The sequence below is a fragment of the Vigna angularis genome, chromosome 2, assembly GCF_016808095.1.
Source record: "Vigna angularis cultivar LongXiaoDou No.4 chromosome 2, ASM1680809v1, whole genome shotgun sequence".
Lineage (NCBI taxonomy): Eukaryota > Viridiplantae > Streptophyta > Magnoliopsida > Fabales > Fabaceae > Vigna > Vigna angularis.
This window is the reverse complement of record NC_068971.1, coordinates 32022108-32094196: the sequence shown is the minus strand read 5'-3', so window position 1 is coordinate 32094196 and position 72089 is coordinate 32022108. Positions and strand designations below refer to the sequence as shown.

General features: G+C 37.2%; 5 protein-coding genes across 10 annotated transcripts in view; 2 read left to right on the top strand and 3 right to left on the bottom strand.

The window, feature by feature from the left end:
- The window catches only part of LOC108326794 (SWI/SNF complex component SNF12 homolog), a 2469-nt gene extending 250 nt beyond the window's left edge, over positions 1–2219 (top strand). The window contains exons 1-2 of the mRNA XM_017560358.2: positions 1–1450; positions 1856–2219. The exon at positions 1–1450 is cut by the window's left edge and continues 250 nt beyond it. Coding sequence (XP_017415847.1) covers positions 108–1450; positions 1856–1928 — 1416 coding nt within the window. The 5' untranslated portion in view covers positions 1–107 and the 3' untranslated portion in view covers positions 1929–2219. The remainder of the gene's footprint in view (positions 1451–1855) is intronic.
- A 2860-nt stretch (positions 2220–5079) lies between these two features.
- LOC108328352 (cytochrome P450 94B3) lies at positions 5080–7258 on the bottom strand. The gene has a single exon (XM_017562211.2). It carries the CDS (start codon positions 7178–7180, stop codon positions 5669–5671), a length of 1512 nt encoding a protein of 503 aa, XP_017417700.1. The 5' UTR covers positions 7181–7258; the 3' UTR covers positions 5080–5668.
- Positions 7259–15898: 8640 nt separating this feature from the next.
- LOC108328028 (plastoglobule-localized metallopeptidase 48, chloroplastic) lies at positions 15899–21918 on the bottom strand. 2 transcript variants are annotated; one of them, XM_017561801.2, is made up of 9 exons: positions 21476–21911; positions 21239–21296; positions 19788–19855; positions 18934–19113; positions 18626–18722; positions 18138–18247; positions 17910–18043; positions 17632–17824; positions 15899–16158 (listed from the first exon to the last, which is right to left on the bottom strand). In XM_017561801.2, exons 1-8 carry the CDS (start codon positions 21692–21694, stop codon positions 17686–17688), a joined length of 1005 nt encoding a protein of 334 aa, XP_017417290.1. In that variant the 5' UTR covers positions 21695–21911; the 3' UTR covers positions 15899–16158; positions 17632–17685. The 2 variants fall into 2 exon arrangements, with proteins under 2 accessions (XP_017417290.1, XP_017417292.1); XM_017561803.2 differs by lacking the exon at positions 15899–16158 and having other exon boundaries at positions 17686–17824; positions 17910–18045; positions 21476–21918.
- A 41327-nt stretch (positions 21919–63245) lies between these two features.
- On the top strand, positions 63246–66380 carry LOC108327110 (pentatricopeptide repeat-containing protein At2g36730). Of its 3 annotated transcripts, none has more exons than XM_017560838.2 (2): positions 63246–65278; positions 66117–66380. In XM_017560838.2, exon 1 carries the CDS (start codon positions 63392–63394, stop codon positions 64787–64789), a length of 1398 nt encoding a protein of 465 aa, XP_017416327.1. In that variant the 5' UTR covers positions 63246–63391; the 3' UTR covers positions 64790–65278; positions 66117–66380. The 3 variants fall into 3 exon arrangements, with proteins under 3 accessions (XP_017416327.1, XP_017416326.1, XP_017416325.1); XM_017560837.2 differs by lacking the exon at positions 66117–66380 and adding an exon at positions 65438–65600; XM_017560836.2 differs by lacking the exon at positions 66117–66380 and adding an exon at positions 65412–65600.
- Positions 66381–68665: 2285 nt separating this feature from the next.
- Positions 68666–71774, bottom strand: LOC108326939 (transcription and mRNA export factor ENY2). Of its 3 annotated transcripts, XM_017560567.2 has the most exons (5): positions 71568–71774; positions 71323–71419; positions 71085–71179; positions 69306–69382; positions 68666–68939 (listed from the first exon to the last, which is right to left on the bottom strand). In XM_017560567.2, coding segments are annotated over exons 1-5 (345 nt in total). In that variant the 5' UTR covers positions 71570–71774; the 3' UTR covers positions 68666–68865. The 3 variants fall into 3 exon arrangements, with proteins under 3 accessions (XP_017416056.1, XP_052729811.1, XP_052729812.1); XM_052873852.1 differs by lacking the exons at positions 68666–68939; positions 69306–69382 and adding an exon at positions 69389–69847; XM_052873851.1 differs by lacking the exons at positions 71085–71179; positions 71323–71419; positions 71568–71774 and adding an exon at positions 70739–71078.
- Between the last annotated feature and the right edge of the window lie 315 nt (positions 71775–72089).

Sequence of the window (72089 nt, the reverse complement as noted above, 5' to 3'; positions counted from 1 at the left end):
CATTCTCTCTGAGTAAGGTAAATCCCTCCTTTTCCACAGTCAGATTTGGTGTTTCAGTGGTAGAAATTTTCATATATATGCCTTTGGTTGGCCATTATTAGAAGCCAATGTCTATGAACAACAACTACAATTCTATCAAGCCCCTTGGGGCTTCTTCCTCCGGCTACCCACATCCTCAAATCGCGTCGGGCCAGTACCCTCTGTCCCAGGCCCACGCCATCGTCCAAGCCCAGTTCCAGGCCCAGCTCCAAGCCCACGGGCTTTCCTTCACCCCTAATGCCAAACGTTTCCCTCCAAAACCCCCTGTTCATACCACCACGCCGCTCAAACAAACGGAACCCGTGCCCGGGCCTCGGAGGAAGAAGCCCAAGCAAAATGAGAAACAGCTTCCGGAGAAAGCCTCCGCAATTCTCCCACAGTCGGTACTCTACACGCAGCTCCTCGACGTAGAGGCGCGTGTGGACGCTGCACTTGCTAGAAAGAAGGTTGACATTCAAGAAGCAATGAGAAACCCACCCTGCATCCAGAAAACCCTTCGAATTTTCGTGTTCAACACGTTTTCAAACCAGAATGTGGATTCTTCCGCACCCACATGGACTCTTAAGATTGTTGGAAGGATTTTGGAAGATGGTGAAGAAGCTGAACAACCTGGAGTTGTTGCTCACAGGATGCCACCTTTGTACCCGAAATTTTCTGCCTTTTTCAAAAGGGTAACTATTTCCCTCGACAAGAGGCTGTATCCGGATAACAATGTCATCACATGGGAGAATTCGCGGTCATCTGCTACTCATGAAGGTTTTGAGGTGAAGAGGAAAGGGGATAAGGAGTTCTCGGCGCAGATTCGGTTGGAGATGAATTACGTGCCGGAGAAGTTTATGCTGTCGCCGATGTTGAGGGAAGTGCTTGGTATTCAGGTTGACACGCGGGCAAGGATTGTTTCAGCGATATGGCATTATGTGAAGGCGAGGAAGTTGCAGAACCAGAATGATCCTTCGTACTTTCACTGTGATCAGGCTCTTCAGAAGGTGTTTGGGGAGGATAAGGTGAGGTTCTCGATGGTTTCGCAGAAGATATCACAGCATTTGTTTCCTCCTCAGGTTATTCTTTTGGAACATATGATCAAGCTCTCGGGGAATAGTCCGGTCGGGTCTGCTTGTTATGATGTGATGGTTGATGTTCCTTTTCCCATTCAGAGGGAATTGAATGCTCTGGTGGCCAATGTGGAGAGGAACAAAGAGATTGATGCCTGTGATGAATCCATATGCGGGATCATTAGAAAAATACACGAGCACCGCAGGAGGCGAGCGTTCTATGTTGGTTTTAGTCAATCTCCTCTGGAATTTATTAAGGCCTTGGTTGAATCTCAAAACAAGGATCTCAAAGTTTTACTCGGAGAATCTGGTCACAACGCTGAAATGGAGCGTAAATCAGATTTCTTTAAGCAACCGTGGTAAGCCTGCATACCATCGTCCTCTGTTCTTTCATTTCTTTTGTTTCATTTAGTAGTTGTAACATGTCACCAATTTGTTATGGATGACCATTAGCTTATTCAACATGATTTAACATGCAGGTCTAAAATTTCTTGATTGATAGCTCCTTTCCATAAATTGCCTTAAGAAAAGATGATGATGCATTATGTAATTGGAATTGCTTTTTAGTTGGATGCATGCATTATTCTTGACCTTTTATATAGTTTTATTCAATTCAAATGACTGAATAGGGCATGGCATACTTATTTTCAATTTCCTCATGTGCCTGGGGTAATTGAACTTGAAAAAGGTTCACGTTGTTCTTATCTCTGGGCGTGGGCACTGCTGAATGTTGTCCTTATAACCTTGTTTGATACCTTGGACAGGGTTGAGGATGCTATTGTTCGTTATTTGAATCGCAAACCAGCAGCAGGAAGCAATGTCCCGGGGAGCACATGATGCCTAGAGTTCTAGGTTTGTTCCGGGAATTTTAGATGTAGCAAGTCATTCGTGCTGATCATTGTACATGGCTCGTTTGAGCTCGTGGAAGCTCTGATTGTTTAAGTTGATAGGACTGTTTAGTAGTTTCAGTGCTGCAACTTGCCTTGCAATTCATATGTTGTGCAAGCAATGTCCCTTGACTTGATAGGTGTACAGCAACTAATTTCAGACTTAAGTTGTCTTATGGCAGATAATGTAAAACAAGGAATAGAAAATATTGTATGCATGTCATGACTGTTTCTTCGTGTATATGTTGCTGAATTTTATTAGAGTAAAAATTAACTAACAGCCCTTCACTATTAATTCCAACGTATCTTATGTCAGTGTTTAATGTTATTCCAAATGTGCGTGTAATCAGTGTTAGCATTCAGCTTGACGATAAAATTGTTTCAATGGATTAAACTATAATTGATAAAGACAAATAGAAAACTGTGAATCCATGTTGGCTTCACATTAAAATTCATGTGATGTTCTGCTCTACAACCTAGTTTTGGGACTAAAGCGAGCGATGGCACGTTGGTAGGAATTTTTTATGTTACACGAAAGTAAAAGGGTAGTGACAGAGACTAATATAAATGAGGCAAAGATAAAGCACATATAAATGTCCTCCTTCTTACTTTCTTCTTACATCCTATAATCATATTCAACTTGGGCATCCCTCATACTCTTAGGTATCATTTTCTCTCTCTCTTCATGTTTTTTTTATATTTGTGATAAATGGATTCACTTCCTTAGGTTTCTTGAGAAACTTGATTTGGGATAGATGGCCAGTGTGATGATATTGATACTTCTTTATATTGTGAAGCTCATTAAAACAAATTTCAACCAATAAAAGATGAATGTGTTGCTAACATTTTTCTTATACTCTACTCTTTGGAGAAGTCTGCTTCTATTTTTCCACTCCTAAATGTCAAAGTTTGTTGCCTGATGCTGCGAATTGCAAAATGAAGGGTAAGGTAAACCTTCTTGTCAGTTTTATAGCTAATCTGCTTACAGTTGCTAAAAATGGTTTCAATTTTCTGTTTGTTTTTATTCTCTATTTTTTGTCACGTTCCAGTTTTTTCCCTGTGCCTGCCTTTTAATTAATGGGTAGTTGCACTTTCATTGTCACCCTTAATATTCTGAAACTTTATAAATAAATGCGATTAGTACCGTCACAATTGTAGTCACAGAGAAACCTAATAATCTTGATATTGCAGACAAAATTGTGTTTGGAGGCTATTTTTTAAAACCTTGGGTAAGTGGCCATAGTTAAAGGACAGCTGTGTCCGGAAGGAAAAACATTGGCGGTTTCATCTTTACAAGTTGAAATTCAATGGTGCATTTGCAGCACCAGGACAATTTCTGTGCATCCTAATTGCTCAAGTCCTTTTAGTAAACTGTTTTCGTATTGTGCCAAGTGCTTCCTAGACCAACACATAAGAAAATGTGTGGGTATTGTGATTCTACTTGACAGATGCCGAGTTGATTAATGTACGCCAAAACCATTACTTTATGGATTAACTTTTAAGGTTGAATTGGGATTAAAGTATAACTTTTAAGATTATATTAGAGTTGATTTTACCTATTATTCCTTATTTAAATCACTAGTTAAGACTAAAACAAAATTTCTAAGAAAGTCTATTATTAATTACAATGGTACTGGAACAAACACATGAAAATGACTTCCTAGTACTAGATCTCTGTGTTTCACAAAAAGCTTGTTGACTGACTGCTGTTTTTGTTATGTAAGTACGGGAGCTTTTGCAGACAACAATATGTTTTTTTTTTATATCTTTCTGACTTTAGGACAGTACGCCTCTAACACAAACTTGTGTTTTCATGCTTATTTTTTTACTTTCGGACATCCAAACAGTGGAAATATTCATTGTTATATTTTATTCGTGTCTATATTTCTGTTTTTTCATCACATTATTTATCATATCAATTGTTTTTCTTCTGTCTAAATGTGTCTCCTCCCAAACGGTGTGCAAGAATGGTTTTTCTGCATAATATGTTATACAATCTGGCTAAATGTTAGTGGGGCTACAAATATCTACAAATAGTCCCTAAAAACTTGATTTGTTTTAATAGATTCCCACCACAAGCTTGATAAAGAAGCTACGAGACTATCTCCTAGCCATCCTCCTCAGGCACAGATTATGATTCCCATCTTCTTCTACCTACTCTTTCATGTGGCCAAACTTTTTATATTGGACATAGAAAGACAAGTACTAGGATTGTAGGTAACCACCTAGAGAGGTGGAGACATGGGGTATCCAAGGTATTAGGAGGAAATAAATATCATTTCCATCGTAGCAGTAGTATCAACATTTTTCCCTGGTTAATTAAAGTATCTTATACATATTATTTGGTTTGTTAGTTTTTTTATCAAAACATTTAAGTGCTAGAGCATATCACTATTTTATTTGTCATCCCAAATAACAACCACAATTTTGTAGCATCCCAAGTACCATAAAAACAGATAGAACTGTCATACAAGCAAGTGGAGGGATTAGGCCAAAACCTACCGAAAAAAACTCTAATGTGATAGAGAAAATCTATCTCTGAGATACACCATTTAAGAAATCAGATACATTATCCCACTAGGAGAAACTTTGAAATCTAGAACCAGAGTCAGCACAAATTGTCACCACACTAATTCTCCATCCAAAAAAATTTCATTAAACTGCTGCTATTTGTGCCTGGATTGTTAATTTAAATAGCCTGCACTTATTTTTTTTCTCATGATTCACTCTGCTTTCACTTTATAATTTTCTTTACCAGGTTAATTATTCACTGTTACATTATAAGTTGTAGAATCTATAAATTGACAAGGGAGGGTATGCATTAATCTAGTCTTCAGGCATGCACCATGTCGCATGCATAATCAATACATTGAAAAACATACATTCATCTTAACTAGTTCTAAAACTATGTCTTTGACATAAGAATTTCTCTGAAATCTATTTCCTCAGCTGAAGTTGAAAGCCTACTTTTGAAAAGGCACCTCTCACCATTTTACGGGAACAAAACGTATAAACTATTCATTCAAGATTTAATTTAGCCACCACTAATATATCACTCAGATTCTCTGCCTATAAATTGTATACATCTTGCAACGTGCTCAAGAAAATTAAAAGGGTGGTTTAATCTCACCGTACAGTAACGAGATGAGTTAGTCAAATCATCTTACGTGGTTCTTTAATAGGCCATACCTTGAAATAATAATCAATTAGTTTGAGCATGTGCAATATTCTGACCAGCTTTCAAAGCAATTTAGGTAAATAAAAACAAAGCATGTTCTGCAGGAATTGAGTTCACACTGATGATGCTGATGAACATGTAAAATGACAAAGGTTAGGCTGGTGAACACGTGTGCAGAACAATACTTCAATGTGAGACTTATTTGCAACCAATCATTCCCTTTAACAAAGAAACAGAAAGCAGTCACAAGTTAACTCTCTCTGTAGTGAGTAAAGTAAGCAAAAATACGATTTCATTACTTGCAGTATTTGCTATACAGTTTTTGAAAAGAAAAATAAGGTAAAAATAAAGTTAAACTTATTTTGATGAGGGAAATAGCAAGTATTTTTTTCCCCTTATTCAATTAGTTCTCAATGTGAGAAGAGAAAAGGTAATACATAATGAAGTATCTGCATTAAAATATGTGATTAATGAGTGCGATTGATTTAATGGAATTTAAAAATCGGAGTCAATCACTCAGATTTTTCCCTTTTGCAAACCAATACTCTTAGGCCACCAGACATGTGTGCCGTGAGAAGTGGCACGAATATAGGCCTCTCTGGACCAACAATTGTAAACTTGAATCGGCTTAGAATTGAAGCCACCACATACTTCATTTGAACGAAGGCCATTTCTTTGCCAAGACACACCCTTGGACCAGCCTGAAAAATTGGAAACAAGAAAGGAGAAACCTCATTCAACATTATTCCCTCACTGTTTCCTGGTTCCACAAACCATCGATCTGGTCTAAATTCAAAGCAGTCCTTCCCCCACAAGGTTTCCATTCTCCCCATTCCATAGGGAAAATATGTGACCCTATCTCCTGCCTTCACCACAGTGCCATCTGGCAACAGATCATCACCACTGGCATGCTTGGAGTCCCATGCCACTGGGGGATACAACCTCATGGACTCGCACAAACATGCCTTCAAGAAACTCAAATTCTTCATGGATTCGTAATCCAACACCCCTTTTGCCTCTTCCACTATCTGCTTCTCCATGTGGGAATAATGTGACAGTATCCAGAAGAACCATGTCATAGCTGCTGAAGTAGTGTCCCTCCCTGCCATAATGAAACTTATCACCATGTCTTTGATCAACTCCTCCTCATGACCTGCACTTAAAAGCCTTGACAAGAGATCTTCAACACCACAATTTTCCTCACTCTCCTCTCTCTTCTTCCTCTCCTCAATCACTCTCATCACATGGGTCTGAACCTCCCCAACAGCTTTTCTAAGCAATCCTTCAGATCCAGCACCAAGCCATCTCTTCACCCTCCAGATCATGAACAAAGGTGCTGCCCCACGCCTCGCTGACACCTCTGCAGCCACATCAAAAGCCCTTGCAAGGGAACAAGTAGGGACACAAGGGTCCAAGCAACACCTATCAGTTCCCAGTGTGAACTTGCAGATCACATTGAATGAGAACCTTCCTAGCAACTCCTGCAAATCAACCACCTTGTTCTCATCAGACAGCTCCTCCAGCACCGGCAAAAGCCTCTCACACACTTCCCTCTCCAACGTGTGCATGACAAACTCCCTCAGGGACTTGGTAGAGAACTCATGGCTCACAAATCTGCGCTGTGTAAGCCACAGCTCTCCGTCCACGTTGAAAATCCCTTGGCCAAGGAAATCACCAAGGATCTCAGTGAAGGGCTTGCCTTTGGGGAAGTTGTTGAAGTTTGTCTTCAGTATGTACTCAACATTTTGTGGGTTTGCAGTGACAATGGTTCTACGTGCACCAAGCCTTTGAACCACTATGGTGTTTGTAGGGGACTGAGCAAGTAACTCAGTGTACCAATCTAGCAAACGGTGCTTGTTCTTGTAGAAGGATATGAGACATCCGATGAGGGGATAAGTAGCCGGACCTGTGCCGGAGAATTTATTCCGTCGCCGAAATTCTACCAGTGCGGTGTAGAAAAGGATGAGGAGGAAGAAGAAAGAGAGGAGGGGCTCCAAGGAAAGGAGGATCATGAATGCTCCCATATTACCATGAGAATATATGGATAGCACTCTTAAACATGATATCGGCACTCATGAGTTGACTCTTATATGCAATTTAAATTTAAATGTTCATTATCATAATTATTTATTAACTATGTTGCCTTTATTTGAGTAAATGAAAAAAATATATTTATTTCTGATTTAAATTTATTGGTATTTGTAAATCCTTACATTACATAGTTCCTCAATTATTATTAGTTTTTAACTATTATATTTTTCAAAGATTTCTCTTTCATATAACTATCATTTTCAAATCTTAATATATATTCAACATTAATATTCTTTTTTATTTATACTCTTACCATTTATTTAAGAAAACCTATCCTCTTTTTTTATTTCAAAAATTAGTAAACAGACATATCAAATATTTAGAGCTCCAAGTAAGGATTTGATTAGATTTAATTAAATATAAAATATGAAGACGCTTACACGTTGTTTGGTTAGCTCATTATAATAGGAATTTGTTGCTTTAAATAATTTTTTTTTGTATAAAAGAGTGAGATATTGTAAATCAGGAAGAAATGTAATTAAGTTGCGAACATTTTGAGTAATAATTATTATAAATACTGTTTTTAATATGGTTTCCCCTTTATTTATATCTTCTCTTCTGTCATAACGGTTGTTATGTAATTTTTCCTTTTTTCGCTCACCTGAATCTGCTCGTATAGTGCATTCTTCTATTAATTTAGAAGATATGTATGTAGCTTACTAAAAACAAAACATAAAAGTTGAAGTCCGTACATGTACATGCCAAGTCAAATATGGCAAACGTGGAAGATAAATTAATGCCTGGTCAGTGCTCCTTGTTTATTTTTTATTTCCCAACGACCAAATTAATAATAATAATAATAATAATAATAATAATAATAATAATAAATAATAGTAATAATAATAGTAAGTTTTTTATCATTGGTTTTTGGTATGTAGTTCTTTCATCATTGTATTCATTAAATTATTGACTTGCTTTTAGAAATGCAACGTGCACTTGGTGGATGGAAAACTCACATGATGACCATTTGAGTGAAAATAAGAAGTTTAACAATAAAAGAGACCATGAAAAGATAAAAAAGAAAAAGAAAAAATCCATCAAAAAGGAGAGTGGGAAAATGAAAGTTCCAAGAGATGACTTTATGACCGAGGCCTTTCCTTTTATATATCCCAATAGACGAGATCTTTATCTCAAGAAGGACATAAAAAGAAATAAATCTTCAACATATATGAAGAGTGTTAAAAGAAGGGCCAAAACGAAATTTTGCCTTTTCATAGTTAGATTTTTTTATCAATTAGACGGTTACACATTTGTAATTCGAAAATTTTAATTTTAGTGTTGATAAAAAAGTGTTTTCATCCCTAGAAAATTATAGATTCCCAACAAAAGATTTAATGGATTTTAACTCTTCTTACCTGGTGAAATTTGATAACTTAAGAAAAGTTTAAGTGATTAATTTTTGTAACAAGAGAAAATATTATGTGATCAATTTCAGTAAGATCTATAAGTGATGAATTTGAGTAACACCTATAGGTTGACGCACTATAATAAAATGAAAGTGTATTTAGAAATTTCTTTTCACTAAAATATTTTTGGAGTGCTCGAAGATTGGGTTGGATAAAATTTGGACAGATTCATTGTTTAATTCACTAATGAAGTATCAATTAGGTTAATTGGATAAAGATTGTGAAAAGTTTTTTTTTTAATTTGTAATTCTGAATAATCAACCTAATAAAAAAACCCAAATCAATGGTAACAAAATTAATTAAAGGTTTCAATTAGACTTATAAATCAAGTCATAACAACTTTTCTAAACTAATTCAAACACAGTACAATTTGTCCAAACTAACAAGTTATAATCACAAATTCAACTATTAATATAATGAGTTGTCACACCCATCATTCAAGTTATAAATTCTTCTACCAACACAAGGTATACAAGTATACACTTTTTTTCACATAGAGTTTTGTAAGACAACACTTTTAATGACATCAATGGATATAAAGCTTCCATTTTTCACCATGTTCCACAAGTCTACGTGGCATGACTTAAAAGAAAGCAATTTTTGTTCCTTTCAATAGTCAAACTTTTTCTTTTTAACAAGGGAGGACTTTTACTGTGTAGCCTTCATTTTCCATCAAAATTGTTTCCTCAAGTCTGACAAAGAACTAAGCCTAGAGGTTAACTCTGATACTGACTGAAATCACAAGGAAACATTAGAAGGGGAGGGGGAGAGGATAGTTGAATAGTGTTTCTAAATTTTTGCGCAAATTAACGCTTAGTAATTATTTTAGGGGTTAAACAATCTGTAATAGTTGTTAGACGTTTGTGTTTTAAGTCAAGTGTTTAGGAAAACAATTTAAGTAGATAAAGCAATTGTACAAGTATTTTATATTGGTTTACTAAATCCTAAGCTATGTGGATTCTCCCTCAAGAATTCTTGAGAGATTCTACTAATCTTATCCAAGATTATATACAAACCACTTTTGGTGTCAATCCTAGTATTCAAGTATTTTAACCACTTTTGGTGTAAACCCTAGACAATTGTCTAGTAAGTTTAACTCTCCTAACCTAAACATAGAGCTGTCAAAACGGGCCACCCGGCCCGGTCCATCACGGGTTGGTCACTTAATGAGCCAACCCAACCCAGCTCATTTATTAGTGAGCCAGAAAAATTCGAACCCGACCCGACCCACCCCGGGTTGGTAGGTAAACGGGTTGGCTCCCTTAATTACAATTTTTTTTTAAATAAAAAAATTACAAACTTTCTATAATTCAAATTTAAACAAATTTCACTCCCAACATTGGTGTTTAATTAATTTTGAAAGTAAGGAACTTAAATAATTTTTTCAAGCAAAAACAAAATAATAAATATTTTTTTATAAAATTAAAATTAAATTTTAATAAAATAAAATTAGGTAGGTGGGTTGGCCCACCAACCCAGCCCACCACGGGTTCAACCCGCATGAGCCGGGTTTAAATGAGCCAGGTTGAAATCTGACCCGCATGAAAAAAATACAATTTTTTCAAACCCAATCCGACTCAAACTCGTGGTGGGCCGGGTTGGCTCGCGGGTTGTGACCCATTTTGACGGCTCTACCTAAACAATCAAGTGTTTTAATTCTCTTCAGAATACCACACATAATTTGTGTTGGTTTAAAAATTTTGATAACTCTAAGTGAGAGGATAAATACAATACAAAGAAATATGAGAACTTGTGAAGTTTTTCTTTATTTTATGAACAAACTTAGACAATGTAAGATTATGAGAGAATAACAACGTAATGATACAATGTTAGCAAAAGTTCTCTTATTCTATGTGAGTCCTCCTTTTATAGCTTTCTTCGAGAGATAACCATTACTCAGATATAGTTGACTTTGTTGAGATTATTTGGCTTCTTGTATGAAAATATGTACTTTTCTATGCCTTGGGAAGAGCAACATTGCCTTTGTAGTTAAAGCTTGTACGATTATGGTAGGAAATAAAGCATTAGGAAACATTTTAGGAATGTCTTCCTCTCTCACAACATCTTTCTAATCCTCGTGCAATGTTTTTGAGTATATCTTGGCATTGTCAACATCTGAACAAATAAAGAGGAAAAAGCATAGTAGACAAGGTACATTATGTACATGCATTTAATGATATATACATTGAAATAGTGTTGAATCATGTTTCGTATAATAAGTATTTAGTGCAAGTCTGAGCTTTTTAATGTAGTGACAATTGATAAGATATAACGCTTATAACTTCTTTCTCTAAACGCACTTTTGTCAAATGCCATTTAATATTTTATACTTGACACGTCATGGTCTGTCTTATAAGTGTTTAGTAAGAGTGTTCTGATGTGCATAATGTTGAAGACGCTATACTTGTCTAAACGATATTTCCTTGAATGTTGTTTGTTAAATTTCAAAACTCTAAAATGTTAGACAGTCTATTATCTTTAGATGATCTTGTCTTAACAATAAAAACACATTCTCCCTCACGGCAAACGACAAAAATGACGGTGCGCCGATGGTAGATAGGGAAGGTGGAAGTTCTGACTCTTCAAAGATTGATCTCCTTTATTCATCAAAGCACATAGAAACAGACTCCCCTCACAAGCAACGACCGTGGATAAAGGCAGCAGACAATGTACGACAATGAAAAAGACACTATAGAGAACTATATTAGAAGAGCATAATTGAGGTACTCAAACACAAGTGTTCAAAGACAAAATTCTTATGACGATCGAGGACAATGATAGTATAGAACTCAAATAACCTGCTTTGATACCATGTTGAATATAGTAAAAACTATGCATAAGAATAATCTCTCTTGTGTTGAATATACATTTAAGATACTTTATTTATAAACCAAAATATAAATATAGAATAATAACAAATTAATTAAAGATAATATATCTAACCGTTTTAAATGTGTTAACTTCATATCATATTTATAAGCCTTTTAGTGGGCCTTTTACCTTAATGATGATCTAAGAATGATCCAATTACCTTTTAAGCTTGTTTAACATGATAATTACATAATTAATTACCAAACTTGTCTTTCTTCGTATTTAAATCGGAAAACATGATGTTAGCAAGATTGATCCATGTACCTCTCTCATCACATATTTTATTACCTTGAGTTTGATGTAATATAAATACACATTTTAAAATATGTTTTCATGTTTACATAACTCAGACATACACACTTCAATAATAAGAAAGACGAATCAGATTTTATATATTTAAGAAATACATATAATAGTTCTCCGAAACTTAATAAAAAAATAGTTTTGTTATAAATGGTGAATGAAAGAAGAAGAGTTTGATATGATAGAAGTTGTTATGATAATGTAAATGAGTGGGGCATGAACATTAATTACAACTTTCCTTTTCTTATATTAGGAATTCCTAGCGATGAAATAATCACTAGGAGCCAAGCGAACGCAGTCGCTGAGCCTGGTCAGACGCAACTACCGTCCAATAACAACCCATGCTTGTTTCTCCTCTAAGATAACTAAATTCTTTTCATTGTTTCTTCGCTTCGCTGTGTCACTCTCATTCATCCACCCTTCTTCTTCTTCAAATAATCATCACTAAATTATTCTCCCCTTTATTTATGTGCATTACATTCTCCCCTTTTAAATATATTTGATTTTATTAGGTTTATAGTCCACTTGAAAAACGCTCAAATAGGTCAAATTAACAAGATCATGATAATAACACTTATGTAATATTCTCACCATGTTTTGTTACATCTTTGATTATATACGATATGTGGTACTAACCATATAATAATAACTATTATTTTGCTACTACTATATACCTGCCGACAAAACTTATAAATACTTGACAATTCAAGGAGTATCGAATCTAACGAGATGATGCTTGTTAAGCTATAGCTTGTATATTACCCTTTTTAGGATTGATATGCAATGCAATGCTTGTTAAGATGGGCAATTTTAATATTCTCAGAATGAGGCTTAATGCAGATTTTAATGCAGTTTTATAGCCTAAAACTAAATGAGATGCACAATTTCAAAAACTATACCTAAAACCAACTCATATGCACTTAACCTAAACATTAAACCAATATGTGAAATTCTATTTTATGAAAAAAAATTGAACTAACTATGATGACTGTATGCAAGAAGGATTACTCCTAGAACAAACTGCTTGGTGTAGCAAATGCAATGAATTGAAAAACTGAAATGCATACTACTAGAACCTATGAAAACTAGAAATTTCAAGGAACATACAATCCTGAACCAGAAAACTAAAACTTAGAACTACAACCAGGAAACTAGAAATTCAGGACCAGAAAAAAATTACAACAAGAAAATGTAAAGAACAAACAAAAAAGCTATGTTAAAAAGCAATGATAAAAGATCTGATTTAACAAATGGATGCATCGAAATCATCTCCACTCAAGAAGACATATGGGAAGTCATGCCCACTTTGAGGTCATTTAATTTCCAAAAGCAAACATGGGTAGAGTTCTAGAATTCAATACATTCAAAGAAAAATCAAGAAAGAATACACATGTTAAAATTTATGAATAATATAATGAACAATAAACCCTTATAAAATAAAGTCGTTCTCAATTTCTTTTAGAATAGAAAATGGAAGCGTACTTGAAGGACTAACTATTGAGAATAATTAATGAATCACATTAAATTGGTCTATAATCTTCCTTCTATAGAGTACCTTGAGTTCCTTCTTGATTTTCTCTTTTAATGAGGATGAAGAGAAAGAAACATGAATAATGAACGTCCTCACAGATGAGGACCATGACCTTTTTATGTAACCTCTCTTGAACAAATTAAAATATCACTTATGGTCTCTACACACTTTCATGACGAATATGTCTTTTACCACATTTACTTAATTAGATTATAATTGGCTAATAAAATACAATGGCCCTAACATATTTAGTGATTTATTATATATATATATATATATATATATATATATATATATATATATATATATATGAATGACCCAAAATTGTTAACAATCTCTCACTAATCACAAATATATATATCTATATAAATCCTCACAAATGTGTTAGATTTTGTGAGCTCCAAATTACCATTATATACCTTGAACATATCCAAAAGATCTCGTCCATTAGTTATATCCGCATGTAGAACTAAAGTAGTTTACATTCATCAATCACAATCAAACCTGACAATGATCACTAATGTTGATAGAACCAAAATGACATGGATTCCTCATAAAATGTGTAGCATGAAAATTATGTGAAGGTGACTTGTACATGTCTATTTTTCACAGACCCTTACTTTATCTCAATGAGATCAATACAATAACCTTAATATATAGAGTGTAATTTCTGAAGAATAAACCTTATATTTATTAAACCAAAAATTTCCAAAAGAATGTGTGCATACATGAAAACCAAACATAAAACACAAACACAGAAAAGTGACTAACTCCCACTCTGAACCAAAAATTCCTCAAACTATAAAACATCCATATGCGCATTATATGTTCATGAAAGACCTTGGGTATAAGAGCCTTATTAAGACGATATACCATTAAGGAATGTGTCCCTAAGTGTTCTATGGAAATTCATCCACTCTTTGGATCTCTTCCTTGGTAATTGTTGTTGGCAAAGCCCCTTTTATGCAAACTTATTTTCCTTTATACTTTTTTTGCCTCTCTTTCTATGTATCTATTACTTTTGTATGTCTCTCTATCCCTTTTTATTTTTTACGATAGGATGAATATTTATACACACATTGTAATATCCTCGTAATCTTGTCTTGGGTGTGAATTAATTGACAATGAACAATATAGAGAAATAATTGATCTTGATTGCAACATATTTTAAAAATTAATTAAATCAAATAATATCTAGCACATTGATTATAATTATTGTAAACATTTTTGCCAATTTTTAGCATGATATATTTCTTTTTTCATAATTATTTACATAATATTAATTCAAATTATTATCATATTAGAAACATACCTTTATCAAGAAACGAAGATTTCAAAATATTTTCTAATAACGTGTTCCATGAAGAGTATGAAAAACAAAGAGGGATGAAGATATGTATAAAACTCTTGGACAATTTGACTAACAAAAAGCATTAAAAATAAATTGAGCTCATTTTATTTCATTATTATTTGTTATCATATTTACTCTTTTGACCTAAATTCAAGTTTGAAAATTTTAAAAAAAATTATTTTATTTTGTCTCTTCATATATTTTTATATATTTTATTATTTTTTACCTTTTGTTACTATTTTATTATTATTATTTATTATTACTATTTATTATTACTATCTTTTATTATAATTTTTATTTGAAAATGAATTAACTAACAAAATTGCATATTAACAAATAAAAAAAAACTTATGTTAAATTTCATTCATGTTAATGTGATGAAGAATAAGGTAAGAGATAAGTTACAAAATCAATCCATTTATCTTATTCATTTTTTCAATCTATAACTAAAATTATGCATAATAAAAATAAAAAATTAAATTACATTAATATATTTTTATTTTATAAATGTTTAATGATTCAACATTATTTTTTACAATTCAATAGATTGGAAGAAAATTAATTCAATACCATTTTTTTTGTAATTAAACATTTCATATTTTTTTAATTTAAAAAAAGTAAATTTGTTTTACAAAAAATTATTTTTCTGCATTTTTGAATGATAATTTTGTTTTAAATTTTTAAACACGTACTTTGACGGATGAGTTGGATATCTTTCTATGAAAAATTCTCCATAGATGAATTGATTGAGTTATATTAAATGAAAATGGGATCAAGTTTTCTATTAATCAAAATAAATTAATAGATTATTTTATCTAGTCCATCATTATAATTCAAAGTCAAATTTATCCAAATTATTTTATCATGTTCCCTTTGTCACTAGAGACCACAACATTTTAGTCATAATACCATTCACTCGTACCACTATTATAATGAAAGGAAAATAATATAAAAAAGAAAATTAAAATTATCTTTTTCAATTTAATGAAATTTTTGGGTTAACAAATTTTCAACAATGTTATCTTTAAAAAATCAAAATGAATTATTTTTAAATTAGAAAACCTAAAAACGCATTTTAAATTGAGACTAAAGAGATGTTTCTAAATTTAGAGGACTGCTAAAACTATTATTAAATTAGAGATTTAAAATATTAGGTCTATATTTGATAGACTAAAATATGCCTTTAAGATTAAGAAATTAAAATAAAATTTAATTCAAATTTTAGGTACTAAAAGTTTTATTATTTACTTATCCCTCCTTCTAAGAATTATACAGGTAATCCTTACCTTCATAGGGGTAAATATTTCTATGAAATAATAATCAATGTCATCAAAATTCTACTTACAGGTTCACTTATATTACAAAGTGAATACACATTTTTAGATTTACACTACAAGTTTGCAGCAGCCTGCTACAATCTGAACATCAACCACCAAGCACTTGCTGCCACTAAATAAAATAAACCAACATAGTGAGGAATAAAAATGCAACTAAGTGTTGAAAAGGGACATTATGTGAAAAAGAAGTTTATGCATCGCTTTATATATATATATATATATATATATATATATATATATATATATATATATATATATATATATAATTTCTTTTATGTATCTTTCCCTTTTCTTTCTCATTGGTTTTGTTAGAAATTTTACATTAATATAATCAAAATATGATATATACAGTTTAAACACCACTTTACAAACAGAATTTTGAGATTGAATTAGATTTTAAATTTGATTTTTGAGATTGAGTTAGACTTTAAATTTATTTTTTAATATGTATCAAAACTTATCATTGTCTATCCCTAATCAGGTATATCAGGCCTATTCAGTCATTTGAATTTGATACAGTCATTTGATATTGGATCTCTCTATTATCGTACTCAAAATATTCATTCCTTAGTGTGGGAAAATGTCTTGGAAATACCAGATTGATTATGCCCAAAAATATTTAATATATAAGTGTAGTGTAAATCTAATCCTATAAACCTCATTTTATAAATTAGGTTATGTAAAACTAAGTTAGATTCAAATTTCACTTCATAATAATTCTCTTTCATCATCTAGCATGAGATAGACATTTATATTTTGGAGTGTAATAATATCACTTTTGAAAGGAATGTTGATTTTCGGACTTTGTTTTTCTTATATAAAGATACGTTATCATCATGGATAAGCTCTAATAAACTTGTCTATATACATTGAAGGAAAACTTCTTAAGTTAAATTAATTTTGTGTATTGGTGTTAAAAATATTGCAATGGGGAGCTTATTGAGACTATTTTAGCTCCTGATATCTCACATGCTAATAATAGACTTAAAAATCTAATGTTTTACCTCCTCTCATTATATTATTAGTAACAAGCATTAACTACATAATTATCATTTTCTTTAATCCTTTTGGAAGGAGTTTGCTTTTTTATGTTTCCTAACATGAGTTTAGTTTCATCCTCATGTTTTTTATTTCCATTTTTAGATATAATAATTTTTCATAAGAAACATATCATTGATAAATTTTGGAATGTCAACTTGAGATATAAAAATTCATACCGGTGTTTCACATAAGTTTTATAATAAAAAAACACTTTATGTATAAGTTAAAAGTTTGATTTTGGAAAAGTTAATATAAAAAAAAGTTTCTACTTTATACCTGAATTAATTTAAACTTTTTTTTTAAATGTTTATCTTATATTCTCCTTTTGTTATTTTTTTTCCTTTGAAAACACTTACGCATCCTATACACATAGATTAATGGACTTCAAAATTTATGAAAAAAAAAATAGTGAGACCAAATTTAAATTTTAACTAATGCTGTAACACTAAAAGTTTAATCAAGCCTACAAAAAAGTTTTAGCCATATTGCCGACATGGATGAAGGACAGAAATGTAAAGCAGAATTTAGAGTTCAAAGAAATTACCTACGAAGAACCTTGAGTTGCCGAGCACTTTGAACAAAATCCATGCACACACTGCTAGACACTTTGTTCTATTGCTTTGATCTGAATTCCACGTTTCAAAATGGATTTATAAGCTGGAGTTCTTGACCATTCATCAATTTCACTAGCACGTAGAACAGGCAGAGGATGTGACAGTTGCCTTGTTTGTGCATTCCTAATCAGCAGCCAGAAGTTTAGCTTCTGAATGGAAACAAAATCCTAACATAATTTTCCAGTGCCCTAAACAAGACGCTACAAACCTTATATACCATCCAACTGGGCTGGAAGCAGCTTTTTCATAAGAGCGAGCTTGCTCCAGGAATGCATCCACATTTAGCTGATCAGCCATAGATGGACATCCCCCGGCTAATTTCATGAGGACAGAGATGACGACCTCTTGTGGGGTTGGGGAATTAAAAGTTTATAATTCAGTATTTCAATCAATATACGATAATAACCAATTTACATATATCAGCATAGTAGCATACCTTAGGGTCTTGAGCAACTAGAAGGGCTGCTCGATCACAAGTCAGCTCAGCAGCTCGAAGCCAGCGGAATAGCTGCTCTTCTAAAGTTCGAGCTATCATACCACCAATGCCTACAACAGATGGCACTAGTTATGAAAAATTGAGTTGAATAAAGAAGACAAGACTTCATGTTCTCATCAATATTAAAACAAGAGCTGCAACGGATAGAGTTAAATATATATCCACTGTCAAAATAAGGTACCCTTCCAAAGATCAAAGAAAAAAGTTCGAAAATATTGCATTATGAGCAAGCCTTAAGGTTGTTAAACTCAACTAGTGATAAGAGTGACATGGATTTTATTCACTGTTCTATCTGTCGGAGTAAAAGAAAAGAATGTTTCTCCAACTTTGATCATTCAATGTAGCTAACTACTTTACCATAGTGTATACATATCCATTTGTGGGCATTAATACGTCTACGAAAAAAAATTATACTCTATGTAACCTACCAGGTACAGTATAGGCTCCAAGGGTTAGAATATTTGCGTAAGTAAGCCACACACCATGATCACATTTTAGATGACCTAGCTCATGAGCCAAAACAGCCTGTTAAAGTGAAGTGATCACAGGTAAATAACATTTGGAACCAGAACAATGGACACGATAGAAAAAGATGGTTTGAACAATAATTGATCAGGCATCTTGGAAGAGCAAAATTATATATCATGTAATGGATCGTACATCCAACATCATTCAACAGTGAAATGGGGGCACTTTGTGGATACTAAAAAACTGTAACAAAGAAATAGATTATAACCTGCAACTCTGCTTTTGTAAGGAGCTCCACAAGGCTAGTATGAATGACAACAAAAGGTCGTTTACCACTTATAGCTAAAGTATACGCATTTGGTACAGGACTTTGACGAACATATAGATCAGGGGCATCAACATTTAATATTTCTGCAGCTTCGACCATTAGGTGGTAAAGATCAGGAAGCTGACAAAACAAGAGAAAAATTTAATTAATTACTTGAGGTAAGATTAGATGTCAACAACTCAGCAGGAAACTAATTGTATTAATAGTATTTGCCGATTCATGTTTTATAAAATAAATTATATTAACATTATTGTTACAGGCAGGAACACTGACTAACTACATGTAATTAAAGATAATTATGTCACACAGCTCAACTTAGTGGAAATAAAAATGCGAAGGGAGGATACTTCACAGTTCTCATGTATTTAATCAGAACCAACATGGATAAAATGGACAAGTTAATTTCCTCATCTGTCAAGAAGGGTTACACAGACTCATGCATACAAGTACACAATCAATTGAATGTACTCTGACAGTCTGATTCTTCATTTGTGAGGAATAAAATAAAAGAAAGTGGAATTCACACAAATAATTATAGAGCTTTTCCAACATGCATTGTTTTTTCCAATGCATATACATTGTCATATTTGAAATTCAAATACGTAAAAATTCATTGACAACTGTATTTTCGTTCTTTTGCAAGTAGTAGCAGTGAAGTGCAACAAAATCCTTCATCTCCACAAAATAGGCAAGGACTATCCCATGCAGGAAAAGTTTATCTATTATATTGTGCATCTTCCTATAATGTCCTTTGCAGGTACTTGTTTAAGGATTTTAATTAGTGTAAAGGATACCTGACTTTTAGAAACAAGGACAGATGTCCCGATGTTCTCAAGGAGCATAACCTGCTCAGCTACAGTGCCTGCATTTCATTTTAAGGGAACCATGTCATACAACAAAAACCATGACTGAAACATGGACCTACTACAATGACAACTATTTTCCCACTGGTATCTGAAAGCATGTGCAGTGATGAATATTCTTAATTAGTATACAGTGGTGGTGTTTTGTGCCCCAAAAAACCAATTGAACATCATTGATCATCATATAAAAGCAGACAAATTCACTATTTATATGGAAAAGAATAACCACGCCACAACCATGCAGACAAATTCACTATTTGCAAAATATATATTCTGACTTTTTTACCAACTTAAATAATTTCAGATGCTTGCATAAACTACGTGAATTTGCATGGAAATATTTGAGGGGTATGAGTCTTAGAGATTCTTGTATATCAAGGGCGCGTTTGGTCAACATGTGGGAATGGTATCCAATAAGACAAAGGGTTCTATCCCATGTTTGTACGTTTTAAAAACGGAATACAATAAAGTCTGGAGTTAAAAAAGATGGCACATCTTGATTCCACTAAATGATTGGAATATTAAGGAGAACAGAACAAAACCTTTCTAATTCATTTGGTGCGCGGCCAAATGCTACCTTAGTATACCTGTCAAAGGTCTACTGGGTCAATAAACAATTTACACCAATGATCCTAGTAGTTACCAGTTGATGATGACTCAATACTTATGACAACTTAAATACATCTCCTATATAATTTTAGTATATTCTTATCAGAATCATTGTTTCACTTCAATAATATATGTAATAAATGTTTGCATTAAAGGTTTATTAGAAATATCCAAAGATATTCAGACATTATCTTACATTTCTAATAGTCAGCATAAGTTCGGTGGTAAAATTTCACTTCTGATTGGAGAATAACAGTAAACACACCTAAAGTACTTCATATAGGTTTTGTCCAACACTTTTTCTAACTCATATTCACAAATTCAGCTAGCTAGTATGATAGGATTGTCCTCCTTCTATATAAACTACTTTAGACATATCACTAGTCAACGTGACTTTCCAACCACTATATTACTTCGAACACCCAAGTTGGGTAAACGAGGATTATATAAGAATCTTTTTATCAATATAATTTCGCACAAGTACCATTTCTCGGTAAATCTCCATCGTCCACTAAAAAAATAGGGTGCAAAAAAATAAGTTAGAATCGTCCAGAACTCCTAATTAGAGCAGTCTTAAAATATGGATTTTGAGTGAAACACAACCCTACAAAACCGAACTTTAAGATTGATAATTTTTCTCATTCATACACTATAATTTCATAATACTCTTCGTCAACTAAGATCTCAACAAATTACACATACTATTAAACATCACAAAAACTCAATAAACCACAACACCGCGCTACTTAGAACACGAGGTATCTGTTTGTTACCTAGAAGAGCCTTTCCAAGTTCGTTTAATCCTGGAATCGCTCTCAGTATCACCGTATTCTGGAACATCAAAATGAAAACCTCACCACGAATCATTAGCGCTTCCCAGAAAACAAAAATCAGAAAAGAGAAAACTACTTATAGAACTCAGAAAAAGTTAGTAAATTGATTTTAACTCAGAAGAAGTTAGATATATTTGTAGAAGACGGAAGAAGAAACCTGAAATAAATTGGACGCACCTGTTGATCAAGCGGGTGTCGAAAATCGTCAGCGTCGAGGTCTCGGAAGGCGACAGCAGAACTAATTCTGCAAACGGGTAAAGTTCCCATTTTGCGGTTCTTCCGAACCTTTGGGAACGAGATTGCCGACGCGCCGCAGAAACTGGACCTGTCCAACGCTAGGAAGCGGAGGGAGGGTTTGTGGAAGTGGCAGAGAGTGGAGAAAGGCGTGGAAGCCATTGGATTGGAGAGACGCAATGGTGAACTCGTTGAGAATGAGAAGTGGAGAGAAATGGTGTGGTAGATATTTAGGGGTGGATTTGTCTAAGGTTGTTGCTAACGTAAGGGTGGTTTTGACCACATTCGTGCCTATGGTACCTGTTTCGTGCCACTTCATTTTCTGTTGACAACTTCACCTTGTGAACCAACGGGTGCAGGGTTGTGTTCGTATTCGCAGGGTTGTGTTATGTTCCCATTGTCCAATTATATTTCACATTTTTGCGTGTTTCTTATAAGATACTACTGGTCGCCATTATTCTTTAGACGAATGAATTTAGTTTTTTTTATAGCAATTGAAAATAAATTAAAAAATTACAAATAGATATTAAACTTATAAGTAAGATCCAACCAAACCCTCTTAAGCTTCTTGATCTTGGAGTAGTTCATTAAATATCTATGGGAAGAACATTCACATATTAATGAAAATGATAACTAATTTTGTTAGTTTGATATTATGATTATTATTTAAACTAAAGTATCATTTTGTTATTATTATTTACTTAAGATAAGTATTATTTTTAGGATATTATTTAATATCACAACATAGGTTAATAGTTCATGTTAATCTTATAAATACAATTAGTATTTTTTAAGAAATATTCATTCAATCTCATAGACACTCTCTCTTTTATTCGTAAAGATCAAATCTCTATGTCTCACTATAGTTTAGTGGTATTAATTTCATTGCATCAACGACAACGTTATCACTAATCCAACAAAACAACAAATAGCGTAGGTGCTATGTTGCCAAGCTTGAAGCCCTACAAGCTCAACATCAGGCGAACTTCCAAAAGCTTCAATAGAAGTTGACCGCATTGGAGAATGAGAAACCACCTCCCTACCCTAGGCCTATCTCCCCAAGAGAAGGCCCGCATAATTCTCGGGTGGAGTGCAGCATGCCAACATGACGAGGTTCGTGAAGTACACATGAAAACACTAGAGGGGGTGATATGTTGTCATTGACGCTATTAAATTAATACTACTTTACAGGACAACTTCATTATTGTCAAGTTAGTAGTTAACAAACTAGTAAGGTTAAAGTAACCCTGAGTTATTTTCCAACGAATACGAAATAACTTTTCAATAATTGCCACTTATGAAAGAGTATGAAAGATTAGTAAAACACAATGCAATGCTTAAAGATAAATGTAAAAATTTATCCTAATGAATTAATATTGAAGATTGATGTGAATTTGAATGAAGAACATATAAAAGACTTTGAAGCAATTATAATAAGATAGGTTAATTTCACTGTTTTTCAAAAAGAGATTTATCATCGATTATCCACATATTATTGCTCAAATAATTATTGCTTTTGATTTCAAATTAATTAAATTACATTCATTCTTAATTAATTTAAGGGCGATCTTGTTGTCAATCAAAGTAGATTCTCAATTAAAAACAAAATCTTTCTAGATACATTCTCAATCAGTAACAAAAAGTCATTCAATCATGATGTTAAAACCCTTTTAAATTTATTTTGTAACTCAAACCATTTAATTTCACACTTCAAAGGAATTAAACTTTAACTTCAGCTACATCAACAAACTTTAACTCTCATTATTGATTTGTGGGGTGACCTGCTAGGTCCTTAAAAATAGAGTGCACCAAACACCATAAATTCTTTAAAACTTTTATCTTAACATTTTAATCACTAGTGTAGAAAAGACCTTTAACGTCACCCTTTAGACGTCCGACCCTTAAATATCGAACGTAAAAAAATGATCGATGAAATTTTCCGTAAATAAAACAACTATTTAGACGTCGGCTATGGGGGGCCCGACTTCTAAATACTCATATACGTCGCCCCCCCCCCCCAATGAACGCCAAAACTAAACGAAAAAGTTAAAAAAATTAATTTTTTATTCTATTTTGACGTCTGTTATGGGGGGAACCGACTTCTAAATACTCAACCTAGAAATTTAAAAAGTCACTTTTTGAGTCCATTTAGACGTCTGATCCCGCCACTCCGACTTCTAAAGCCCTTTAGACGTCTGTTATGGGGGGAACCGACTTCTAAGTACTCAGCCCATAAATTTTAAAAGTCACTTTTTGACTTCATTACGACGTCCGATCCCGCCACTCCAACTTCTAAAGTCATTTAGACGTCTGTTATGGGGAGAACCGACTTCTAAATACTTTGCCCAGAAATTTTAAAAGTCACTTTTTGACTCCATCTAGACGTCTGATCCCGCCACTCTGACTTCTAAAGCCCTTTAGACGTCTATTATGGGGGAACCGACTTCTAAATACTCAGCCCAAAAATTTAAAAAGTCACTTTTTGACTCCACCTAGACGTCTGATCCTGCCACTCTGACTTCTAAAACCCTTTAGACGTTTATTATGGAGGGAATCGACTTCTAAATACTCAGCCCAAAATTTAAAAAGTCACTTTTTGACTCCATTTAGACGTCTGATCTCGCCACTCCGACTTCTAAAGCCATTTAGACGTTTGTTATGGGGGGAACCGACTTCTAAATACTCAGCCCAGAAATTTAAAAAGTCACTTTTTGACTCCATTTAAACGCTTGATCCCGCCACTTCGACTTCTAAATGTTTGCATTAAAACACCGCGAACGCGAGGCAGCCGTTATGCACACTCACTATTCATCATCTTCCTCGCGTTTTCTCTCCACGGGCTACATTTTTCAGGTTCGTTTTCTCACTTTTGCATCTTTTTAAATTAATTTTACTCCTATTACATTACTCTTTGATGAATTATCTTTCATTTGAACCGATTAAAATGCGTTTCTGTTGGGTTTTGGTGTCGTTTTGCTCGTGTTCTTGGGCGACGATTTCTTGTGTTTTGCACTCCTCCAATTCCCTCCACTACGTTTTTAAAAACATCCAATACAAAAAAAACGTAAATCCATTCTCTTCGACTAAAATATAAAATTGTAAACTCGAATCACCATGATCAAAGAGCAACCCGAGAGGCCTCAAGCGGAAAAAGATCCAATCAAATACGACGACGTTTTAGACGTCTGATATGTAGTGTCAGACACGTCTGATCTGTAGTGTCCGATGTCTATATAGACGTCTGACTGTGCAAACCAATGTCCCATTTGACGTCATTCGTAAAGACGTCGGGTCAGAATCAGACGTAAAAAACCCAAAATAACAGACGTTAAAAGCCTTTTCTGTACTAGGAAATGGTCTTCCTCTATTCATGGTGATGTATATAACTACAAATTTCTATAAACCTTGCTGTTATGTAGTAAGATATTTATTACATAAAATATCTTAGATATTATATTTATTACATAAAATATCTTAAACGGTTAAGATATTTATAAGCCACTAACCACATTTTTAGGTAAGGTGGTTATTTTTATTTTGCTTATAAATACAATGACAGGGCAAAAGTTTAGGTACGTTCTCTCTATGTCTAGAGACCCTAAATAATATTTCAGAGCAGTATCATAATCACTCTCTTGAGAGCTGAGGCTCCATAACTCACATCTGACTTGAGCGTCGGAGTATCTTTGCAGGTACCTCCCCCTCCTTTGGCGAGTACGAACAACAACAATTGGAGAAGAGCAAGCATCCCAGACAGCCAGGAGCAACAAAGACACACCGGACAACATTTACACCGAAACATTTTGGCGCCCACCGTGGGGCCGAGTGCCATCCCAAAGAAGCCACAAGTGGAGCCTCGGCCTCGACGAATCACTTCTTCGGATAAAGCTACTCCATCAAGATGAAGTCGCCGCATCACCGCCAGGAATCTCCTCCGCGAGCCATTGACGCCACCGCAAGCACCTCTGTGAAATCGCGCCAGTGAGCACCTCAGCGAAATCACACCCCTTTGTGGGTCAGATCCAGCGCAAAAACATGCTTAAACTCATCATTCACCTCCCTCAACAATGATGGACAAATGAGAGAAAACTTCTTTCACTGCCTCTTTTAATCTCGACGTTGTCACCCCAGTTTTTCCTTCCATTTGGAGGAAACAACAATGTCACGATCCAATTATTCAAGAACGAGTTGAAGATTGTTGCAGGGACCGTGACGCTTCGGAACAATATCTAGTTTCACCGTCTCCTTTGTCGGTAAACACGGGAAATCCTCGTCGGAGAGGGCTGCTGCCATCATCGTCGCCGTTGAGAAGATCAAAACCACAATTCTAATCAATGAAAATCCAATTACAACAGAAATCCCTAATTTCCCAATTTCCACAAACCCCAATCCCCAAAATCGCAGAACAACAGGAACCCTAAACCCAAAGCTCAATGTCGCCGCCGCTTTTTCCAAATCACGGCGTCGCTGCCCTCGCCATCTTCATGCATTCAAAATTGCGAGCTCTTCACACAGGAATCGAAACCCCCAAGATCAGAAACGAGACTAAGAACAGAAAAACCCCAAATCGGGCCCTATCCTGACCACACATCACCGTCGTGATTTAAGAGTCGTTGTCGCGCTCTTATCCTCTTCAGTGTCGCAGCGTTGGTTCCATCCTCCATCATCTCCAAACTCCATCAGGTGCAGCTCAAGCGTCGTGATTTAAGAGTCGCTGTCGCGCTCTTATCCTCTTCAGTGTCGCAACGTTGGTTCCATCCTCCATCATCCCCAAACTCCATCAGGTGCAGCTCAAGCGATAACCACACCAGGGTCATCGCCCTCAAATCGCCACGCCAAACCGTCTGTTGCGGCTTTCGCGTCCTCCGCCGCGCCCATGCCTCTTGTGCAAACTCGATGTCACCGCCATCCATTGTGAACGCGGCAACTAACTTGGCCTGAACCCTATTTTTAAGGATTAGATACTGAATCGTCCGATCCGTCCGACACATAGACTCAACGATCCTCCAAGATCACCCACTTTGTCAACCATTGGTGATAGACAGCACACGGTCGTCCTCGACCGATCGCCCATTTTGTCGACCACTGATGATAGACAGCATACGGTCATCCTCGACTGATCACCCACTTTGTCGACCACTGTCAACCATTGGTGATAGACAGCACACGGTCGTCCTCGACCGATCACCCATTTTGTCGACCACTGATGATAGACAGCATACGGTCATCCTCGACCGATCGCCCACTTTGTCGACCACTGTCGACCACTGATGATAGACAGCACACGGTCATCCTCGACCGATCGCCCACTTTGGCGACCACTGATGATAGACAGCATACAGTCTTCCTTGATCGATCGCCATTTTTGTCGAACACTGATGCGACAGCACCTCGATCAATCGTCCACTTCGTCAACCACTAGTGATCGACAACATACGATCGTCCTTAACCGATCGTACGCTCATTTAGAGGAACGACAGCGAGGCCATCAGTGACCATAAGCGCTGCAGCACTCGACCGAACGACAGCGAGGCCGGACGACAGAAATTCTCGTCGTTCGCCCTCACAAATATTTTGGTCATCCGACCTCACCGTTCGACCTCCCTGGTGATCAACCATTCGGCGCACTCCAAGGTCGTCCACCTTGGTCGACAGCAAGACCGAGTGTCGACCGTGACCGATCGACAAAACCTTCCTCATCACCGTTCGACAATGTCCAGATCGACCATCAAGAACGAGCCGCACTCCACAGTCGTCCATCTAGGTCGACCGACAAGGGCGAGTGTATATCACGACCATTCCGTGGCCACAAGCGTTCCACTACTCGTCCATCCGGCCTCACCTTTTGTCGGTTCTTCATCCTCAAATACTCTAGCATGCGGACGATCGGCTCAATCAGCATTCGGTCATTCGACCAAAATGATGCTCGGTTATTGAGCGTCCCCGACGTTCGTCCACTCGGTCCCCAACGTTCGGCCACCCGTGGCCTCAACCATTCGGCCATCCGCCTCAATAACGTTCGTCCACTCGGTCCCCAACGTTCAGCCATCCGGGGCCTCAACCATTCGGCCACCCGCCTCAATAACGTTCGCCCATTAGTCCTCCCTGACGTTCGGCAGCTTGGCCTCAACCGTTCGGCCACCCGTCTCAATGACGTCCGGACACTTGGACTCAACCGTTCAACCATCCGTCTCATCGGCGTTCGGCAGCTTCGCCTTGACCGTTCGGCCTTTCTTATTGACGTTCGGTCTCTAGCGCTCGGTCATGCACGATCTCAACACTCAATCGTTCGGCCATTCGGTCTCACCGCCGTTCGGCAATATTCAGCATCAAGCGTCCAGCCGGCGTCCTTAATAACATTCGTCCGCTCGCCCTCAAATCGTTCGGTCATCCATGGCCTCGAACACTCCAGCATTCGGTCATTCGGATCCACAAGCGTTCGCCCATTCGACTAACCTGATGCTCGCCCATTGGTCCTCAATGACGTTCAGCGTCTTGGTCTCAACCGTTCGGGCAACAACTCTCATTGACGTTCGGAAAATCAGCATGAAGCGTTTCAGCATTCATTCTGACGGTCGTTCGGCCTAAAGCGTTCGGCACTTCGCTCACCATTGACGTTTGGTCTCTACCGCTCGACCATACATCTACACGAGCACTCAAGCCTTGGGCCATTCGACCCCACTGATGATCAGTCAGTCGGACTCAATAACGTTCGTCCGCTTGCCTCAGTTGTTCAACTGTAGGTCTCAATGACGTTCGGCCGCCTGGCCTCCACCCTTTCGCCTCAGTCGTTCGGCGATTTGCGTCTCAAGCATACCAGCATTCGTTTTCACGAACGCTCGGCCTAAAGCGTCCAACACTCAGCCTCCCTGACGTTCGACAACTCGACCTCTACGGCTCGACCATCTATCGGCACGCCCGCTCCACCATGCGATCCTACTGACGTTCGACCGCCAGGTTTAAAACGCTCTATATTTTTATATATTGTATATCTTATGCAGGTCACAGTAGACGATCAACCGAAAACCGACCGTTCTAAGGGATCCACTCCCTCTGGTAGTTGTTCGCCCAAGAACACCCAGAACATCAACCGCTCGACAATCCGTGTCCACGAGCGTTCTATGGGATACACTCCCTCTGGTAGTTGTTCGCCCAAGAACACCCAGAACATCAACCGCTCGACAATCCATGTCCACGAGCGTTCTACGGGATACACTCCCTCTGGTAGTTGTTCGCCCAAGAACACCCAGAACATCAACCGCTCGACCATCCATGTGTACGAGCGTTCAAGCAGTCGGCCGTTCGGCCTCAAAGGTGTTCGCCCTTTGGTTTCAACCGCTCGACCATCCATGTGTACGAGCGTTCAAGCAGTCGGCCGTTCGGCCTCAAAGGTGTTCGTCCTTTGGTTTCAACCGCTCAACAACTCATGCGTACGAGCGTTCAAGCAGTCAGCCGTTCGGCCTCCCTTTGGTTTCAACCGCTCGACAACTCATGTGTACGAGCGTTCAAGCAGTCGGCCGTTCGGCCTCCCTTTGGTTTCAATCGCTCGACAACTCATGTGTACGAGCGTTCAAACAGTCGGCGGTTCGGCATCAAAGGTATTCGCACTTTGATTTAAACCGCTCGGCCATACATAGCCACGAGCGTTCAAGTATTCGGCCGTTCGACGCCATTAATGTTGTCCATTCGGCCTCAATGACGTTCGTCCGCTTGGCTTCAATCATTCGGCCTCACATGCCACTCGACCTCTACCGTTCGTGGCCTCAAGCATTCAGCTCCTATGACCTTCGGCTATACAGCCTCTACTGCTCGGCCATCCAGGTCCTCACGTTCGGCCTCACTCATTCCCGTTTTTTTGCCGTTCGGCTTCACATATTTTCGGTCCTTCAAACTCAACCACGCGGTCATCCTTGGTTTGAAACGTTCAGACCACAGCGAATACAACCTCCCTCAAACTCATAAGTCCTATAGTTACCACGTCCGTGAAACGGAACCGTTAACTCGGACTTGGGGGGCATGTTATGTAGTAAGATATTTATTACATAAAATATCTTAGATATTATATTTATTACATAAAATATCTTAAACGGTTAAGATATTTATAAGCCACTAACCACATTTTTAGGTAAGGTGGTTATTTTTATTTTGCTTATAAATACAATGACAGGGCAAAAGTTTAGGTACGTTCTCTCTATGTCTAGAGACCCTAAATAATATTTCAGAGCAGTATCATAATCACTCTCTTGAGAGCTGAGGCTCCATAACTCACATCTGACTTGAGCGTCGGAGTATCTTTGCAGGTACCTCCCCCTCCTTTGGCGAGTACGAACAACAACAATTGGAGAAGAGCAAGCATCCCAGACAGCCAGGAGCAACAAAGACACACCGAACAACATTTACACCGAAACACTTGCTTTAGGTCCATTATTGGTTGATGTAACTGTGAAAGTTATTATTCAGAAAAAGGAACAGAGAAGCCATAAGTTCAAGATGTTGTTAGAGAAGATGCTCTTTGAACCCTTGTCATGAAAACTACACTAGGTATACATTTTTGCTTGTCTATTTCAATCTTTTATTCCATTATTATTCACCCTTAAAGTTGATTTTGTGTAAATATATATTTCACTTTTAACTATACACTTTAATTATGTTAGTTATTTGAAGTTATTCTTCTAAATACAGTTAGTGTATTTATTATTACTGTATATATATTTTTTTAACTTGTGGTTGATTTATCCATTTTAATTACATATTTAACTGTATTAAGTGTGATTTATGTATTTTCTTATAAAAACATTACTAGAATAATTTGTGTTATAGAAAAAAAATAATTTATATTAAATTAGTTATTTAAATAACTTTAAATGCATAAATTTTAGGATATTATATTAATAATTAATATTTAATATTTAAAAAAAATTACATACATAGTATGTAATTACATACGGATTTTTTCGTATGTAATTATATACAAATTTTACATATGAATTTTTCTGTATGTAATTACATATATGTAATTATATATGGAAAAATCTGTATGTAATTACATACGAAAAAATCTGTATGTAACATTACCTAAGATCATTTTACATATGGATTTTTAATCCGTATGTAATCTATATGCAATACTATTTTATATAAGAATTTTTTAGCTTAATACGAATTTTGGTTGTAGGTAATAACATTTTTTCTTGTAGTGGTTGAATAGGAAAATTGTCATTTTATGGTTAAGGAAGGAATTGTTTTAGGCCCCAAAATTTCAAGAAAAGCCATTGAAGTTTCTCTTGCTAAGGTGGAGCATTGGTTTAGCTAAACCCACAATTTCAGTGATATCTGTGTTTTTTATGATGACAACCAGTAATTAATAACACATGAGTATTTTGTGTTACATGTTCTATGTCTACATCTTATATGCTTTTGTTAACTGTGATAAATCTGTATAAGCATATTTGTTAACATGATTGTGTTGTTCATTGCATATCACTGTGTTTAATATGTGATTTTATATGTGTATGCATGACATGAGTTTTTGGAAATGGAAAACCACAAGCACTTTGGTTGAACTTTAATGTGTAGCAAAAGAATAGTTTAAGTCGATTACATTATGGGATGAATCGATTAAAACTCGTGTGTTTGCACAAACTTTTATTAAGTGTACTGGAGTTATTTTGAAGAGAAAAGTTTTCAAAAATGTGCTAAGTGATTTTTCTTAATCGATTGCATGCAATGTGTATTCGACTAAGTTGGTTGTTATTTTGAAAACTGATTGAATGTTTGACATAACTGTCTCAACGGTCATATTTTTAAATATATTGACCAGACATTTATTGTAAGTCGATTGTATTAAATGTGCATTCAATTAATGAGCTTGACTGATGTTAATCTGTTATAACTGCAAGATGCATTCGACTACATTAGTAGCGAAATTGATTAAAACACGTCTGATGTGTGTATTACTATAAATTGACATTGTTTTGAATTCTGTAAGAACTTTTATGAATTTGACATTTTTCATATCTTTTACAGAAAGCTGTGTGATCTTACAAAGAAAGAAAAAAGCTCCAAGAACCAAGATTGACTGTGGTAATCAAAGACTTAAGGTTTCTTGAGAAGCAAGACTTGCTGATTTGAACGTCTGATCAATCTGCACAACTGGGTGTATTCTGCATGATCAGCATTTGCAATCTTTGAAGATTGGCTTGGATTCCCTATGGTGTTAGCAAGAAGAAGAACAATGTTCTTGACTATGAAAGTGTCTCAAAGGGATAGACACTTGTCGCAACCGGAATCGCGACGGGACGACGATCCAATAAAAGAAGAATAAATATATATTTTGAAAAGAGATTTTGGAGTCGCCACCATAGTTTATTCTGGAAAACTACGGAAAAACCATAAAATGATAAGGCATGGTCAAATTGAACCAGATTCTTGGTTCGGGAGTCGGTTACGTGTAGGGAAGGTATTAGCACCCTACAACGCCTGCCCTAAGGCAGTACCTTTAACTAAATGTGCGAATGTGGATGTGGTTTTCAAAGTGTTTAACTTTCCCTTAAAATAAAACTCGAAAGAAACAAACAATATTTTTTAGCTTTTTGGGCCCGATAAGGATTGACCTTGCTCCTACGTATTCTCATGTGAGAAATCAGGGTTACGTAGTTCTTTTGGAAAAACTGCTTCAGAAAATTGTTTGGAAAATTATTTGAGAAATTGTTTTGGATAAATTTTGGATTTTTTGGAAGAGTGAGCCTGACAAGGACTGGCCTTGCTCCTACGTATCTCCACTTTTGATGGAGAATCAAGGATCACGTAGTTCTGCAGGCGATATTGTTTGTAGTTTTGAAAAAGGCATGTTTTTTTTAGTTTTTTTGATGATTTTTACATTTCTGTTATTTTTATTTAGGAAAGAGAAAAGGTTTTTGGCACAAGGACGATGCGTGCGATCACACATGTGCCTAAACCTTTAAAACATATTTTTTTGGTATTTTTGAAGAAAGAAAAAAGGTTTTTGGCACAAGGACGATGCGTGCGATCACACATGTGCCTAAACCTTTAAAACATATTTTTTGGTATTTTTGAAGAAAGAGAAAAGGTTTTCGGCACAAGGACGATGCGTGCGATCACACATGTGCCTAAACCTTTAAAACATATTTTTTGGTATTTTTGAAGAAAGAGAAAAGGTTTTCGGCACAAGGACGATGCGTGCGATCACACATGTGCCTAAACCTTTAAAACATATTTTTTGGTATTTTTGAAGAAAGAGAAAAGGTTTTCGGCACAAGGACGATGCGTGCGATCACACATGTGCCTAAACCTTTAAAACATATTTTTTGGTATTTTTGAAGAAAGAGAAAAGGTTTTCGGCACAAGGACGATGCGTGCGATCACACATGTGCCTAAACCTTTAAAACGTATTTTTTGTAATTTTGATGAAAGAGAAAAGGTTTTCGGCACAAGGACGATGCGTGCGATCACACATGTGCCTAAACCTTTGAAACATATTTTTGGTATTTTGAAGAAAGAGAAAAGGTTTTTGGCACAAGGACGATGCGTGCGATCACACATGTGCCTAAACCTTTAAAACATATTTTTTGGTATTTTTGAAGAAAGAGAAAAGGTTTTCGGCACAAGGACGATGCGTGCGATCACACATGTGCCTAAACCTTTGAAACATATATTTTTTTTGTAATTTTGATGAAAGAGAAAAGGTTTTCGGCACAAGGACGATGCGTGCGATCACACATGCGCCTAAACCTTTAAAACGTATTTTTGATATTTTGAAGAAAGAGAAAAGGTTTTCGGCACAAGGACGATGCGTGCGATCACACATGTGCCTAAACCTTTAAAACATATTTTTGGTATTTTGAAGAAAGAGAATTATTATTATTTTATTTATTTATTTTTGTAATTTTTATTCATTATAAAAAAGTGAGGGTATGCAGATAAATAAACAAGATAAAAACAGTACAGAGGGATAAGGGTTATCTTACATGGGGATTACACAAAATAGAACGAATAAATAAATAAATAAAACAAAAAGAAAAGGAATAGCCCAATAAAAAATGTAGAGATAAAACCAGGGGTGCCGAGTGAAAATGGAGCTCCTTTAGTCTGAGCCATAACTCTTTTCTTGAACTTGTAATCTATCAGAGGTGCAGGGACAAAAATGGGGTGCCATCCGAAATATGAGTAAGGTCCAATTCCCCTTTCATTTTTTTATTTGTAGAAACGAACGGACTTAAACCCAAACTGAATGGGGGTGTGAATGGAATCTCGCATATGGCACAAAGGAAAAGAAAACTGCGGCCCAATAGCTAGGTCCAACGTCTCTTTGTTCTGAAACCGTTAGGGGTCTGCTTACACCTCCATTCTTCTTCTCATTGGCCATACTCAACCCAACTCTTTTTTCTCTCATCCCAGCCGAGAGGGAGTCACCTCTGATCGCACACTGCCCTTTTCTTTCTCTTATCTGCGCATGTGAGGCCGTGGTGGCGTAAGGAAGCTGACGGCTTCCAATGGTGGCGTTAATGGCCGACAGTATCGGGTTTCATGGTTAGTGTATGGTGGGAGGTAATGGTGATGAGCCAGTAGTCTCAGTGATAATGGCGCAAGGTGGCTGGGTGATTTGGTTTGAAGGTGGTGTAGACGATGGTTGTGGTGGCTTGAAGGTCAAGTGTTGGGGGTGGAAATGAATAGGAAAGGATGAAAATGATGGGTGTTCCCAGTAGCAGTGGTGTTGGAGGTGGAAATGAAGTTGAAGATGCTGGCCGTGTGTAAGGATGGAGATTGTGATGTTGGCTGTGTATAAGGGGTAAGGGTGAAGAGATGATGTTGGAGGTGGTATATGGATGAAGCTGAGAATGGGCGTTTGTCTGTGAAAACGAAGAGGGAAGGGGGTATGGCCGTGAGGTCTCAGGATGAAAAGGATGATGTTGATGTGTATAAGAGTTATAGGTCCAGTGTTGGAGCAGTGTTGGAGATGATAGAGATGTTGTTGGTCGAATGGTAAGGATGAAGATGGTGGGCTGGAATGGGCGAATATGGGTATAGGGGATAATGGAGAAAGAGAACGTGATGAAAATGATAGGTGCAGGCCGCGGGTGTCAATATGACTTATGGCAATGGGTGAATATGGATGATTGGTGTTTGTCGTTCAGTGTCATGAAGGGATGAAGATTGATGTTCGGTAACAACAGACATGTACAAATATTTACAACACTAGCCATTAAACAACAACACATGCAAACTTAACACACGTAAGCTTAACACATAGCAACCACATAACAGTGACATATTCAAGGGAAACTTAACAGAAACATGCTTAAGGGCGACGTAAAAGAGACATACTCAAAGACAAGTAACCAAACCAGTAAGACAGGGAGTGCAAAGGATTGCTTACCTTTTGAAGCTTCGTTTGCTATTGCTGACCTCGCGTCCCCAATGATTCTATACTAATTCTTCTTTCTTCCAGTAAAATGTCCTCTCCTTTGCTTCCTTCTCGTAGCCCGGTGACGCTCCAAGCTGTTGGACCATTTGCTGGACCAGCCGGCTGGTGTTGAATGTTTATCTTCCTCTAAACTGCTGGGCGTGACAAACTGCTACTGAACCGTGAATCATCAGGCCGTGGATGAAGTTGTTGTATGGAAAGCCGATGTTTTCTTCTTTTCTCCAAAGTGGCTGCCTCCTTTTGCTGACTACAGGAGGCTTCTTCAAGGCTAGCTAGTGTTAAGTTAATTTTGTGTCATCTCTGATTTGGATCAAAACAGCATATTCCATTCCCTCCTTTCTCTATCTGGTGTTGAGGAGGTCTTTGATTACTTGAATCTTGTAATGGAGGGACTGGACTTCATTGCTGCTGGACCTTTGTCAAAGCTTCTTAACATATCAGTTCTGTGGTGCAAGGCCATGTGCTTCACTTTCAATTGTTCATCTTCTCTGTATTGGACCCGAGAAAGCCTCCAAGACGTGCCACCAATCTCAACCTCCCCCCCCTCTTTTTCTGGCTTTCCTCCTCCTTCCTGTGATGTCTCTGGCTTCCCGAAAGTGGACCCTCCCCTCTACTTACTTCCCTCTCTTTAGTAAATGATGTTTCTTCTGCCTCCTCCTCTTTTTCAGTTTCCTCTTTCTTTTAATTTTTCTTGGTGAATGAAGATGGTGAACGTTGGTGGCTGTGAGGTTAAGATGTTGAAAGTGATGAAGTTTGTTTGGCCGTGAAAATGAAAAGGGAAGGGTGATAGCAGTGTGTGTGGATGGCCGGAGTGCGTCGGATGGTTTCTGGGCGGAGGTCGCGGTGTTCCAGACGAATATGCGGAAGTGATTATTGGAGGTTATTACTGGTGTGTTTGATGATGGTCGTCGTGTGTGTGTCCTTGACAGAGAAGGTGGCGGAGAGGGTTTTTTTGTTTGTTAGGGAATTTTCTTTTTTTTTTAGTGATGGTCCTCAAGTGGTGAGGTTCAGCTGGTGGCTCAGGTAGTGGATGAATGCTGTAGTGGCGTCGCAGGCTTTACAGATGCTATCATGAACCTGTACAGGTGTCAGATGGGGGCTCGTGGGAGACCAACTCAGGTGGACCTCCAGCGGATTTATTCTCCTTTTTTTTTAAATTCCAAAGACCCATACTGTAAGTGGTTTCTCCTACTGGCCGCGTGTCTGCTTCACCATGTGCCCAACAATTGTTCTGCCGCCTTGGTGTGGAGTGGAAGCCAGGGTGTTGAAGGTAAGTGGGAGCAAGATGAATGGGAGGCAGACTCAGGTGGAAGTGCCTGCAAAATGATTCTCTTCCCTTTTTTTTTTAAATGCTGCCGGAAACCCATATTGTAAGTGGCTCTTCAGACGGCTAATGGCGGATAGTGGCAGCAACTGAAGGTGGGAATCTTTGCTGTGACGCTCAGACAAATTTTAAAATGTAGCCACCAACTTCTGGACGCTCGGTCAAATACAGGAGTGCTACCAAAACGAACGAACGTTAACGAAAATGAACGAACGCCCATACCGAACGTTCAAGGTAAAACAAACGAATCAAAACCGAACGCAAACAGTAGAAGAGAACGAACGTTCACAAGGTCAACCACAGAAAACCGAACGTTCACTTGTCAGGCCGAACGGTTGATGATGATCGTCCATAGGAAACGAAATGCCGAACGGTTGAACAGTGCAAAGGACGAACGATCCTCGAGAACGAACGCGAACGCTCGTCCTAAAGCTGAGGCGATGATGAACGAACGGTATAGGGCGAACGTTCAGCAATTGGAGCGCTAGATGTCGCTTGGGACGGACGGTTGCACAGTTGAAGAAACCGAACGGTCAGTCAGGGAAGAGGACGAACGGCTTGAAACGAACGTTCGCATAAAGGCGAGGACGAGCGCTTGATCAAAGAGGACGAACGCTGAATACTGGCCGAACGCTCGCAGCAACAGTGGGAAGAACCGAACGTTCAAATGAGGACGAACGCTTCATCTTTTTTTTTTTTTTTTTTTTTTTTTTTTTTAAATAATTTTTATTATATACTTTTTCTCTTTATACACACACACATTTTTTTTAATTTTTCCTTTTATGAGGATAAAACAATAAAACAAATTATTTAGTCAATCTGGACGAAATTGAGTGTTGACAGCTGCCCCTCTTTACTTAGATTTTACTAGATCATATGATAAACAATGTTTTCATATTATCAGAGTAAAAGATAAGTAAAGATAGAAATACTAATTTCGTCTGGATTTTAAGATAAACAAGAAACAAACAGAGAATGAAACAAACGAAAAAAAACTGAGAATTGAAGTGTGACAACCTCGTGGAAGGTCCACCAATGCTACAGATGCAGTGAACGAGGAAAATATATGTTTTTATTTTTTTTTTTTTATTTTTTTTTTTTTGAGTGCATAAATAAAATGAACAAAATTAAATGAAATGAGAAACTTGAATTTGATTGGTTTGACCATTGCCATGCAGAGAGTCATTTGAGAAAATTAAAAATATGTACTGACCATTGCCATGCAGAGGGTCGTTTCGAAAAAATTAAAATCTGGACTTGACCATTGCCATGCAGAGGGTCGTTTAAAAAAAGGTAAAAAATGTACCTGACCATTGCCATGCAGAGGGTCGTGTCGAAAAAATTAAAATCTGGGCTCGACCATTGTCTTACAGAGGGCCGAGATACCAAAGACAGAAAGTAAAATTGGGCACGACCATTGTCTTACAGAGGGCCGAGATACCAAAGACAGAAAGCAAAAACTGGGCTCGACCATTGTCTTACAGAGGGCCGAGATACCAATGACAGAAAGTAAAATTGGGCTCGACCATTGTCTTACAGAGGGCCAAGATACCAATGGCAAAAAGCAAAATTGGGCTCGACCATTGTCTTACAGAGGGCCGAGATACCAATGACAAGAAAGCAAAATTGGGCTCGACCATTGTCTTACAGAGGGCCGAGATACCAATGGCAAAAAGCAAAATTGGGCTCGACCATTGTCTTACAGAGGGCCGAGATACCAATGACAAGAAAGCAAAATTGGGCTCGACCATTGTCTTACAGAGGGCCGAGATACCAATGACAGAAAGCAAAATTGGGCTCGACCATTGTCTTACAGAGGGCCGAGATACCAATGACAGAAAGCAAAATTGGGCTCGACCATTGTCTTACAGAGGGCCGAGATACCAATGGCAAAAAGCAAAATTGGGCTCGACCATTGTCTTACAGAGGGCCGAGATACCAATGACAGAAAGCAAAATTGGGCTCGACCATTGTCTTACAGAGGGCCGAGATACCAATGGCAAAAAGCAAAATTGGGCTCGACCATTGTCTTACAGAGGGCCGAGATACCAATGACAAGAAAGCAAAATTGGGCTCGACCATTGTCTTACAGAGGGCCGAGATACCAATGGCAAGAAGCAAAATTGGGCTCGACCATTGTCTTACAGAGGGCCGAGATACCAATGACAGAAAGTAAAATTGTTTGATTGTTTTGAAAATTGAAATTTTTGAATTTGTTGAAATTTTGAGAACCTTTTTTGATTTTGATTTTGAAATTAAGAAACAAGGTGTTGCATTTTTGTACAAGTATATGGAATCTTGATATGCAAGAGAAACTTGGTTGATGAAAATTTTGAAATGAGAAGAACACTTTGATGCATGCTGATTTTTTGTCTTTTTGAAAGAAGGAAAATTGATGTAATATACATGGAAGGGAAAACTTTGATGCATTTTTTTTTTTGGCTTTTTGAAGGAAAAAAAATTTAATGAATATACATGGAGGCAAATTCAAAGTTGATGAAAATATGTACATGATGTCCGATCATCAAATTTATGACGATATAGACTTCCAATTTCCTTCAATGGATGTCCGATCCTAAAGTCAACTGTGCAAAAAGAAACTTGTGTGCTACGCATTTCTTGACGAGATACTAGTATGTACATGCTTGATATCAGGGGTTGAAAAAATATGTGGAGGATGATTGGAAGGATTTGGAGAGTACCGGGATGGCTACTTGGGCCTCTTACTCCTTAAAAACGGCTACAAGGGCCAATGTGAGGTAGTAGATACCCAGAAGCTGCTCCAGTTTGAAGCATGGTAAAAGTATTTCCATGGATAAATGCATCTGTGAATTGTGAGGGAACAAGTCATGAATCAGGGAGTGAGAATATCATGTGGGATTTGCAAATTGCCCCAAATTTGGTTGTGATGGATTTTTGAAGTTCGGGGCGAACCAAGATCATGCAAGGCCCAACAAGGGATGCCCCAGTCTTTGTATGAACTTTGAATGTTCAGATGAAAAAAATTTGAGATTTAACAAAATTGCTCAATACTCTGAATGGACTGAAGCATATGAAAGTCACGCCTTGGTTTTGGGCATGAGTCAATTAAGCGAGGTTCCAAAAGAAGTTGCCCCCCACGAATGATAAGATGGCTCAAAATCATACAAAGCCCCAAAGCGTCTGCCCCTGTTTTGAGGGTGGATCCATGAATTTTGGTGCGGACAAAATCTGAGAGGCCCAACAAGGGATGCCCCGGTCTTGGTACGAACCTTGAATATACAGATGAAACAAATGTGAGATTAACAAAGTCGTCCAATATTCTGAATGGGCCGGGCCGAAACATATGAAACTCACATAGTTGCCCAAAATTGTCCCCCAGATTGGGAATCGGGGGAAGAGTTGAATGGAATTTGAATGTGTTCAGGAATTTGTGATGGATATGAAAAGGATTGGCTTGAAAAGATTGCCCCAAATGGTTTGATTTTCCTTTGATCAATAGGGAGTTCCCTTCATCTGAGGACATTTATTTTTCATCATTTTTTCATTTTTTCATTTTTTTTTTTTGACTGCATTGTTGGTCATTTTTGTCTTGTCTCGAAAATTAAGCTTTATGAAAATTTAAGCAACCAGTATTCAATCTGTGTGGACTTTTATTGGGCTTGTAATGTGGCTTGGGCTAATGGGTGTTGAAAGAAAGGATATAAAGGTTCAAATAAATTTTTATGGGTTATATTTTTTTGAACAAGAGTTACCATCTACACCTTGTATCAGCTATTTGTCAAATCTGTTTTGACTTTCCTTGCTAATTTGCAAACTTCACTCTTTGTTCGTCATCACTTTGTGATTCTTTCCGCTTTTGCCTCACTTTTGAGGAATTATCTTCATTTGATCACTAAGTGTGTTCTTTTGCAATTTGAGTTAACTTCTACTGTGATGATAACCCTTGTTTGGGTAAAATTTTGAAAAGAAATTTCTTATTGGCTCAAATTGGGTATCAAAGGATATGTTTTTTTTTTTTTTTTTTTTTTTTTTGATGAAGAAAGATGGCCACACATCATTTCAAACTTTGGTTGTTTTATTTTCAAAAGATCAATTAAGAGACAAAGACTAAATGATCTCAAGAGAGTCATTTTTTTTTATTCATTTTTTCCTTGTTTTTGTTTTGTCCTAACGGATTCAGGAATCTCCCAAATGAACGCTAGTGGAGGTAAAGGAAAATCTGCCCCAGTGTAAAACTTGGTGTTTATCAATTGGGCTCAAGAACATGATTGGGCCAATCTATTGGTATAGCGAAGGTTAAAGGATGATGCTTTCAAGCAATGCACACACAAATATCTCTTAAGAATATGCGATTTGATCATTTGACTCCAGGAGATTATGACATCCATTATATATATTTTTTTTTTTGAAATCTCATAAAATGGATGATTTGCATCGAAAACAAATGACTCAATTTTTGCGTATTTTTGGTTTTATGCATGAAGAAAAGTAAAATGAAATGAAAATGATGATACTAGTTGAAAAACATGTTTTTTTTTTTGTTTTAAGAGAAAATTACGTATGGTGGCCAGTATGAAAACTGGGCTTGGGGGCCAGTGTGAGAACTGGGCTTAGAGGGCCAGTGTGAAAACTGGGCTTGGGGGGCCAGTGTGAGCTGGGCTTAGGGGGCCAGTGTGAGAACTGGGCTTGGAGGGCCAGTGTGAGCTGGGCTTAGGGGGCCAGTGTGAGCTGGGCTTAAGGGGCCAGTGTAAGCTGGGCTTAGGGGGCCAGTGTGAGCTGGGCTTAGGGGGCCAGTGTGAGCTGGGCTTAGGGGGCCAGTGTGAGAACTGGGCTTAGAGGGCCAGTGTGAGCTGGGCTTAGGGGGCCAGTGTGAGCTGGGCTTAAGGGGCCAGTATGGAAACTGGGCTTGGGGGCCAGTGTGAAAACTGGGCTTTATGGGCCAGTATGGAAACTGGGCTTGGGGGCCAGTGTAAAAACTGGGCTTTTGGGCCAGTGTGAGCTGGGCTTTTGAATTTTGAGAATTTTTGAAACTTGTGATTTGAAAAATATTCGCCAGTGTGAAAACTGGGCTTAATGGGCCAGTATGGAAACTAGGCTTGGGGGCCAGTGTGAAAACTGGGCTTTATGGGCCAGTATGGAAACTGGGCTTGGGGGCCAGTGTGAAAACTGGGCTTTTGTGAGCAATGCAAAAATTGATATGAGAAAACTTGATTTAGAAAAAATGTTTGAAAAATGAATGTTTTTTTTTTTTGGTTACTTTCTGACACGGGAAAATCCAGATTGGATCGGACCCAAGGAGAAGTAAAATAGAAAGAAGTTGGACTTACCAGGCACATCGACCCAATGGATCAGATGTCCTGAGCTGTGTGAACTTGTCACCAGAAGATGACAAAGAAAACATTTTTTTTTTGTTTTTTGCACAAATACTTGTTCACACAAATGAAAAGGGAAATTATGAATTGAAAACACAAAATCTGCATAATCATGTATTTTTTCAGAAATTCAGATGCACCAGTTCAAGAGAAACCATATATGACAAAAGGGCCGAATGGGCTTAAAAACTGTTCATCTTTCATTCTCAGATTTTTTTTTTTTTTTTTTTTTTTTTTTTTTTTTGCAAATTCAAAGAAAATCACACAAGATAATTTGAACAAATGCACAAAACATCATTCAACAGCAAAAATGTGAAAACAAAGTATTTTTGACACATTTTCAAAAGAAGTAGACTCGAGAGAAAACCACGAAGGCCATTGGGCCTAATGGGCTCGAGCACTATTCCCTCTCAATCTGAGATTTATTCAAAATGTAGAAGAATAAGGAATAAAAAACAAACAAAATGGTGTGATGTAAAATTACAAACATGCCAAAATAATTCTTCACTCAAATTTATATTTCAGAAAGAATTGGGTTCAAAGAAAGCTAACATGGTAATGAGGCCCAATGAACCTGAAAAATGTCCTTTGTCATGCAAATGAAAAACAATTTTGAACACTTCAAATTTTACATCAATCCAATTATTATTTTTTTTGAAAATTTTCTATTTATCATATTTTTGATTTTTGTTTTATTATTTTTTGTGAAATCGGGTCATCCAAGAAGTATTGAATTGGGCCGGATCGACCCAACAAAACCCTACCCGTTTCAGATTTTAAAAAAATTTTTTTTTTTTTTTGTTGAGACTCAGAAAGATCAGACCGACACCAGACGGTTGCAGCGACCGGAACTGTAGCCACAGTGGATTTGCTTGGCTATAAGTCGAGAACTCCTCCGCGTTGGGCGACATTTTCTGATCTTACTCTCTGTCTATCCTTCTCTTTCTCACTTCCTCTTTGAGCGTCTGGATCTGCTAGGAGCCTCTGCCCCCGTGTGCTGTCGGAGGCGTCCTAGTGCTGCGACAAACTTTTATAAGCCCTTCCACTTCCAGGTAAGTCTTCTGAGCTCTAAATCCTCTTCCTTTCCTGCCTTTCCTCTCTTAAGCTTTCTGCTCTTCTGATCTTTCCTTCTCTTGCTCTTCTTTTTCGTTTTTCTTTTCTCTTATGCTTTCCGGTTTATTCTTTACTCTCTAGCCTTCTGCTTCTGCTTTTCCTTTTATGCTTTCGCTTTCCATTTTTGCTTTCCTTCCCCTCTCCCCTTTATGTTTTTCTTTTCTGCTTTCTTTTCTGCAAGCTCTTCTATTTTCTTCTGCTTTCCGCTTTGTCTGCTTTTATTTCTTTCTTGCCTTTCTCTGCCTTTCTTTCTGAGTCTTCTTTTCTCTTTTCTCTTTTTTTTTAATTTTTAAAAAAACTTAAAACACTTAAAAACACAACTGTCTTAAACTTAAGGGGTATATAGGCTGGAAACCAGACGTTCATCTCCCTTCGTTTGAAGGTATGGCAGAGACAATCGGGTAGAACAACGCCACGTACCCCATAAAATCAGAAAACTTAAAAAGATAAATTTAAATGATGAACCGGACAAGGACAATATGGACAAGGACAAAAGGACATAGATCCGTTTAGGAACCTTTGCGAGGACCGTGAAACAGATCCGAGACCGGACACTGAAATAACAAAGACCAACTGGACAAAATAAACTAAAAGGAAATAAAAACGAAAAAAGAAAACACTGAAAATACCTTTTGTTTTATGCTTGTTTTGTTTTTTTGTTCTTTTTATTTTCATATTTTTTTTTTGTTTCAGAAAACTTAGAGAGGAAAGATGAACGAGATGGAGATGGAGAGGTACACCAGTCAGCGGTGGAGACCTACTGAAGATCAGGTCAAAATGATGACCCATATCTACAATTACGGGGTCACACATCCCAGCAGAGCCCAAGTTGTCGAGATCGCGTCTCGACTAAGAGTTTTCGCAGACGCTACTGAATACAATGTGCACTGCTGGTTTAACAACCACGGCAATCGGGTCAGGCGCTGGCAAGCGGAGATAGACCCTACTGGCACTCAGTTTTCACAACTGCCGCTATACATGTATGGTAAGTATCCTGATCACCTCCATCTTTTTTTTTTTTTGAAAATTTTCTCCTCTTATTATTATTGACAATTTTTTGTTTTTTTGTTTTTTTTTTGGAAAGAAAACGACTGGGTGATCATGAGGGCGCCGAGGCTGCTGAACTTGTTCCCGGTTCCGATCATCATTGACGACGACAGGGACGGACGACAAATCGCTCCACCCATGCTTCTCACATTCCGGACCAGAGCTCCCTCGACGGAGCTCTCCCTCAGACCACCGCAACCAGCTCGGGAATACTTTCGCTAAAATTGATGTTTTTTTATTTTCATTATTTTCATGGTCTGTAAAATTAACGATCACCAGTGATCGAACCCTGAACACTGTTTATTTGCTTTGCTTCCGCTTTTTTTTTGCTTTTATTTGAATTTGTGACCTTGGACTTTCTTTCGTTATATCTGCCTCTTTTTTTTATCTTTTTTATGCATTTTTATTTCATTTATCAAATGTTAAGATCGTATGAGTGTATTTAAATTGGTATCTTTGTTCAAAATCATCTTTCCGACCTTACTGTAAATCTTGCTCTGATGATGAAATAAAATGGATTTTTATGCTTTTTTCTTTGATTTCAGTCTAAACAAAATTTCTAATCTGAACGAAATAAAAGGAAAACCGGGCTCAACAAAAAATAAATTATTTACAAAGAAAATGCGGAAAAATGACTTCGAAAGAAATGAAAACCAAAGTGAACGCCATGAGTATGAAAAACAAAATTTTGAAAACATTATGCATATGAGACAATGCAGAAATGGGAAGAGAGGAACAATGAACTCGTAAACAAAATTTGCACAATCTGAATTTTTGACAAACCTCTTTTTTTTTATTATTATCATTATTTTTTTTTTTTTGTTTCGCGACACCCTATTAGGACATGATTTCCAGTAAACCTTGGAGATACCAAGTAACGAAATTTCACATTAAAATTCATGGATGAAAACGTGATATCAATGGGCATAAACCTCATAGCGAGGCAAATTAAAGCTCGAGCAAAACAACATCAGTTCCAACTTATGCTTTCCCAAATAACCCGCGAGTCCTCTTCCCTCGTCATGGCACTCGTAGAGATGAACTCACGCCTCGCCACAGTGCTGGATTAACTTTCTTCAAACTTTAAATATCTTGAATGAATCAAAGTTTGCCTTCGCGCTTGAACCACCAGTACTTTTGGAACGATCAATGGCCACTCCGTGGTAACCACCTTTTGTGTATGTTGTATCATGAGTCTTGAGGTATTGAGGTTTTAAAGGCTCCATGTAACAAGTGGAAAACAACCTTTTTTATGCATAAGACTTGGAAGCAATGTTGCATAAGTTATATGAATAGGAGTGAAACTCTAAGGCCTTTTCTCTTGATCAATCGTTTTCTACCCGACAGCTTGGTGGGGAGTTGAGTTTGGACTGAGTCCAATCTTGTCTCGGAGTACTTTCAAAGGGTAGGACAAACGGTATTTGAGCCGTAGGATGTGATTGAGCTCTTTCTTCTCTCCTTGTCCGAGGCTTAGACCAGACTTGATCACATTCGTTCTCATGGTAAGACCTTGTACAATCTTCTCAGTCTTCACACCAATTTCAATTCTTTCTTGGATTATCGCAAGTTTGAGAAGCTTTACTGCTCACCATGGTCTTACAGAAGGGTGATTACAGAGTATTTAGGAATGTGTCAACGATCTCGTTGTCAGTTGAAGGGAGAAATGATGGATTAGATGGTGGAAATTGGTGATTTTTCACCATGGAAGCCCTTGGAGCATCTGCTGCAGCGTCATCCCTAGTCTCCTCTCCGTCCAGATCTGCTTTTGCAATTCCTCTGAATCATCTTTTAAAGAGAAGGGTTAAATAATTGAGTCACGAGAGCGTCCAATTTTTTTTTTTTTTTTTTATTTTTTTTTTTTGACCAGCGTCCCAATTCTGGACGAGCGTCCACTTTCTGGACGAGCGTCCACTTTCTGGACGAACGTCCTCTGCTGGACGAGCGTTTCGAGCGTTCTGGACGAGCGTGGACGAGCGTTTCAAGCGTTATGCACGAGCGTGGACGAGCTTGGACAAGCGTCCACTTTCTGGACGAACGTCCTATTTCTTCAGTTGGTGGACGAACGTCCGCTTCTCTGTGCTGGACTGCACGAGCGTTCACTTCAGTTAGGACGAACGGCTGCCTAACTTTGGACGAGCGTCCGCTTCTTGAACGAGCGTCATCTACTAGCTGAAGGACGAGCGTTCGCTTTCATTGGTTGGACGAGCGGCTGCCTCATTTTGGACGAGCGTCCACTTCTAGCTGAAGGACGAGCGTTCGCTTTCATTGGTTGGACGAGCGGCTGCCTCATTTTGGACGAGCGTCCACTTCTAGCTGAAGGACGAGCGTCCACTTCTGTTCACTGGACGAACGTCCACTTGTGCTCTTAGTGAAGTACTCTCTGTCGTCCATAGGGTGATTGTCCGTGTGCTTTTGTCGAGCGTTTCTGTACTTTGGTTCAGCTCCGCACCCTGTCAGAGACTCTTCCACCTTCAACCTCTCATTGCTTATCATGTGTTCATGATGGTTGTAGAGTACAGTAGTGACCTTCTTGTTGCTCAGAGGTGGTTCTACTTGAGAAGAAAATTTCTCTCTACCTTGGGCATATTCTTTGAATAATTCATACTCCTTCTCTATCATGCTCTATGAGATGTTTCATCCATGTTATATCTGCACTGTCTCAAGAAAACCATCCACCGGATTCTCCCTAGGCCGATGCATCAAGGTTCGAGATGAGTACTCCCATTAGAGGCAATGCCAGCCCATCTCTCAGAACAGAAGAATTAATAACTTTCCATCACATGCATGAACCATTATTTTCTTGCCATAGATGGCTTTGGGGATAAGCTCTTTCCCGATATTTCTCAAACTCTGGAAACTTGAATTTTGGAAGTACCATCAGATCTGAGCCTATTCAAACTTTGCAACATTTTCAAACTTGGCATTTCATCCACCTTCTATGGCTTTCACAATTTTTACAGTTCTTCAAATTTGTGCCTGACAACCTCAACATTGATGTGATGACATGGTGACCAGATTTATTCAACTCAGGTGGCTTTGTCCTCCTAGTGCTTACAATAATTCTCCTAAGGACCATCCAAACGGTTGCCCCCCAAACTCGTTTCCTACTTCAACTGTGTCCCCTTTGACTTTTTTTTTTTTTTTTGAGCGTCAAGATGTCTCAAATCCATTTCTGAGGGTGGAGTATAATTCGGGGGAAGACCATAGGAAGGGAAAGTTCGTGCTTCTGGAGCTCCTTGTTGTGATCGTTGCGTGCATAAACATCCAGGATCTTGTAAGGCATCCAGGGTCTTTAAGACCTGTCTCATTTGTTCCTTGAGCTGTTGGATATCGGCTTTCATTCCCTCTTGAACTTCTACTTGGTTCTCCATGATTTTGCCACTGGTTCGTGTCCTTTAGGGTGTCTTAGATGTTTAACTGTATTTTTTTTTTGTGAAACAAATTAAGAAAAAAAAAAAAAAAATAAAAAAGAAAAGAAAAGAAAAGAAAACCAAGTTCAAATTCTCTAGTCAGAAACTATAAAGCTGTGAAAATATTTGCCCCAATATAATTTGGAAATTAACACGAAACAGAGTCAATAAGGTGGTTCATCATTCAGAAATCCCCAAAATGCGAGACATAGGAATTCTTGGTCAACCATCGCAGGCTTTAGTCATCACATTCTTCATTTGTCTGATCAATTTCTTGCAGCAATTGAGGAATGTTTCAATTCCCCTAGGCGGGTTAAGGATTGGCAATGCAGACTCAACATCAGCTAAGAACTCAAGGATGTTTTCAATAACTCCATAGGCAAGGGAAGCTAGCTATGAGAGACTTCTCTTCCAATTCTTTTAACTTGTCCTTGTTCAACAACATATTCTTTTTCATCTGACTCATCAATCCTTTATGTTCCCTCTTAGCTAAATGGCAACATTCCTTCTCTAGTTTTGTCATTGTTGTTTCTATCCATTGCTCATCATTTTGAAATTTCTTTTCACAAATTGGGTAGGGGAAATTAATGTGAATTACAACCTGATTGTCTTAAACCTTTCTGCGATCCATTGGCTAAGGGAAACTTCCATTAATAGTCCCTAATCTTGGGTCTCCCTTGAAGCGAACAACATTGCCCCCAAGTGTCTTTAACTTGATGAAACATTTCACCCAAAAGTTCATTCCTCACAAGATAAAATGGCCATGGAAGAAGATGAAGAAATCAATAGGAAGAAGGGAGTGTTCCCACGAGCCCTAGCAGCCCTCCAAACTTTCCTCTAAGTGAGATGCACCTCCAACGAACCGAAGACAGTAACCCCTTCGAATTTCTGGACTAAAGCGCCCATAGAAAAATCAAGAGTGGACGAGCGTCCACTGAAATCTGGACGAGCGTCCTATTATCCACTGGACGAGCGTCCTCTTAACTCTCTGGACGAGAGTCGTCTTCAGAGAACTGGACGAACGTCCACTTGGCGTTGCATGTGTGACGAGCGTTTTTGCGGGCCTTCATCTCTATAATTTGTTGGAGACTCTTCCAAGTTCATTCTTAGCTCCTGCAAATGATATACAATCTGCGATCTATGCTACCAAGGGACACACCATTTATCTTGTTCTTCATTTAAACTGCACAAAGTTGCGCCCATTCATTTACTCTTTTCACATGTGGTTCACAAGGAACAGCCTAAGACAAGCGCAAAAATGCCTAAAAGTCACTTCTTTTTCCAATGGTGACCCATGTTCACCTGACTGAGTACCTGTGATGAACTTTTTGTACAAAATCCAACTTTCTCTCGGGTAATCGTTTACAATGTCCTTGTAATCGATTATATACCACAATAATTCGTCCATGGTGTACAGGGAATTTAAGGCATCTCCAGTCTCACGGGAAATGAACCACATATACAACACTGGTAGACAACATAACATCCTTCCCCCTTTAAGTTCGTAACAACGATTAAGGGTCCCATAAACTTCAGCCAGGATGGCACTGACTAGATTCTCACAGCGCTCTTTGTCTCCTACAAATGCATTCATAGCGGCATAATCGACGAGGCTCTTGACATTTAGGAGAAAGCATGACACCATAGAGGAGAAGAGCTAATACATCCGTAAACATTTCCCAATTTTCCTCTTAAGCCAAACGATGTAGGTATTCCCATAAGTATCTTTGAGGAAGGCCCCTCACTTTGCCCTTGATTGTGAACTCGCTTTCCAACTTCATTGGGTGTACTTTCCTGATCCTTGCTAACTGTAAGACAGGGATATACTGCTCAAGGTAGTTGTATGTAGCTTTTTCCACATTTAAGACTTGCTCGAATTCTTCCACTGGTGGAACTAGTTGGAAATCTTGGAAAGTGAAGCACCTTAGTGGTGGATCATAGTACTGGGCTAAAGTAGTAATTGCTGATGTTTGAACCTCCACCTCTAACAGACTCAACAAATTCTTAAACCCCACCAATATTATCCTCCTTTACTCGACGTGCATCTTTCCGTCAAAATGTATGAACTCGAATATCTCTTGACTCAAAATTCCATGTTAATTCCCCTTTTTTAGCTTAAGGCCTTAATCACAACTTTATAATTTTTGACTAGAATCCACAAAACGTGACAAGACTATGAAGAAAAACAATGAGCGAAGAAAAAGGAAAAAGCAAAAGAAAGAAAGAAGAAAAAAAAAAAAGATAAAGAGATATGATGATATGTACGCGGTGCGCGATTTTTATTAAGCAAACATGAGGGTTATAAGAATACACATTTCTCCCTTTTGTGCCTTATCAAAGGTTGGATGACTGAAGTTCTAAGGCCAAATATATGCACTCACAAGGATAGCTTCCTAATGCTTAAATTAAGGCCACCAGAGCTATGACTCTTTTCACCGTTTCTCCACAACAGTCAGAGTAATCAACTAGATGTGGAGACACAAATGAAGAGAACAGACTCTGGCTGGGGTTCTCACGATAGCCAAACAGGAAGTATGTCCCAAATGACACCGCTACACAACCCCTCTATTTCTAAGTTGCGCTCAGACCCGGGTATAGGGCCCCACTCATGATATGCATATTGTGTGTGTGTGAAGGGAGAATGCAATTGTACACCCCAAACCCTCACCTGCAAAACAACCAGAAAATTCCCAGGCAGATATAACATGTTTCCTACCCTAGGGTTCAATATAATCAAAACAAACACACATACAATTATGACAAAAAATCAAACAAAGATAAAGAAAAAGAAAGGGAAGAAAAACACAAAGAAAAACCACATTGAATTTGCACATCTAATTAAATGGCCTGACTCTCTGGTGGTCCCCAGCGGAGTCGCCATCTGTCGCAACCGGAATCGCGACGGGACGACGATCCAATAAAAGAAGAATAAATATATATTTTGAAAAGAGATTTTGGAGTCGCCACCATAGTTTATTCTGGAAAACTACGGAAAAACCATAAAATGATAAGGCATGGTCAAATTGAACCAGATTCTTGGTTCGGGAGTCGGTTACGTGTAGGGAAGGTATTAGCACCCTACAACGCCTGCCCTAAGGCAGTACCTTTAACTAAATGTGCGAATGTGGATGTGGTTTTCAAAGTGTTTAACTTTCCCTTAAAATAAAACTCGAAAGAAACAAACAATATTTTTTAGCTTTTTGGGCCCGATAAGGATTGACCTTGCTCCTACGTATTCTCATGTGAGAAATCAAGGTTACGTAGTTCTTTTGGAAAAACTGCTTCAGAAAATTGTTTGGAAAATTATTTGAGAAATTGTTTTGGATAAATTTTGGATTTTTTGGAAGAGTGAGCCTGACAAGGACTGGCCTTGCTCCTACGTATCTCCACTTTTGATGGAGAATCAAGGATCACGTAGTTCTGCAGGCGATATTGTTTGTAGTTTTGAAAAAGGCATGTTTTTTTTAGTTTTTTTGATGATTTTTACATTTCTGTTATTTTTATTTAGGAAAGAGAAAAGGTTTTTGGCACAAGGACGATGCGTGCGATCACACATGTGCCTAAACCTTTAAAACATATTTTTTTGGTATTTTTGAAGAAAGAGAAAAGGTTTTTGGCACAAGGACGATGCGTGCGATCACACATGTGCCTAAACCTTTAAAACATATTTTTTGGTATTTTTGAAGAAAGAGAAAAGGTTTTCGGCACAAGGACGATGCGTGCGATCACACATGTGCCTAAACCTTTAAAACATATTTTTTGGTATTTTTGAAGAAAGAGAAAAGGTTTTCGGCACAAGGACGATGCGTGCGATCACACATGTGCCTAAACCTTTAAAACATATTTTTTGGTATTTTTGAAGAAAGAGAAAAGGTTTTCGGCACAAGGACGATGCGTGCGATCACACATGTGCCTAAACCTTTAAAACATATTTTTTGGTATTTTTGAAGAAAGAGAAAAGGTTTTCGGCACAAGGACGATGCGTGCGATCACACATGTGCCTAAACCTTTAAAACGTATTTTTTGTAATTTTGATGAAAGAGAAAAGGTTTTCGGCACAAGGACGATGCGTGCGATCACACATGTGCCTAAACCTTTAAAACGTATTTTTTGTAATTTTGATGAAAGAGAAAAGGTTTTCGGCACAAGGACGATGCGTGCGATCACACATGTGCCTAAACCTTTGAAACATATTTTTGGTATTTTGAAGAAAGAGAAAAGGTTTTTGGCACAAGGACGATGCGTGCGATCACACATGTGCCTAAACCTTTAAAACATATTTTTTGGTATTTTTGAAGAAAGAGAAAAGGTTTTCGGCACAAGGACGATGCGTGCGATCACACATGTGCCTAAACCTTTGAAACATATATTTTTTTGTAATTTTGATGAAAGAGAAAAGGTTTTCGGCACAAGGACGATGCGTGCGATCACACATGCGCCTAAACCTTTAAAACGTATTTTTGATATTTTGAAGAAAGAGAAAAGGTTTTCGGCACAAGGACGATGCGTGCGATCACACATGTGCCTAAACCTTTAAAACATATTTTTGGTATTTTGAAGAAAGAGAATTATTATTATTTTATTTATTTATTTTTGTAATTTTTATTCATTATAAAAAAGTGAGGGTATGCAGATAAATAAACAAGATAAAAACAGTACAGAGGGATAAGGGTTATCTTACATGGGGATTACACAAAATAGAACGAATAAATAAATAAATAAAACAAAAAGAAAAGGAATAGCCCAATAAAAAATGTAGAGATAAAACCAGGGGTGCCGAGTGAAAATGGAGCTCCTTTAGTCTGAGCCATAACTCTTTTCTTGAACTTGTAATCTATCAGAGGTGCAGGGACAAAAATGGGGTGCCATCCGAAATATGAGTAAGGTCCAATTCCCCTTTCATTTTTTTATTTGTAGAAACGAACGGACTTAAACCCAAACTGAATGGGGGTGTGAATGGAATCTCGCATATGGCACAAAGGAAAAGAAAACTGCGGCCCAATAGCTAGGTCCAACGTCTCTTTGTTCTGAAACCGTTAGGGGTCTGCTTACACCTCCATTCTTCTTCTCATTGGCCATACTCAACCCAACTCTTTTTTCTCTCATCCCAGCCGAGAGGGAGTCACCTCTGATCGCACACTGCCCTTTTCTTTCTCTTATCTGCGCATGTGAGGCCGTGGTGGCGTAAGGAAGCTGACGGCTTCCAATGGTGGCGTTAATGGCCGACAGTATCGGGTTTCATGGTTAGTGTATGGTGGGAGGTAATGGTGATGAGCCAGTAGTCTCAGTGATAATGGCGCAAGGTGGCTGGGTGATTTGGTTTGAAGGTGGTGTAGACGATGGTTGTGGTGGCTTGAAGGTCAAGTGTTGGGGGTGGAAATGAATAGGAAAGGATGAAAATGATGGGTGTTCCCAGTAGCAGTGGTGTTGGAGGTGGAAATGAAGTTGAAGATGCTGGCCGTGTGTAAGGATGGAGATTGTGATGTTGGCTGTGTATAAGGGGTAAGGGTGAAGAGATGATGTTGGAGGTGGTATATGGATGAAGCTGAGAATGGGCGTTTGTCTGTGAAAACGAAGAGGGAAGGGGGTATGGCCGTGAGGTCTCAGGATGAAAAGGATGATGTTGATGTGTATAAGAGTTATAGGTCCAGTGTTGGAGCAGTGTTGGAGATGATAGAGATGTTGTTGGTCGAATGGTAAGGATGAAGATGGTGGGCTGGAATGGGCGAATATGGGTATAGGGGATAATGGAGAAAGAGAACGTGATGAAAATGATAGGTGCAGGCCGCGGGTGTCAATATGACTTATGGCAATGGGTGAATATGGATGATTGGTGTTTGTCGTTCAGTGTCATGAAGGGATGAAGATTGATGTTCGGTAACAACAGACATGTACAAATATTTACAACACTAGCCATTAAACAACAACACATGCAAACTTAACACACGTAAGCTTAACACATAGCAACCACATAACAGTGACATATTCAAGGGAAACTTAACAGAAACATGCTTAAGGGCGACGTAAAAGAGACATACTCAAAGACAAGTAACCAAACCAGTAAGACAGGGAGTGCAAAGGATTGCTTACCTTTTGAAGCTTCGTTTGCTATTGCTGACCTCGCGTCCCCAATGATTCTATACTAATTCTTCTTTCTTCCAGTAAAATGTCCTCTCCTTTGCTTCCTTCTCGTAGCCCGGTGACGCTCCAAGCTGTTGGACCATTTGCTGGACCAGCCGGCTGGTGTTGAATGTTTATCTTCCTCTAAACTGCTGGGCGTGACAAACTGCTACTGAACCGTGAATCATCAGGCCGTGGATGAAGTTGTTGTATGGAAAGCCGATGTTTTCTTCTTTTCTCCAAAGTGGCTGCCTCCTTTTGCTGACTACAGGAGGCTTCTTCAAGGCTAGCTAGTGTTAAGTTAATTTTGTGTCATCTCTGATTTGGATCAAAACAGCATATTCCATTCCCTCCTTTCTCTATCTGGTGTTGAGGAGGTCTTTGATTACTTGAATCTTGTAATGGAGGGACTGGACTTCATTGCTGCTGGACCTTTGTCAAAGCTTCTTAACATATCAGTTCTGTGGTGCAAGGCTATGTGCTTCACTTTCAATTGTTCATCTTCTCTGTATTGGACCCGAGAAAGCCTCCAAGACGTGCCACCAATCTCAACCTCCCCCCCCCTCTTTTTCTGGCTTTCCTCCTCCTTCCTGTGATGTCTCTGGCTTCCCGAAAGTGGACCCTCCCCTCTACTTACTTCCCTCTCTTTAGTAAATGATGTTTCTTCTGCCTCCTCCTCTTTTTCAGTTTCCTCTTTCTTTTAATTTTTCTTGGTGAATGAAGATGGTGAACGTTGGTGGCTGTGAGGTTAAGATGTTGAAAGTGATGAAGTTTGTTTGGCCGTGAAAATGAAAAGGGAAGGGTGATAGCAGTGTGTGTGGATGGCCGGAGTGCGTCGGATGGTTTCTGGGCGGAGGTCGCGGTGTTCCAGACGAATATGCGGAAGTGATTATTGGAGGTTATTACTGGTGTGTTTGATGATGGTCGTCGTGTGTGTGTCCTTGACAGAGAAGGTGGCGGAGAGGGTTTTTTTGTTTGTTAGGGAATTTTCTTTTTTTTTTAGTGATGGTCCTCAAGTGGTGAGGTTCAGCTGGTGGCTCAGGTAGTGGATGAATGCTGTAGTGGCGTCGCAGGCTTTACAGATGCTATCATGAACCTGTACAGGTGTCAGATGGGGGCTCGTGGGAGACCAACTCAGGTGGACCTCCAGCGGATTTATTCTCCTTTTTTTTTAAATTCCAAAGACCCATACTGTAAGTGGTTTCTCCTACTGGCCGCGTGTCTGCTTCACCATGTGCCCAACAATTGTTCTGCCGCCTTGGTGTGGAGTGGAAGCCAGGGTGTTGAAGGTAAGTGGGAGCAAGATGAATGGGAGGCAGACTCAGGTGGAAGTGCCTGCAAAATGATTCTCTTCCCTTTTTTTTTTAAATGCTGCCGGAAACCCATATTGTAAGTGGCTCTTCAGACGGCTAATGGCGGACAGTGGCAGCAACTGAAGGTGGGAATCTTTGCTGTGACGCTCAGACAAATTTTAAAATGTAGCCACCAACTTCTGGACGCTCGGTCAAATACAGGAGTGCTACCAAAACGAACGAACGTTAACGAAAATGAACGAACGCCCATACCGAACGTTCAAGGTAAAACAAACGAATCAAAACCGAACGCAAACAGTAGAAGAGAACGAACGTTCACAAGGTCAACCACAGAAAACCGAACGTTCACTTGTCAGGCCGAACGGTTGATGATGATCGTCCATAGGAAACGAAATGCCGAACGGTTGAACAGTGCAAAGGACGAACGATCCTCGAGAACGAACGCGAACGCTCGTCCTAAAGCTGAGGCGATGATGAACGAACGGTATAGGGCGAACGTTCAGCAATTGGAGCGCTAGATGTCGCTTGGGACGGACGGTTGCACAGTTGAAGAAACCGAACGGTCAGTCAGGGAAGAGGACGAACGGCTTGAAACGAACGTTCACATAAAGGCGAGGACGAGCGCTTGATCAAAGAGGACGAACGCTGAATACTGGCCGAACGCTCGCAGCAACAGTGGGAAGAACCGAACGTTCAAATGAGGACGAACGCTTCATCTTTTTTTTTTTTTTTTTTTAAATAATTTTTATTATATACTTTTTCTCTTTATACACACACACATTTTTTTTAATTTTTCCTTTTATGAGGATAAAACAATAAAACAAATTATTTAGTCAATCCGGACGAAATTGAGTGTTGACAACACTAGAAGAAGGTGTTCTTGTTGCTGGTCTTGTTTGTGTTGTTGCCTATATTTGTATTAGAGGGTTAGAGAGGTGTTTTACACTTTTGACGTGAGGTCTCTCTAAAAATCTTATTGTAAAAACCTTGATCTTTATAGTGTATTTGCTTCCTGTGGTTGGAAGGACACTGGATATAGGCTTGGTCGAACCAGTATAAAAATCAACGTTTGAATTTTCTAATCCTTACACTATTTTATTAAGTCAATTACGTTGTTAGTATATTCGATTAAGTTTACTGCTGCATTGCATATCTTTTAACTTGCAATTCAAGAAAAGTGTAAAAGCATCTTATTTTGTGAAATAGTTTTTGAAAGATTATATTTTTTACATTTCACCAATTCACCCGCCTCTTGGTGTGAGAAACTAAGTCATTCTATTTTAACAATTGGAACCAGAGCTAGTTTTCATAAAATATTTGAAAAACAAATTGATTACTATTTCCAGTTAATCGATTCGATCTTGAGAAATGGCTTTCACTTCTCAAACCTTTGGTGAAGGTGCATCAACAAATAGACCACCTCTATTTGCTGGTGAGAACTATGCTTTTTGGAAAATCAGGATACAGATTTTTCTTGAATCCGTGGATAAAGGAGTATGGGATGCTACTCTTAGCAGTCCATATGAGCCCACTCAAATTATCAATGGAAAAACTATTTTGAAAAACTTTTCATAGTGGACTCAGGATGAGAACCGCATAGCTCAATATGATGTTAAAGCCACAAATGTTATTGCCTCTACACTGACCATGGATGAATTTTTCAGGATTTTCCAATGCAGGACTGCCAAAGAAATGTGGGAAGTTCTTGAGGTGACACATGAAGGCATAGATGAGGTAAAGTGTGCCAGGAAAAACTCCCTTGTGCAAGAATATGAATTATTCAGGATGAAGGCTGGTGAGACTATCTACGAAGTGCAGAAAAGATTCACTCATATAGTAAATCACTTGATGGCTCTCGGCAAAGTGTTTGATAAAGAGGAGATCAACATCAAAATCCTGAAGAGTCTCAATAGGAGTTGGCAGCCAAAGGTAACAGCCATATCAGAATCTAGAGATTTAACTAACATGAATATGACAACTCTTTATGGCAAGCTCAGGGAGCATGAACTAGAACTTGGAAGACTAAGAAAGGAAGAAGAAATTGAGGAGAAGAAATTAATTGCCCTCAAAGCCACAAGTAAAAAGTCCTCCAAGAACACTGAATCAGAAGCTGAATCAGATGCAAAAGTATTAGAAAAAGAGATCATGAACATGGTGGTAAGAAAATTTAATAAGTTCATGAAAAATAGAAATTATGCTACTCACAATGCAGGTCCTTCAAGAGGAAAAAAGAGTTCAAGAAACAACATTGTACAGTGTTATGAATGTGGAAAAGAAGGTCACATCAAGCCTGACTGTCCAGACTTGAAGAACAAGCAGAAAGTAATCACAAAGTACCCTCAGGAAAAAAACAGAAAGCAAAGAAAAACATATATAGCTTGGGAAAACAGTGATGTTGATTCTTCAAGCGATGATGATTGTACTGTGGAAGAGGAATCAAATTTATGTTTCATGGCAGGCTCTACACATTCTAACGATGACAGCGATGATGATTTTGAAAATGAGCATATCAAGGTGAAGTATCACATGCTGCTAGATGCCTTTCAGGAAATTCATGCAGAAGTCATGCGACTCCAATATAAGGTGAATCGATTATCCTCTGAAAGAAATGACTATGAGTACAAAATTGATAATCTTGTAGAGGAAAACGATAAATTGAAAAACGATAACATATGATGGAAACCTAACTAGGGAAGCCATTCAAAGAAGTAGCAACTCAAGCTAAGGCTAAGAAAGGGAAGTTGAAGAAGGACTTTTAAAGGCTTTCTTGATTTTCTTTCTCTAAGTCTTAGAAGGATTATCTTTTAATATGTTCATATGTTATTTTGTAGGGTCTAAATAAATCTTAGAGGCCATGGTTTATCCACCCAAGAAGCATGAGAAACCAAGGAAAGCAAAGGAGCTAAAAAGGGGAGAAAATGAAGTGCTTACGGATTGGACAACTTGGCTTCCAAAATGGAAACACAAAGCTTTTGGCTTCCGGATAGAAGCTCGCACCCAGCCCAAACCCTGTGTGGCCCAGCGTCTGCGAGTGGGTTTCTTCCATGTGACTTGGCTGACAAGGAATACGACATGGATCTTGCTTGTTCGAATAGAGAGCGTCTTCTACACGAAATACTTTGAATTTAGGAGGAAATTTAGGTCAGAAACATGGCTCATCTTCACCTATAAATAAGAGAGCCAAGCCTATGTGAAACTTCACTTTTGAGCTTAGTGATATGTTGCTGAAATTGTTTTCTAGCCCTATTGCTCTTGAGTCACTCTTGATTTTCGACTTCTTCACCCTTCCTATAGCTTCCTTCCTCTGTAGGAAGGCTTTCTGAGTTGTGAAGCATCACCCACACACTTCTCTTCACCTTAAACACTTCAAACACCTCATTATCTTCACTATTCCGCTGCAGCTTTCTCCTTTACTTTGCTACTTTGGTTTGGAGCTCCTGCTTGCGTGAATCCAGATGGGAGTAGCGTTCCATCACTATGAGTACAAAATTAATAATCTTGTAGAGGAAAACGATAAATTGAAAAATGAGTTAGAAATTGCTTTGAAATATGCAAAGATAGTTAAAACAGAAATACAAATGGTTGAAAAGAAGTGTGATAATTATCCTGTACACATTGAGAAAATTGACTACTTAACCAGCACTCTAGCTAAATTTACTCAAGGAAAAGAAAATTTGGATGCTTGTTAAAATCATCTAGTAGAGCAATTAATAGGCAAGGCATTGGCTATAAAGAAAAAAGTAATAGGATCAATTCCAAGAAATTTATTGATCTGAGTAAGCATGTTACTAATGCCTATTTTTATTGCAATACAATTGGTCACAATGTAAGAAACTGCTATTATAGAAAGGTTGGAGTTCCTAAAGGAAAATACAAATGGATTCCTAAGGAACATCCTCCTACAACTGACAAGAAAGGAGCCAAGTTTATGTGGGTACCAGCGTCGAAACCATTCAATTGTTTTGTAGGGAAGTAGCTGCAGCCGAAGCAATACAGAACTCAAGGATCAACTACAGTGAAGAAATCTTATGTTCTTGAGTATCTAAAATATGGTAACTGTAGCAATTATTTTAATACATTCATGCATCATAAATGTTGATATGAATGATTGTTGTATGCAATTATTTTAAATCGATTAATTCTCTGTAATGGACTTTCTATTTTTGAAAATTCAAATTGGCCTGAGTATGTGTGAATTTTGGGTCGCGCCCTTATAAACATCTGATTTGATAAATTTGCGTGCTACGTGATTGCCTCAAAATTGAGAAACACCAAACCCTTTTCTGAGCCAAGAGGTATCTACAATTCTTCGATATCTGTCATGGCCGCTTCATCCTCTCGACCGGGAAAGCACCCTGCCCCTGTGGTCAGAGAAGCAAATCCATTTGGCTGGTTTAGCGACGATGAACAACAGACTGACTTCATATGCCAGTAGGGCTTCAAGGAAGTAATTAAGCATAAACGCCTAAGTATCAACTTCTTTCATGTTGAAGGATTTATGTTTCAAGAATGGCTAGTCCACTATGGACTAACAAAGTTTGTTGAACTCGAAGGAGACAATTATCCAAATCTGGTGAAAGTGTTCTATGCAAACTTGAAGTAAGAAAGAAATTGTCTTCTATCCAAGGTAAAGGGTGTAACTATTCATATTGATGAAGCAATATGGAGATGTGTTCCTGAATTTCAACCAAGAGGATATAAATCACATCTTGGTATACCGAGTCTCAACAAGATTGATATCTACAACAACTACTTAAGAAATCCATACATGATAAGAAATTATGATTTCTTTTGTATTGATCATCTAAGCAAGGAGGACAAGATGTGCGCATCTGTGATCACTTGGATTCTACTTCCAAGGAGAGAAGATTAAACCATGCTAACTACAGAGGACATGTATCTATTACATGCACTTAGAACCAAGATTCAGACGAACTGGACTTCTGTAATCAGTGATCACATGATAAAGGTAGCCAGACAGAAAGAATATTATCTACCATATGCTGTATTCATAAGTAGGATTCTGAGGTTTCATGATGTGGACATCACAAATGAAGTAACCATTTGCTGCAACAAGAAGGATGTAATTGAAAAATTATTTCTGGATCACATAGGTCTTAGAAAAAGTGAAGAAGGCTGGATATTCAAGGATGAATACTACCCTGGTACTGATGAAGTTAATCTTGTCAACATTGACACATCAAAAGATAAATTCAAACCTCTAACAGGATTTGAGAAGTTTGTGGTTGAAAAGTTCAGTAGGCTTGATGGTAAAATGTCAATGCTTCAAAGATCCTTCACATAACTACACCGTAAGATGGATTATGCATTGAGAATAAATGCCTTTGGTGACACCTCTATAGATGATTCTGAGAGTGAAAAGAACTGTGCAGATGAGAAGATTGTAAAGTCATCTGAATCAGAATAGGACTATAGATCACATATTTTGAATCCAGTAGTGTTATGTTTCTGTTTGGTTTTTATGTTTTAATTTATAATGCTTGGCATTATATGCCATTATCTTTTGTTTCTATCTGATTGTACCTAATGATTGACTATCAATGAAATCAGATTTTATATTAATTCAATCTGTGAATGGTTGATTATATCTATGATTGAGTGAAACTGATTAACAAAGTCAATTACACTCTGTATGTATGCAACTGCACATGTTTTACTGTCATATTTACATCATTGCATACTTATACATTATCTGTGATAATTCCTGTAATACGTTGATTCTAAAATGCTTGATCTGGAAAGACCTAGAAAGGTTATGCAAGAAATATGTTTGCTAATTGAGATTAAATGGAAGGTCAACATTCTGAACAGCAAGAAGTCGATTATGACTGTGATCAAATCGATTGGTTTTCGACATTGAATTTGAAGATTCCAAACTGGGAATATTTGTCATCTTTAAACCTTGATAAATATTTGTTGAATGTTTATACATCTTATATCTCTGTGTTCATCCGCTGTGAATATGTTTCTGAGATATTAAGTGTTTAAACTGTATTGGTGATTCAAATTATATCATTTATGCTCTGAAATTACTACTATGGTATATTTGTTCTGATACAATGCTTGAATATGATTTTATATGCTATGAGATATACTCTGATTGTATTGCATTATGCATCTATGATTTGAGATTGAAACATGCATAATGACAGGAGCATTACATAGTGTTGATAGTTCACGTGTTTCCATTAAGGGGGAGAAAATATTACTGTCATGTGAATATCATTGATAGGGGAGCATCATAATATTTTTGTAATCTTATCTGATGCATCTCTATATGTGTGATTATCAGTATCTCAATTACTTTGAATATCTTTTTTGATAATGTCCAAAGGGGGAGAATTTGATGTAATTGAATATTGAGATAATCTGTATGTTTTGTGCAACATGGTTGATTATTAATCAGGGTTGTGCATCATCAAAAAAGGAAGAGATTGTTGAGATTGTTGATAGGGGGAGCACTGGTTTAGCTGAACCCACAATCTTAGTGATATCTATGTTTTTTATGATGACAACACATAATTAATAACACATGAGTATTTTGTGTTACATGTTCTATGCTTACATGTTATATGTTTTTGTTTACTGTGATAAATCTGGATAAACATATTTGTGAACATGATTGTGTTGTTCATTGCATATCACTGTATTTAATATGTGATTTTATATGTGTATGCATGACATGAGTTTTTGGAAATGGAAAACCACAAGCACTTTGGTTGAACTTTAATGTGTAGCGAAACAACAGTTTTAAGTCGATTACATTATGGGATGAATCGATTAAAACTCGTGTGTTTGCACAAACTATTATCAAGTGTGTATTGAGTTATTTTGAAGAGAAAAGTTTTCAAAAATGTGCTATGATACAGTAGAAGGAAACAACATTGATTTATGAATGGTTTGGCTACGATGTTAATGTTGTGATGAAATAAGTTGATGATTATATTATTATGTATTAAAATGATTGTTGTACATTGTGTTATGATATTTTTGGTTGTTCACCCTTGCATGGTGTGGTTGTGATTTTTACCTATGATGATCGTACTTATAGGGAAATAAATGATGTTGCACATAAGACCGAATTGAAGTAGTTGACAAGAGTTGGGATTTAAGTTTGGAATTAATTATTTATTCATTAATTAAAAGTTTTTCAGACTTGATATTTTTATTGTGAAAGAGATAATTTGTGATTTTTGTATTGAACTGACGATGTCTAAAATTATGAAAATTATGATGTGATTAGGTCTTTTAATTGAATAAAGTTGGATTATCTTAAATAAATATTTTGTAGAAAAATTTTGAAATAAAAATTTATCCCAAGAAAATCGGAATGTTACACTTTAAAAGTAGTGTACACATTTTGTACTCATCTAACGTATTGATTCATCCACTGTTTTGAACTTGTTTAATGCTTAATGCTTAAGACTTGCATATACTAGACTTCTAGTTTATTCTAATACACATATTGAAAGCTAAAGTCTTGATCATGATATTCACACAACATGGAACAATTATTTGATTATATCTCTTAAACGTTTTCTCTCAATGTAACAATTTCACTTCTGAACAAAAACTTACTCATCTAATAGAGCATTTTGTTATCATCTAAACTTATTGATTACTAGGGCTCATCTACTTCAACATATCTGCCACTATATAAATTTCAAATATAATACAAAGATAATAATATCTCAAGTGTGGTATAGTTATTGTTTGTTTTTCGTGGATCTTCTTATAAATAATTTTATTACACATATTAGTAAAAGAGAGCAATATTGATAACTTTATAAAATTTGTTGGAACATATTTAGCAATGTTTTGAACATACATGTGATCAGGATGGCAGCTGAAAAGAACTGAGCCACACAGCCACAAACGCTCTCATACATACATGAATTCACAAACATTAACTCAATCCTCCAACAGTGCAAAGACAAAAATTAAAAGTCCAAAACATTGTGCAAACTAACCAAATTGTTGGGATGGGGCTCCGGAGATAAAATAATGCCTTGAAACTGAAATGATTAAAACTACAATGGATGGGCTTAGAAATATTAATGAATTAATTTTCTTATCTTGTAGTGAGGTATTATTTAGTGATTTAAGAATTTAAAACATATTTAATCTTTGATTTTTATATGCATATAAAGATAAGGCTTAAATGTTTACTTCGTCCTCATGTTAAGAGGTGAATTTTTGTTTAGTACCCGATTTTAAAAATGAAGACATTGAGTCCCTATGTTATGAAAAATGTATGAATATATTTTTCATAACATAGGGACTCAATGTCTTCATTTTTAAAACCGGGTACTAAACAGAAATTCCCCTCTTAACATGGGGACGAAGTAAGCATTTAAGCCTAAAGATAAAAATGAAAGTGTGGTCTACTTTTTATTAAAAATCGCTTCAAAATATTTTTCAAATCAATTTTTATATGTTTACAACTTTTCATAATAATTTTTTAATAATAAATCATATATTATTATTTTATTAATTTGTTTAAATTTATCATTAAAAATATATTTAAAACAAACAATTATGAGACGTAAATATTATAAAAAAAATTGTTAAAAAAAATTCTTTCTATATACCTCTTAAAAAGATTATGACGTTTTAAATAAAGAGGAAAGACACTAGAATACTTTCCTCTTCGTCTTGCCCGATTGACGGAGCTGCTAAGAATTGAACAGGATTACTATAGAGTCGTCTTCAAATGTTAGCGCCAAAACTGCAACCCTGTTCTCCATCATCAGTGCATAGAAGCCTCTCTACTCTGGCACTCCTCGCCGACAAATGCACCACCATGGACCAGCTGAAGCAGCTTCACGCCCAGATGATTGTTTCTGCCGTCGTCACAGCTGATGCCTATGTTGTCAGCCGCTTGCTCTTCTCTTGCGCCCTCTCCCCCTTCGCCGACCTTTCCCACGCTTCCAGAATCTTCCGGTCCACACCCCACCCCAACTCCTTTATGTGGAATACCCTCATCCGCGCCCAGCCCCAGGCGCTCCACGCGCTCTCTCTCTACCTCGCCATGCGCCGCAACGGCGTCCTCCCCGGTAAACACACCTTCCCCTTCCTCCTCAAAGCATGCTCCGAATTGCGCAACCTTCCAGCCTGCAAACAGCTCCACGTCCACGTCATGAAGATCGGGTTGGCTTCCGATTTGCACGTGGCTAACGCTTTGGTCCGGTGTTACTCGGTTTCGGGCAATTGGATTGATGCCCGTTTCTTGTTTGATGAAATGACCGAAAGAAGTCCGAGTCTTTGGACCACTATGATTTGTGGGTACACTCAGAATTTCCGCTCCAACGAGGCTTTGCAGCTTTTCAGCAAGATGGTTGGGGCGGGCTTTGAGCCCGGTGGTGCCACCCTGGCTTCGGTATTATCTGCGTGTGCCCGGTCAGGTTATCTTAATTTTGGAGAAAGGATTCATGGCTTTGTGAAGGTGAAAGGGGTTGGACTTGGAGAGGGGGTGATTCTTGGGACGGCGTTGGTTTACATGTATGCCAAGAATGGGGAGATCGCAAAGGCTAGGAGGTTGTTTGATGAAATGCCAGAGAGGAATGTTGTTACATGGAATGCTATGATCTGTGGGTTGGGTGCTCATGGATATGTGGAAGATGCTCTTGGTTTGTTTGAGAAGATGAAGAGGGAACATGTTGTTTGTCCTAATGGTGTCACCTTTGTTGGAGTTTTGTCGGCTTGTTGTCATGCTGGCTTGATTGATGTTGGTCGTGAGATTTTTCGTTCGATGAAGTTGGTGTATGGAATTGAGCCGAAGATTGAACATTATGGATGCTTGGTTGATCTTCTAGGGAGAGGGGGGAGGTTGCTGGAGGCAGAGGAACTGGTGAATGGAATGCCGTGGAAGGCTGATGTGGTTATTTTGGGAGCTTTATTGGCAGCTAGCAAGAGTAGTGGGAATACTGAGGTTGCTGTAAGAATGGTGAAGGAAATTCTTGCTCTGGAACCACAAAATCATGGTGTTCATGTTGCTTTGTCTAATATGCATGCAGAGGCTGGACAATGGCAGGAAGTTTTGAGACTGAGGAAGACAATGAAAGAAGAGAAACTCAAGAAAGTGCCAGGATGGAGTCTGATCGCCTCGTAGAGTTTCCTGTCATACCTTGTAATAGTAAAGACTGTTCATTGTGGAAAAAATATTATTCTTTCATTTTTAGCGAAAGATGAGGAAGGTATATATAGTGGGACGCACTTCATGATCAACTGATGCAGTCATTTTGAAAATAGCTATGATGAGACTTGAAATACGGTGGACTTGACTCCAACAACTGATGCATGCATGGTGCTAAATGAAGAAATATCGCTACACTTCTGCTGCATCACAAAGCTGAAATTTTAAAATACCACAAAATGATATATTATCACATCCTAGTTGCAATGACGTAAGTATACTGCGATAGGATCAGAGGATATCATTTTGTAGAGAACTTCATGAGCAGGAAGAATACAAAAATATATTACAGTGTACTTGGTGTTGAAGCCTTATACCACCAGAGAAACTAATACAGGAATCCCTGGTATTGGCTGACTAAAAAAGGACTGAAGGGAAGAATTCTTCGAAGCTTTCTTTACTACGGTAAAGTGTTCTTTAGCACGTACATACAGGATTAGCCTTTCATCATGCTGACTTGCTGATTGAAAATATTATCAATATGCATTAAATGCCAAATTGTAATGCATAAGTTACGTTATTAATTTGCTTGCTTTAGGTGTTCAAACATTGTTCATTTGCCAGGACTTGTTGAAACATGGAAGAGCTACATTCAACAGTAGAGTAGATGAAAAGGAGATGGAAGTTGGCTTGCTATCTCTTGATTTAGAGAAAAAGGAAAAAGAGCTTGTGATTATTGACATACACGTTGCCGTTGTTATAAAACAAATTGTGATACCTTCGTGTTCATGATTCCAGTTTATTATAGAAGGCCATTAATCTAAGATTATGGTCATGTTCATGATTCTAGTTTATTATAGAAGGCCATTAATCTAAGATTATGGTCATGATGGTAACAATAATAACTATAAAAAGATTTTAAACCCTTGTCGGAGACTAATAGAAATAAACTCTTTTTTTAGAAAAAATTTTGGGCAAAAATACAAGGATAAAAAGGAAAGTGTATTGTATGAGCATTGGCCAGCTTAGGACTCGACGATCCCATTCATTAAGAACATCTATTGAATTGGTCGATTAGGTAACATGACCGTTCAAACACGAACTAAGATTGATGATGATTAACTTAAGCTAAATCACGATCATTATCAATTGGGTCGTAATTAGGTTGACATTAATCTGAAATCCATTTCAAAATCTATAAATACAAGATTGATGTATTGTGGTAGGTTGATTACATTTAATACACATTTATTTTTAGAGTGTCGAATCTTTACTAACTTTGACATTGAAATACTTTCTGCAGGTAATCTCCCAACGTGACCAAACGAAATGAAGGATGAAGGTAACCTCACAAACACCTAGGCTCAAGGTGTTGTCTAGTTCAATTTTGCCAGCAAGAATGACTCAAAATTTGGTGGTTTGAGACATAAAAAGCACACCAGCCGTTCTGACTCAAAACAAACTATCTCAACAACTTTGTTTGATGGAATTAAACATGTTTGAGCTCAATTTTGGCACAAAACAACACTCATTCTAAAATTCACCTTGCCACTTCCAAAAATGACTCCTATCTACCTCTTGACGAAGAAGAAGAGTCACTTGCAAAAAGCAAATGGATTGACGAGCAGAAACAACAATACCTACTAAATTCTAAGGCTCGTAACTCGCTAATGTATGTTCTCTCTGAAGAAGAATATTAAAAATTTCACACCTATCAAGGAGCAAAAGAAATGTGGAACACACTGATCATAACATACAAAGGGTCACATGAGGTCAAAAGAAACAAACTCAACCTACTGACTAGTAATATGAACTATTCACCATGCTAGAAAATGAAAACATTCAAAGCATCTTCAGTAGATTCTAGACGATCCACAATGAACTCAAGTCCTTGGAAAGTCCTACGACAATTTCGATCACATTGAAAAAATCTGGTGCAGTCTTCCTAGACAATGGATACCACAGGTTATACTCTCAAAACATCAAAAATCTTGATGGCATGAGTCTAGAAGAGTTGGTCGAAATTCTAAAAGTGAGCTTGAACTTCAATAAGATGATTCAATAAAGAAAGAGAAAAGCATTGCTCTTAAGACCACCAAAAGGACACCAACAAAGGATCTCAGAACATATGAATCCTTAAAGAAGTTTATGATGAAAAAGACTCTATGAACAAGAATGAGAAAGAGTAACTACATGAGATTAAGTCAAGTCTTTCCAGATCCAAATCAAGCAAAATCGACCTACCATAATCAACTCAAACTATAAAGAATTTGAAAATATAAATATTTGAAATTCTTACTTTTTAGGTAATATCAAATTCTTTAATTTTAAGTAATCTAGTTACTCTTATGAAATTATAAAATTTCAATTTTCTTCTAATTGTCTCGTCTAAACAACTTATTCTACACTAACAAATTTTAAATTTACCAAATAAATAAATTACTTACTATCTTAAATGGTCTCATCAAACACATTATCAAAGAGTTGTACTGTTGAGTGCAAAACCACATAATAAATATTCTTTCTTAACAGGAAAAATAATTAAAAAAATATATAAAATATTTCCGGCATTTTTCCCGTAAATCATTATAAACATTAAACATTATGTTACTGTTAGTTTTTAATCTCTTTGAAATTATTAAAAAGTAACCAATATAAAATATGAATGAAAATGTTATATGAATTATATTAAATATGCTCACAGTACAAATATTCTTAAATTTTCACGTAATCATGAATTATTTAAAGATTATAAACTACTTAATTTATATTAATTACTTTAAAAGTTGTATTTAAGATTTCTAGTTGACAATGTTATAATTGGTATCCTAACACCCAATCCTTTTACTTTTGCAAGACTAATTTATAGAAGACTCGTGTTGATTAATCAATTAGCGTTTGTAGTATTTGGATTATTACTTTTATGGATTACCGTGTCATTTTGACCTACAAACCCACCATTTTATCATATATAGTAGATCATCCAATCACTTCTAAGTGAAGTGTCATAAATCTCTCAAACAGGTCAACTTGTCTAAATTCTCCTAAAAACGAATTGAAAACAAACTCATTTTGCCGTCATATAAAAATGTAATCAAACTTGTCTAAATTCTAGAGATGCAATCAAACAGGTCAACTTGTCTAAATTCTAGAGATGCAATCAAACTTCAGTATGAAATTATGTCATCGATGAATCGGTATGCTGTGATAACGCCTACTGCATTATGATTATAGATTTGGTAGGAACATCTAATGCTGTGATAATCCTTCCCTTTTCCATCAGTGCTCAAGATGCCAGCATCAAACCTTGAAAAGATCAAGGTTGAAAAATATCAATGTGATGTTGTAACCATGCTCCCTATTTGTTATCTTGGGGAATAAAGGGCACAATTTAGATGGCCCAATTGACTTCTGGGTCTGTTTAACTTTCAAGACAAATTGGAAGGCCTTCAAATGATATGAAGGGAAAAGAGGCTGGATGTAGAGAAGATCTAGCAAATTGAGATAGTACACCTAAATAAACTTCAATGCTCAAGATACCAAATGCTGGGGTCAAATAATGTAGTTAAAGGCTCAAAGATCATACCTTTGAAATGGTGTGGAATTGCAATTATAGGTGTATAAGTTAAGGATTTTCTTGACCTGAAATGAATATGTACATAGCTTTGTTTCGTAAAAACATGAAATCTTCAAATAAAGGAATTATTATTACCTTCCACATGCATGTATCAGAAATTTTATTTGTCAGATGTAGTACGATGATATTTAAAAGCACAGACGCAACTAAACGAACTTTTGCTTGTGTAACAAATGTTTTTGCATAAACGCCAAAATAAAAGCAAGGAATAAGACTGTTACATAGTAGTAATTTTGGATAAAAAAATTATTTTTCAAATTTATATTGTAAGGAGTGAAATGATCATGCTTTTACAAGACATATTCATATACCTTCCAGAAAAAACCTAGTACAAGTGTGTGCAGTTCTTACTAGTTCCACCCATAAACTTTACAACATATTGGTGAGGTTTAACACCGACCAAGCCTTGAATATATTAGAGAGCAGCAGACACAAGAAATGTGCGAATCCTCTGCAACAACTCAGCCTTTATGGTATCAGGAACGGAGGCTGCCAAAAACAAGTTTGACAAGTTCTTTATATTGTCAGTCGGGCACTTTTGTAAAAAAGAAAACAAGTTTGACAAATTCAGTTTCAAACGTTTAAACACGTAGTACCCTGCTCAGTAAGGGCTACATAAAATATTAATCAGTAGATTTTGAAGAATTTTGGGTGGTGTTTACCTAATGAGGAGTTTTATTAAACTAAATACTAATTTTCTATATATTTTCCATATGCACAACCTACAACAAAAATGTCTTATCCTATAAATGAGGTCGGTAACAAAGATCAGAAAACGTTATTAAGCTTGGTAAATTTTTATATGAAGGAAAGAAAAGAAAAGAAATTCAAACTATGAAACACCTAAATCTCTACCTCGGCCCTTTGGAGTAATGACATGTACAAGTTCATCCACAGTAACATTATTCCTCCCTTTCTTCTTCACAACAGCTCTGCAGTAAAAAGGACAACATGTTCCAATTTCACACAGGTGAGTGTTTATCAACACGAAAAGGTAGAAACAATCAGAAAAGAACAACAGGGTGAGATAAAATAGCAAAGTTGAATGAATGTATAGCCACGGAGAACCTGATATTACCATGGAATCATTTTGTGTATAGTCACACGGTTCTAGAATTAAGTGCCAACTAAAGCACGTAATGAATTTAACACTACACACAACCAAAGCACTAGATAGACACACAAAGCGGACACCAAACAAAAAGTAGAAGTAATTCGTTTATTCCCCCAGTCAAACTTAAAGTTGTATCTAAATGTCTAGAGTTAATTAGAAATCTGAGCCATAGTCTTCAATAGCAGTATCGGCCAGAAACACATCAGTGGTTGCTGGAAGTTTACAGGGAGTTGAGAGGCCTGAATGAGTAAAAGTGGTTTGGAGGGAGTACTCACTTGCGTACCTGATTTGTGAAACAAAATAAGAAACTGAAACATTGAGAAGTTTTACAGAAGGGTTTTACTTTTTTACCATTTATAAAAAAGTAACCAGAAGCCAAAACGTTGACATTATGGAGTCCTCTCCTAACAATAACAGTAAGCAAAAACATAACAGTTGTGGGGTCTTCTCTTTCGGCCCCTTCATGTGACACGATGTCACCCACCATTGTGCTGGCTAGCTGCTTCGGCACAATAGATGCACTATCTCATACTATGATTAGAGAATGATAAGAGAAATTGCATTTCTTTAGGACAGAATAAAATCTTAGTACTAATAAGTTTGATATAACAAAATGCATGTGGTCTCCGGTATTCTAAACCAAAAGGGCATAATGTCATATGCCAAAAGTATCATAATCTTACATGTTTTTTCTCAATATATACTATGTTGAAAACAGATTAAAGGGTGTAATAATAAGTGAATGTGTTTGGCCTGTCTCTCCCCTAAGCAAAAGTTTCTACACAGAAAATCAAGAAGTCACCCTTGTGTTACTGCTCCGAATGGGAACTAGAGTCTAATATAGAATGGCAAATATTTAATTTCAAATTCGAATCATTCTGTTTTCCCCTCTACTAGAAAATACTTATTTTGCTTCTAGTATCTCAAAAGGGCATCTAGAACTTCTATTTAGTGTCCAATTGATGCTATTCAGTCAAGTCGACTCAGTTAGGGATAAATCCTAAAACTCACTTACTGAATCGATAATAAATAACCCGGAAAGCTAGAACCCAAAAAGTCCCTCTGTAGGGAAAAAAGGATCATGGTGACAAACCTAAAACAAAATGAAAATGAAATTAATTTCCATTTACTGTCAGCATAATACACTGTCCTATAGGTTGACGTGAATACACACCTTGTTCTCACACATTGTGGGAAGGCATGTTCAATCCCCACAGGGTGCAAAAGCTCATTTCCAGCGGCATTTACAGTAGCATGAACCAGGACACTCTTTAGTGTAGTGGAATAAGACAAAGCAATAGCATGAAAGTATAATAAACTGCCAACCAAACTAAAATCATAGTGTATGACTTTAAATGGCATTTATTAACGTCAACAAACTTATCTTATTATCTAATATTTTTCCACAGATATCTTCATGCTAAAGGAGATCATTAGTCCCTTCCAATAAACCCATTCTCCATAGTTTCATCATATTTGTGGTAAGTGCGTGTACTATTCACTAGATAAAAAAAAAATACCTGCAAAGAGCTTTCATTTCATCCTTCCAACCACAGTCAACAAGCCTTTCCCTCAAAAGCTCCATGAGGCGCTCCTTCTCCCCAGTCTCAATCAACTTCACAGCCATTCAAGAAACCCAACAAAACCATAAAAAACTAACAAACTAAACTAACCTTCAAGACCCATAATAATCGTTCCAACAAAAAAAAAAACAGCAATTGAAACTTGAAACAGAACAAACAAGTAAAAAGACGCAACCTTGATATTGATGAGTTCTTGAAGCGTGGGTTCCCTTTCAGGGGCATTTTCGACCACATCTGGCGTGGGAGGTCGATTCACTGACGCCTTCAGCTTCCTTGTGTTTCAAAAAACAAACAAACGAACCGAATCACGCAATGGTAAGAGGATAGTAACATTTGTATTTGATATTTTTTTAAAACTGTTTTGATTTAAAGAAAGAAGGTAGTGGGAGTGAAGGCGTGAAAGAAATTGTGAATGCTTACATGGTTGAACAAAAGGGTAGTTGAAGTCACAGATACGATTGTTGAATAGATAGATGACGATGCTGGTGATGATGAAGAAGCAGAAGAAGGTGAATTGTTCGGACTGTCGCCAATGCCCTATCTCGTTGATTGTCTTCCACACTGCCACCTAAACTTCTTTTCCTTTCCACCTTAAAGGGGCGATTTTCTTTGAGGTTAGAATAGAATATCAACTACTTAGAAATACATATATATATATTAATAAAAATATATTTTTTTTATAAGAAAGTTTGTAACTCTTTTTAGTAGTATTTAATTTTATTCTTGTTAATATAATTTATTCTATTATTTATAACTCATACTAATTATCCTTAAAAATTATATAATGTTCTTGTCAGTGAGTGTCATAGGACGAGTGATATTTTTTAGAAGTCAAACTTAAATTTTTACTAATTGATCCGTTAATTGTTGATGAAAATTGAGATAGAAAGAGTAAAATTTAGATAAAATAAAAATAGGAAATATGTGAGTGTTAAAGTGAAA

Bases quoted from the DNA above. Each gene is read 5' to 3' on its own strand.
- LOC108328352 (XM_017562211.2), bottom strand. From the start codon at position 7,180: ATGGGAGCATTCATGATCCTCCTTTCCTTGGAGCCCCTCCTCTCTTTC.
- LOC108326939 (XM_017560567.2), bottom strand. The intron at 69,383-71,084 runs GTATTTTTTTTT...TTTTTACTGCAG, and splicing joins GAAATGAAAGCTCTTTGCAG to AGCTGTTGTGAAGAAGAAAG. The intron at 68,940-69,305 runs GTAGAGATTTAG...TGTTTTTGGCAG, and splicing joins CATTACTCCAAAGGGCCGAG to CCTCCGTTCCTGATACCATA.
- LOC108327110 (XM_017560838.2), top strand. From the start codon at position 63,392: ATGTTAGCGCCAAAACTGCAACCCTGTTCTCCATCATCAGTGCATAGA.
- LOC108328028 (XM_017561801.2), bottom strand. From the start codon at position 21,694: ATGGCTTCCACGCCTTTCTCCACTCTCTGCCACTTCCACAAACCCTCC. The intron at 21,297-21,475 runs GTGCGTCCAATT...TTGATGTTCCAG, and splicing joins GACACCCGCTTGATCAACAG to AATACGGTGATACTGAGAGC. The intron at 18,044-18,137 runs GTATGCTACTAT...ACCCCACAAGAG, and splicing joins TAGTTGCTCAAGACCCTAAG to GTCGTCATCTCTGTCCTCAT.